Source organism: Humulus lupulus, chromosome 3 (genome assembly GCF_963169125.1).
Source record: "Humulus lupulus chromosome 3, drHumLupu1.1, whole genome shotgun sequence".
In the NCBI taxonomy this organism is placed as follows: domain Eukaryota; kingdom Viridiplantae; phylum Streptophyta; class Magnoliopsida; order Rosales; family Cannabaceae; genus Humulus; species Humulus lupulus.
Genome location: NC_084795.1, coordinates 280,969,970 through 281,036,557, shown reverse-complemented (window position 1 = coordinate 281,036,557; position 66,588 = coordinate 280,969,970). Strand labels below are relative to the sequence as shown.

The following is a 66,588-nucleotide window of genomic DNA, read 5'->3' as shown; positions in this document are numbered from 1 at the left end:
AAGAGAGCAACGTTTAAAAAAAACCTGAAAACGGTAAAAGTGACGTTGAATATACAGATAAGAGTGGAGATAAGAACAATTAAGTTTAAAAGTGGTATAAAATTATGGTACAATTGTAAATAAAATAACTCACGTTATTATTGGAATTAAGATGAAAAAAATGGTTTGAGATGTAAATTTCTCTTTCAAATACATTATCAAAACATCATTTTTTTTCTATTTTACCTCTAATTTTTACATTATATCATGGGTAGCTTCTTTATATTTTCTCTCCACATTATTTAAATATTATATTTTTAAATATTTTTATTAATTAAAATAATAAAAAAGGAGATAAAGAATAAAAAATAATTAATTTAGGAAGAGAAAGAATGAAAATGACTAAAATAATAATAAAAAATGTTTAAAAGATAGGTAAACATTAGCTACACGTAGAGTTGGAAATATGGTGAGCTAAAATAATGTGGTATGTTTTTAATGATTTTGAACTAAATTTTGTAGCTTTAGTAAGAGGTTTAGAATCTCAAACTTGGGTTACAAAGTCTAAGGCCCCACCATCTTATAAGTGGTTAAATTAAATTTAAAATAGAGTCTTATGCAAAATAACTTAAAATATTCAAATAATTAAATTTAACTATTTTATAAAATTTCATTAAAAATGGTGTAGAACAATAGATAGACATTTGGTGCCTTAACAATGTTCTTTAAAAAAAATCTTATATACTCACAAATATTACCCATAATATTAGATAACTAGTTTTAGCTATTAATATTTTTGAGTAGATTTAACAAAAAAATATATATTTAAGTGAAGCTATATTATTTTAAATTATATGGTTAAGATTAACTATGTATTATTGTGTATTATTCTTAACATCACTTAACATTATTCAGAAAGAAAGAAAATTAGGCTTAATGGACGATTTCACCAATATAATACAAAATTCTTTTCTTATAGGACAAACAATATTATTAGAAACTTACTTAGTTAACAATGTAAGAATATAAGTTTCTTCTAACCAAAAACAATTAGAAGTGTATGAGTTACTTTATTCTCATCCCTAAGAATGATCTTTACTATTAATATCTTCAAGTGATGATCCTTTGAGTTAATCGTAATTGTTCTAATAAAACTAAGAGATATATTAAGAAAATAAATAATGACTAATATTGTATAAAGTCATAAAAAAATATATAAAAAAACACACACACACTTTTTAAATTAGATTGACATTGAGAGACGAGGTTTACGTTTACAGCACCAAGATTAGCATACAAACATTCTTGGATAAACCTCATAGCAAGTCTAGAAGTTTGTATTCAGCCCAAAAAGCTTAATTCATTCATGAATATGCACAAATGAGAAGTAGTACTAACATTGTAATTGTGCCAAGAATGAATATGATCACGTTGTATCAAATCAATGGTCAAGTGCCATTCCCAAAATAGAGAAGTAAAATAATCTTCCACACATAAATGTAATGTAGCTCCTACTAGGGGTGGAAATTTGACTCGTTAAACCCGCAAACACGCTCGACCCGCAACTCTAAAACTCGGTTTTTGATCAAGCTCGTCGGATTCGAGCTAAAATCGATCTGAACCACACATGGCTCGGGTCAGGTTCAGATTTTGAATGTTCGGTGTCGCAGGTTCGGGTTTAGACTCGAAACCGAATAGCATTAAAATTTATGAATTTTTGGTATTTTTGAAAGTGTACAAAAATTGTACTTTTGAAAATTTTGTACCAAGGCCCATTTTCAGCCCAAAGTCCAATTGGCCCAGCCCAACTTGAAACCCGACCGCACATGACCCGACCAAACCCGAATTTGAACAAAAACTCGAAAAATTCAGACCAGATTCGGTACCCCTTTTCTCCACCCAAAACCCACAAAACTCGAATCTGATGCACTCGAAACCGAAAAATCTGACCCATTTGCACCCCTAGCTCCTACAACATAGGACTATAAATCTATAATCTTGGATAATGTTGATTAATAAAAAACCAAAACCATAATAGTTATTCTATGAAACACAAGCTCATTGGCATAGCAATATATATCCTCTTTCCTTTTTGCAATATGGAAATGCCTTAATTACAAAAAGTTTTAAATAATATTGTCTAACAAAATATATATAAATTAATTAATTAATTAATTTAAATTAATATTGTCAGTCAAAATGAGAGAAAAATGAGGAAAGATTTTCTCCACTTCCCACTTTCTCACTTTTCCTCACTTTTACGTTAAAGTGACTAAAAATAATAAATAAATAAACAAATAAGTTTATAAAAGGGTAGGGAAGAAGAACTAAAAAATGAGATTGATCTTTGGTAAACAAAAGAAGACAGAAGAGAGAAAATAATAGAGAAATCAAACAAATTGATCAAATTATGTATATTCAAAGTTCTTCTTTTAAGGTCTATAAGGGTAAGTAAATTTGCATTCCTCTTTTACTCTTTACTTTTCTTTACTAGAATCTCTCCAATCTTTGGTTCACTAGACAAAATGAGTCAATATGTAGCACATAATCATAGAGGAATTGAACATACTATGATTTTCTTATTGTTAAACTGTTGAAATCATCGCCGTCAATTTTTATTTTTCTCTTTGATTCAATAGACAAAATGAGTCAATGTGTGAAATATAATCAAAGGGGAAAATAAAAATCTCAATAAAAATTGATTGTTGTGCTGCCAAAATCGTCATAGTTCTTTTTATATATTTCTCTTTGATTCACTAGACAAAATGAGTCAATATGTGATATATAATGAAAGAGAAAAAAATCTTTATAAAAATATATTGTTATGCTATCAAAATTATCACAAAATCTTAATTTTGATTAAGAAGCAGTAAATCAAGATTGGTCACCAAATTTAATACCTCATGGCAAAGTACTAAGCTCGAAAGTTACAAAAGAAAAAACTCTCAAATAATTGAAATTTGCAATCATAGCGATTATTTGATGAGACAAAGTCCAAAGTAAATATCATGTTATCAATGGATTAAAAAAAATCAATTCGTATATATTCATAGTCATTTGCGAGAAGTATTGTACTCAAAATGTGTATGATTTAAATATTTATAACTCGCAAGCGCACGAATCGTATATGGAGTATAGTATTTGTGTAAGCACAATGTCGAACCAAAGGAATTGACTAAAAAAATATATATTTAAACCAAAATTAAATAAATTCTAACCTAGCTACAAATATTGATATGGTTTTGTTTTAAAATAAATAAATGAAATACTAAAAATAAACTAAATTAAAAATAATTATTTTTAATAGTTATTTATAAAATTATTAAGTTTTTGGAATCCACAAAATATAATTAATAATATTTATAAATATGTTGACTTCCCAACTTTTAGTGATAGTTGAAACCAATCAAACTATCTTTTACAAAAAAAAATGTATTTTCTTTAAGCTCTCTTTAATTCAAAAATATAGGCTTTCTTTCACTTCAATAGTATAACTTCAAAGCATTAATTGTGGATCAATTTAATGAAACAACAAGAAATCAAATAATGTTATATCTTAAGTCAAATATAATGCTTATGTTTTAAGAATTAGATGTGAACAATTTAATGAATCACACTTAATCAAAGAATATTATATTTTAACAAAATTAAGAACCAAGTAAAATATATACTAACAATCTAAAATACATGTGTTATCCCCATTTCCTGGAAGGGCTTTGGGCCTTCGCCCTGGCCCACGGTCAGGGGACCGACTCGGCATTTGGCCTGGCCCAGGAACTCCAAATTGGGCCCGTTTGGAAGGGTCCGGGACGTCCCTCCGGGTTCATCTTCAGCTTGGACGGTCCCGGCGATGTCCGGAGCGCCCGGAACGTCGCGGCCTACGCGTCCCTGTCCCGGAGCCTGGAATGGTCCGGGCCCGAGGTAAATGTAGCAGGCCAAAGGTAAACGGACCTGGATCGCCTCCTCCCCAGTTGAAGGGCCAGGTGCCCAGGATCCCGAAACCGCCTCAGTTCGCGTGGGCATTGTCCCCCCACTTTTCGCCTGCAGAAAAGGCCGCATTGGGATTGTCCACTGATGTGTCAGGACTGCGCAGCCAAGTACCCTGACCGGTCTTGTCTCCTGAATCAGCCTCGTGACTCGAAGTGATCAGAGCCAAAGTGCCGTTTTGTCGGGCGAAGGCTTGTGTCGCAGGTCAACTAATTGGGCCTTAGCTGGTTTGAATTTTGTGCATTGTATATCTTTTTGTATTGGGCCTCCACTAGAAAGGCCCCTGTACACATTCCTCTGATGGGCCTGGGTCGGATTCGGCCCAGACCCGATGATCCCCTCAGCTTATAAATATAAGCTGTAGAAAAAAAGGAGAAAAAAGAAGGCAGAAACTCTGTTCAGATATAGTTAGAAAAATCCATTGTAAAAGCTTCTTCTAGCTCTAATATACGGACTCGTGGACTAAGGCTAGTTAACGCCCCAACCACGTAAAGACCTCGTGTCGATTTCCCATTTTCATTATTATTACTAGCAAATATCATTCATTAATATAGTTGCCGAAAATCTCGGTTAACAGTTTGGTGCTTTCATTGAGAGCTGAAGGAAGCCAGCGCCAACGTCAGGCCTTTACTACGATGGTGAACACGCGTCACACCACCTTCGACCCTGCCAACCCAGAGCAAGGTAACGGAGACCCGCTGCCTTCTCAGCACATTCCTCAAGACCTGCCAGAAGACGTGCCTCCTCAGACGTCTCACCAAGGTGAGTCGCAAGACTACGAGGGTGAGGCAGAATACGAAGTAGAAAACGAAGAAGAGTACTACGAGGAGGAGAACGAGGGGGAGTATCACGATGAAGCCGCGGACCCCGGGGCCCCTCGCGACGATCAGCAAGACTCGGAGGTGACTAGACTGAGGCAGCAGATCCTGGATCAGGAAGCCAGGATGGCTGAGCAGGCAGAGGCGCACCGCCGGGTGCAAGAGTCCCTGCGGGCCCTACAAGCACTGATGGCCGCGCAGGGCCCGGCAGCCAACCCCACGGCTGGCCCGCGACCAGAAACGCAACAACCCGCTCCCCAAGCGCAAGCCGGGGGCCCCAGGGGTGCCAGCCCGATCCTTCCCCCAGAGCCTTTTCCCGACTCGACTCCGAAAGTCCCGGACAAGGAGCGACGGACGACCCGGAAGAAGACCACCCCCGTCGATAAAGCCGGGGCACGTTCACGGACGTTACCCAGGAAAGAGAAGGTGCGCCCTGTCCCAGGACGAGGCCACCCAATCGATCCGCAGGGAGAGCGGCCATGGGACGGTCAGCCCCGACGCGCCCCAGGGGCGAACGGGCGGGAAAGGTCTTTGCACCCAAGTGCCTCAATCAACAAGAACCGCCAGGACCGGTCTCGCCGCGAGGATCATCACGCTCTCAGCTCGGGGGACGACACTTCCCGGGTAGATCTGCGTGACGGACTGAATGCCCGGAAACAGCGGGCCCGCAAGGAAAAAATCCTTCCTCGAGACGGCGACCTCAGGAACGACATCAATGACAAGAGGAACGAGAGAATCCCCCTGGAGGATAGCACGGCCAAGCAGCTCATGGAGCAAATGGCCGCATTAAAAAAGGTGACTGACCGCTTGGTCCGCAAGCAGGAAGGCGCAGACACTGACTCTGACGAAGAGGATAAAGAGCCGTGCGCCAGGCACATCCTGGACGCCGTACTGCCCAAGGGGTTCAAGATGCCAAGCCTCACCGCCTACACCGGAAGCACAGATCCTAGGGACCATCTGTCCCGGTAGAACCGACTCATGACCGTGACCCACATCAACGACGACGGAAAATGCCTCTGCTTCTCCATCACGTTGGGCGGTCCCGCCGAAGAGTGGTGGAAAAGGCTTAAACCGGGGTCCATCCAAACGTGGTCCGGGCTACAGTCGGCGTTCCGGAAGCAATTCGTGGCCGCCATGAGGATGGACATGCAAATCAGCGCCCTCGCCAATATCAAGCAACTACCCGCGGAGACATTGAGAGCCTATATCCAGCGCTTCACTGAAGAAGCCTCCAAGACAAAGGTCGATGACGGACAGCGCCTGGTGGCCCTGCAGTCTGGGATCCGGGCGGGGTCCCCACTCTGGGACGACATGCAGCGCAGTAAAGCTACCACTCTGGAAGAATTCAACAAAAGAGCCCAAGGATTCATCAACTGGGAGGAGGCTCAGATCCAGGCCTTCGGATGGCCGCCGGCTCCTCACCCCATCCCTCAGACGATTCCGGGTGGTGCGGGGCAGTTCCCTGCGCAGTCCTACGCAACGCCCCCCATAGTCCCAGGGGCGGCCGTCGCACCCGGTATCAGTTACACGCCTACGGTATACGGCCCTGCTGCTTCGGGATACGCCCCGGCCCAGTCAACGCACTTCTCTGGTTATGGCATCGCGCCGGCAGGGCACAGTATGACCCCCATCGTAGCCCAGCAATCGCAAACCGGAGTAACCGAGGCAAGCGTGAATCCCTCCCGGGGGAAGCGGTCCGGCAAAGGCCAGAGCCGGGCGGAGCTGGCCAAGAAAGGGAAGAGGGGATACGAGCCCCAATATTCATAATACACCAACTTGGTGGACACCCGGGAAAACATCTACCTGGCTACAGAAAGAACAATCCACTACCGGAAGCCTAGCCCCATGTTTAAGGGGGGAAGGAATCCCAGAGACACCAGCAAACAGTGCGCCTATCACAAAGATGTGGGCCACACCACCGATGAGTGTCGACAGCTCAAAGATGAGATTGAGAACCTCATCAAGCTGGGGCACCTCCATCAGTGGGTAAGAATGCCCGTGGGCGTCCCGGGCGTGTCAGCAATCCCCGGACAATCCACGGCGCCGGTGACGCCTCGTGCGTACCCGCCCCAGGGAGGGTATGCACCAAGACCCCCGGTGCAGGCCCCTCAGGGGACCATCGCCGCGCAGGTCCCCGGCCCTGGAATGCCCTACCCTACCGGAGTAGCGCCCCCTCGAGTGGACGGGCACGTGGCGACCATATCGGGCGGACCCCACCTAGGAGGACCTTCGAAGAATGACCAAAAGCGCTATTTGAGCGAGCTGGACCACGACCAAGAAGTTTGCGCCCTTGTCCAGGTCCCGGCTCAGCGCCCTAAGCTGATGAACCTCCCCATCACGTTCACGGAGGACGACGCCCGCAACGTCCATTTCCCGCACCACGACCCGCTGGTCGTAGATGCCCAAATTGCCAACAAGCTGGTATCCCGCGTGTTGGTGGATGACGGAAGCTCCGTCAACTTGCTGTTCAAACCTGCATTTGCCGCCATTGGCCTGACGGAGGCCGATTTGGCGTCCTGCCCGACCCAAATCTACGGCTTCAACGGAGACGCGCTTCTCCCCATGGGAAAGGTCCAGCTGCCGGTGACGCTGGGGGATGAGTTGCAGCACTCGTTCAAGTTCTGCACCTTTGTTGTGGTGGATTGCCCGACCGCTTACAACGTCATCTTTGGCCGGCCAGCCCTGGTCGAGTTCGGGGCCATAACCTCCATCCGCCATCTGTGCATGAAGTTCTCGTGCAGCAACGGAGGAATAGGGACTGTCCGCGGAGACCAAAAAAGCGCTCGGAAGTGTTACCACGTCTCTGCCCGTCCCGTTTATATGGTCCGGGAGGAGCCCGTCGAGCCGGCCCTCCGCCTGGTCGAGCGAGTAGTCTAGGAAGAGGACGATCTGGACCCGCTGGTAAGAGATGAGCGCGTCCTGGAGCCGATGGACGAAATAGAAGAGGTATGCATCAGCGAAACCGACCCGACCAGAGTCATCCAAGTGGGAAAGAGACTGCCGGCGGACATTCGGGTCGCCATTATCGCCTGAGTCCAGGAAAACCAGGATCTTCTGGCATGGTCCCACTCTGATATGACCGGGATCGACCGCAATATCATCTGCCACGCGTTAAGTATTGACCCAAACGCGACCCCGGTCCGCCAGAAGCGCAGACCTTTGGGGATGGAAAGGGCCGAGGCCCTCAAGCTGGAAGTAGAGAAGTTGTCTTCCATCAACTTCATCCGCAAAGCCGTATACCCCGTATGGCTGGCCAACCCGGTCTTGGTGCCGAAACCTAACGGGACCTGGAGGACCTGCATCGACTTCACGGACCTCAACAAAGCGTGTCCGAAGGACTGTTTCCCGCTCCCTCGAATAAACCAAATGGTGGACGCTACATCCGGTTATGAGATCCTGAGTTTCATGGACGCCTACTCGGGCTACAACCAGATCTCCATGCACGTGGCGGATCAGGAGCACACCAGTTTCCAAACCGATAAGGGCATCTATTGCTACATAGTCATGCCTTTCGGACTCAAAAATGCCGGGGCAACTTACCAGAGGCTCGTCAATCGAATGTTTCGGGCCCAGCTAGAGCGAAACATGGAAGTATACATTAACGATATGCTGGTCAAGTCCAAGATGTCATGGGACCATTCGGAGGATTTGGCGTAGGCCTTCGCAGTTATCCGGAAGTACGGAATGAAGCTGAACCCTAAGAAGTGCACTTTCGGCGTAGCTTCCGGGAAGTTCCTGGGCTTCATAGTGAGCTTCCGAGGAATCGAAGCCACCCCAGAGAAGATCAAGGCACTGATCGACATGGCCTCCCCCCGGAAGCACAAGGACGTTCAAAGCCTGACGGGGCGAGTGGCCGCCCTGGGCCGTTTTGTTTCCAAGGCCACGGACAAGTGCGTCCCTTTTTTCAACGTCCTTCGGGGAAGCCAGCCATTCGAGTGGTCACCCGAGTGCGAAGAAGCCTTCCAAAAACTGAAAGAACACTTGGCCAAGGCCCCCATCCTGGCGAAGCCAGTCGAAGGAGAGCCTTTGTACCTATACCTGGCCGTGACCGAGCATGCCATCAGCGCCGCGTTGGTACGAGAAGAGGAAAGGACACAGCTCCCGGTATACTACGTGAGCAAGCGGCTACTAGACGCCGAATCTAGGTACCCGCTGATCGAAAAGCTGACTTTCTGCTTATTGACGGCATCCCGGAAGCTTCGACCCTACTTCTAGGCTCACGCCATAAAGGTCTTAACCAACCATCCCCTGCGGCAGGTGTTGCAGAAACCTGAGTCGTCGGGGAGACTCCTGAAGTGGGCAATGGAGCTGAGCTAATTTGATATATCTTACGTGCCCTGGGTATCCATTAAGGGACAGGCCCTGGCCGATTTCATCGTCGAATGTTCCGGGATCCCCCTAGAAGAGAGTATCCCCGCAGCCTCCGCGGCGCCCGTTTGGAGAGTCTTCGTGGACGGAGCCTCGAACGAGAACGGGGCCGGTGCCGGGATCATCTTGGTGTCTCCACAGGGGCACCAGCTACAAAATGTCCTCCGTTTCCAGTTCAAAGCATCGAACAACGAGGCGGAGCACGAAGCTGTCCTAGCCGGCTTGCGTCTGGCCCGGGAAGTAGGGGCAGCGAACCTCGAAATTTACAGCGATTCCCAGCTAGTAGTCAGACAGATTTCGGGGGAGTATCAGACCAAGGGAGAGCGAATGGCGGCATACATAACTCGAGCGAGGGAGATGCTCCAAACGTTCACGGCGCATTCCATCCGCCAGATTCCCCGGGAGAAGAACGTGTTCGCGGATACATTAGCGAAGCTGGCAACCGACGCAGAGGCCGAACTGGCCGGACTGGTCCCCGTCAACAATCTCCCCGTCCCAAGCATCAGAGCTCCCACCGTCAATACGGTTGACCACTCCACTTCCTGGATGGGGCCACTGACCCGATACCTGTCTACCGGGGAAGTTCCGGACGATAGAGCCGCGTCCAGGAAACTCTTGTACCAGGCACACCGGTACGTCATGATAGACGGGAAACTTTACCGCTGAGGGCTGTCTATGCCTTACCTCAGGTGCGTGTCCGGCACTGAGCTGAGTGCCATCATGCACGAAGTGCACGAGGGGTTTTGCGGAGATCACACGGCCGGGCCCAGCCTATCCAAGAAGATTTTGCGCCAAGGATACTTCTGGCCCACCATGAAGAAAGACTGCATAGACTATGTCCGCAAGTGCGAACAGTGCCAGAGGTACGCGAAGATCCCTCGGGCCCCCCCAACAGAGATAACCTTGATGAACAGTCCCTGGCCCTTTGCAGTGTGGGGGATCGATCTTGTGGGATCTCTCCCGACCGGGAAGGGAGGGGTAAATATGCCATTGTGGCAGTAGACTATTTCACGAAATGGGTCGAGGCGGAGCCTATGAACACGATCACGTCCAAGAAGGCCCTAGATTTCGTCGTCAACAACATAGTGTGTCGATATGGCCTCCCCTACAAAATCGTGTCCGACAACGGGAAGCAGTTTGACAGCTTCCACTTCACGGATTTTTGCGAAAGACACGGTATAGTGGAGAGTTTCTCAGCAGTCGCCAGGCCACAGGCGAACGGGCAGGCCGAAGCCGTAAACAAAATCCTACCCCGGACGGGCAGGCCCAAGGTCGGTCCCACCCCGGACGAACGATGTCCGGGGGTATATAATAAAAGGGACCGAGCCAAGGCCGGTCCCACCCCGGACGAACGTTGTCCAGGGGTAGATAATAAAAGGGTCCGAGCCAAGGCTGGTCCCACCCCGAACGAACGTTGTCCGGGGGTATATAATAAAAGGGACCAAGCCCAAGGCTCGTCCCGCCCCGGACGAAAACGACGTCCGGGAGGATATTAAAAATGGGATCATGCCCAAGGCCAGTCCCACCCCGGACGAACGATGTCCGGGGGTATATTAAAAATGGGATCATGCCCAAGGCCGGTCCCACCCCGGACGAACGATGTCCGGGGGTATATAATAAAAGGGACCAAGCCCAAGGCCGGTCCCACCCCGGACGAACGATGTCCGGGGGTATATAATAAAAGGGACCGAGCCAAGGCCGGTCCCACCCCGGACGAACGTTTTCCGGGGGTAGATAATAAAAGGGACCAAGCCCAAGGCTCGTCCCGCCCCGGACGAAAACGACGTCCGGGAGGATATTAAAAATGGGATCATGCCCAAGGCCGGTCCCACCCCGGACGAACGATGTCCGGGGGTATATTAAAAATGGGATCATGCCCAAGGCCGGTCCCACCCCGGACGAACGATGTCCGGGGGTATATAATAAAAAGGACCAAGCCCAAGGCCGGTCCCACCCCGGACGAACGATGTCCGGGGGTATATAATAAAAGGGACTGAGCCAAGGCCGGTCCCACCCCGGACGAACGTTTTCCGGGGGTAGATAATAAAAGGGACCAAGCCCAAGGCTCGTCCCGCCCCGGACGAAAACGACGTCCGGGAGGATATTAAAAATGGGATCATGCCCAAGGCCGGTCCCACCCCGGACGAACGATGTCCGGGGGTATATTAAAAATGGGATCATGCCCAAGGCCGGTCCCACCCCGGACGAACGATGTCCGGGGGTATATAATAAAAAGGACCAAGCCCAAGGCCGGTCCCACCCCGGACGAACGATGTCCGGGGGTATATAATAAAAGGGACTGAGCCAAGGCCGGTCCCACCCCGGACGAACGTTTTCCGGGGGTAGATAATAAAAGGGACCAAGCCCAAGGCTCGTCCCGCCCCGGACGAAAACGACGTCCGGGAGTATATTAAAAATGGGATCATGCCCAAGGCCGGTCCCACCCCGGACGAACGATGTCCGGGGGTATATAACAAAAGGGACCGAGCCCAAGGCCGGTCCTGTAACGTCCCTAAGGTAGGGAACGTCTGCCACATACTCGTAATTCTAGGGTTTACGAGTATGTAAGGCACTTGACCAAAAGAATTAAATAAAATGATACGAAGAAATACAGAAAAATTTAAAACTTTTATATAAACTTATTAGAAGAAATTATTACACGTATGAATACTTTAAATTTAAGGCAGCCATATGAAAACTCTAAAACCATTATTGCATTGCTACTGAGTCCGTGCTCCACAAGTTGCTCAACAGCTAAAGCCACACCTGGAAAAATGTTGGAAAATAACATAATGAGCTAACGCTCAGTAAGCAAATCTCATGCATACACATACACATGAATGTCGTGAGTTTGTAGTGCACATATACTAATATGCTGACTTATATACTTATGCATTTCATTTATTGCTCATGCACTTTCAAACTTTACTTTTATGCTCTTTCTTTTAGTTTCACATTTTTATGGGCCCAATATCACTTGTGCACACTGTTTGATTCAGCCAATGCCTGCAGGGCTTGTTACACATATCATATAGAATCCCATGGGTTCTCCTCCGGCTAGCCATCATCTCAGCTAGGCTCATCATAACACTCATTTCATCGTTGCCATAGCTGCCATACTTATTACACATATGGAGGAGAAAGACGGAAACATGGCAAACATATCTGAATGGTCAACTCTGACCTAGCCCACACTAGTGGGCAGCCACTATAAGTCTTATAGACTTCCGTCTTCTTTACTGAACTTACTTGATTGCTTCATCAAAACAGTGGCACCCTTTTTAAACATCTTATTATCACTTTGCTTAAGCCTTGTGTCATTAAAATGTTTAACTTTACATAAGACTTTTCAAGACATTTCATAACTTTTCTCATATTCATATGCATGGTCTTATATCACATAATAATGTATCACATAACTGTACATGCCATGCATACATGCTGATGCTGAAATGCCAATGTTCGTGTTCATGACTCATGTTGATGGTATTCAATCAAGGCATTGTATCACATCTCATATAACTCAAAACATCTTTAGTCATAATACATGAAGCTTTGGGTTGGTGGCGTTGTTATACCTTAACGTAGAGCTATGGCTCAGGTCTAAGGTTTCCAGCCTAAAAACTTAAACGCTTCATATATCATAACATATAACAAATCATGAACATAGAGTAATCCACATATCCATCAACATAAGAACACATACTTGCACATAATTCATATCATTCTTAACCAAGTAAGACATCTTTCACATATCACAGAATTCATCAATTACATATCACACAACACCCTTATGGTGTTCATATAACCATTTTTCACATACTTATCATATGCATCATCATCATACCATACTTAACTCATCAGATGTACACAATCAATGTAGTCATGCATCTTACACTTAAGCACAAAATGTGAGATTTACTTACCTTAGGTCCTTAGCTTATTTTAAAATTCCTCACCAAGAGTCAATCAATCAAATCCATACAAATCCTATTCAAGGCACATCATTTATTAAATTCTATCAAAATCATAAATATACACTATTGATAGTGTATATTAATAATACCAGAAACTATATAAATGATAATAATAAATTATTATCAACGTAATGCAAATAACTCTTCATATAAAACCATGCTTTAAACCTTGCTCATAAGATAATGTACCCTTATGATAATAATAATAATAATCCCAACAAAATAATAATTATCGTCTATAATTAAACTTATTTCGATATTAATAACAAAATACTTCAATAGCAATACGTATATGGATGTATATATTCAAATAGTCATTTTATAAAAGAAATCATATTTTTAACATAAAGTTGTAATAATCAATATAATGATAATAATATAAATATAAATATTTATATTATTATTAATTAGTCATAATATCAATTCCAGTGATATAATAAATATACTTTCTCCAAACTTCACTGGTCTTACAAATATCAATAACTGTAAGAAACTAATATTTGATATTATTTTAATATTCAAATATTAATATACAATAATAATGGTTAGATAATAGGTTTACTATAAATCATACTTTTCATATATATATATATATATATATATGAATCTGTATTCTTGATTTACTTAACAAAATAATAACAATAATAATTAAAATTACTTAATCATAATAATTTCCATATTAATATAAAATCAATTAAATATGTATTTTTATACTTTATTTAATATCTAATATTTTCTAGAAAATTAGACAGCACAACGGCTATAAAGTGGACAATTCCAAAATCAAAACCTGTATAAAAAATATATATAATCCCAGACAGCCAGTAAATTACAGAAAATATTCCACATATCAATAATATATAATTATATACTATAAATACACATAATAACAATTACTCTAATCAATCACAATTAAATCACAATATATAGGTTAAAGAAATTATACCAAAATGATCGGGTTCCACAATAAGTCAAACGATGATTTTCTGAGACTCAAAACGTACTTCGGAACCTCGAACACTAAGTTTCGACCGTCGATCTACGGTGGATCGCGGTGGCTCGTGGTGGGCCCACCACCCAACTATGGTAGATGTAGGAACAAGTTATTGGGTTTTGAAGCCCACAACACGAGGAGCACGATGGTGGTGACGGATCGGCAAACGGATGCCCGAGGTGGCCGAATCGCAACTTTGAAGTCGCGGGGTGGCCGAACTTAAATCGAGTGGTTGAGGCGTTTAATCGGCGAGTGAGCTCTAGATTCCCGCGTTGGTCGATAGTTCGGAGGCCTCTGAATCCAACGGTCCGGCGCGTGGCTAAAAATGGTGGCCGGAAAGTACTCCTGCGTCGTCGGCAACAGTAATACGCAGAGGAGAGAGAGAGAGAGAGAGAGAGAGAGAGAGAGTTTCTGAGGAGAGAGAGAGAGAGAGGGGCTCGGGTAAAATGAAAGGCTGAAGCCTTTTATTTTTTTTTATTTTTTTTTTTATTTATTTATTTTTAAAAATTACACTTGGACCCAAAATACTAAAATTCTTTTCAAATAAGCCCTTTAGCCAAACTTTCTTAATTTTATAAAAATCCCCAATTAAAATTATTTGACATTTGGGTCCAATACTTGACTACTCAAGTTTCTCTTTCTTTAATCTCATTAAAAACATAAAATCATATTTTAAACACTATTTTTCCATTACTATTTCTTAAATTTGTAAAGTTGTACATTTTATGTATTAAAACTTTGATTTATAATAAATAAATGTATTATGAAAATGTTGGATATTACAATCCTTCCCCCGTTAAAATAATTTCGTCCTCGAAATTTCAAACTAAAATTTGATAATCGGAGACAATAACTACCATTACAAATAAACAGAACAACATTTCACAGCATAAGATTTTATACACAACACTTACTTTCACCCCGAAAACAAAACTTATTCCTGACTTCTTGTAATCCTTATCATATATAAAAAGGCGAGGATGTGTAAACACCTCACATGAGGACTACAATATAGATAGAAAGGAAATAAGCTATAACAATAGTATAAATTACAATGAATGTATACGAAAATACAAACGAATCCTCATCATCCATACTTTTGAACACAAACCACATAACGTAAGAAGAGAAAATGACCATCATCATGAAAACATCCTTGATCTTCATGTCTTACAGTCAATTTTTTTTTTTTTTTTTTTTTTTTTTAAGCAGATGCAATTGACTGGTTATACCTTGATAATAGATGCTAAATTGAGCAACAAGTTTGTTCAATAGAAAGTTTTTCGACATAAAAAAATTGGATAACTAGAAAACAATTATATAGCCGATGAAGATTATTCTTTAAAACCAAGTCTCTGTGAAACCCTTTCGTTGTCAAAACCGACTTCTTGCCCTGAATGAGAAATAGTGAGATAGGCCATTCATTAGGTACCAGTTCAGAAAAGCCTGACTCTCATTCTTTCTCTAAGAAAACATTTAAAAATCAAAATTGTTTCCAAATGTATAAAATAATAAAGGGCATATTGATACTATGCTAGAATGCAAATAACCGTGGCCACTCGGAAATTCACACACTTAGCTTAGTATCCCTTCATTGAATAAAACATGGGATAAGTCTTGACTGACCAATCCACCACTTCATCTACGAAAACGAATAATTCTCACATGTCTAATAAGTTAGACATGTCTCATTTCAACACCTATACCAATAATACTCAGTCATCACTTCACACAAGTAATACATTATCTTACTTTCGGGATAAAACAGCTAATATACTATAATTTAATCGCCGAAAGTAATTCACACTACATAGTAATTCAGTAAATAACATTTATCACCTCGATTCAGTCAACAATTTACAAATTGTTTCCATGTTCAAATCAGGATCGCAAAATCAATAGAAGTGATTTCCATGTCGACAACATCTAATAAGTTTGACTTTCATCATCAGAGAGGATAGCGTAACACATTGAACAAGATAAAATCTGTGATATCTATCTTGAAAACAAACAAATTCAAGGATCCAATGACCCAACAGTTCAACACATTTTTCTATAAATAAAATTCATCACATACACACTAAAACACAATCAATCTCAAGCTTTTGAAAACCAAATCATTATTACTTCCGTCCATTACTCAAGCTAAGCAACCTATGGCATCCTCATCATCTCAGCTGAACTTAGACCTAACTTTAGCTTTACCTGAGCCAAATCTTCCCACTATCGAATCTTCACCACAAATTTCTGCACCCCTACCACAGCTAATGGTGTATCCTACGGTACACATCCCAGAACGAAATACTCAATTTCCCAGAGTTTGGCTTCCCAAATTTTATTCTGATACTGGCCTTGTCACGGTGGAGGATTCAGCTATGCTCGATAAAAAGGTGGCCATTAGTATAGGTCAAAGCATACTCACCCCTAAAGACCAAATAATTTTATCCCATAGGTCAGACCTACAAGCTGTAAAAGATTCCTTAGTTCTTACCACTCAGGCGGCAGCATCGGTCTCAAACCTAGGCCAACGGGTTCTTGCAAGAGAACAAGAGGTTGACCACTTGAAAAGGTATATAGAAACACAAAAACAAGAGATGATAACCATTAGAAATGCCAACAAGGCATTGACTCGAGAGAAGGAGAAGTTGGTTAAGGAGAATGGGACTTTAACTACACTTCTTGCTAACTACTCAGTCGATATGAAGGAAAAATTTCAGACACTGCAAACTACTGGGGAGACCCTTAGAGTTGAACAACAAAAGTTGATTGACGAGGTAGAACGTGTCCAAAACCCCAATCCTTAATGTATTATGTATTTTTTTTTTTTTTTCTATATATTACTACTGTTTCACTAAAGTCTCTTATTGTGTGTGCTCTCAGCAACAACCTAAAACTTTGCTCTCCAAAACACTAACCTGACATATTAACCCTTAACACACTAACTGGACTAATAGGTCACTTTCAAAGCTTGAGAATATCAATTAACAATCCAAACATCGACATCGATAAATCATCAATTATTTATCACATCAATAATAAAGGCATGCATTCAGATAAATAACAAACTTCAATTTCTCTACCGTGCATGAGAATATTCATTTAATCCAAACTCATACTTATATCATGGAAACTCAAACACACAATGAGTTTCTAATACAATTATACAACATCATTAACATACATTAACTAAAATATGGATAAATTATACTAACCATTAACGTGTGGCTTGTCTTGTGGCGGAACTCAGTAGCATTTCAGATCCCAAAATCTAATAACATAACGAGTATACGACATCTACAAACTCAAGTCTCTGATACCATTTGTAACGTCCCTAAGGTAGGGTACGTCTGCCACATACTCGTAATTCTAGGGTTTACGAGTATGTAAGGCACTTGACCAAAAGAATTAAATAAAATGATACGAAGAAATACAGAAAAATTTAAAACTTTTATATAAACTTATTAGAAGAAATTATTACACGTATGAATACTTTAAATTTAAGGCAGCCATATGAAAACTCTAAAACCATTATTGCATTGCTACTGAGTCCGTGCTCCACAAGTTGCTCAACAGCTAAAGCCACACCTGGAAAAATGTTGGAAAATAACATAATGAGCTAACGCTCAGTAAGCAAATCTCATGCATACACATACACATGAATGTCGTGAGTTTGTAGTGCACATATACTAATATGCTGACTTATATACTTATGCATTTCATTTATTGCTCATGCACTTTCAAACTTTACTTTTATGCTCTTTCTTTTAGTTTCACATTTTTATGGGCCCAATATCACTTGTGCACACTGTTTGATTCAGCCAATGCCTGCAGGGCTTGTTACACATATCATATAGAATCCCATGGGTTCTCCTCCGGCTAGCCATCATCTCAGCTAGGCTCATCATAACACTCATTTCATCGTTGCCATAGCTGCCATACTTATTACACATATGGAGGAGAAAGACGGAAACATGGCAAACATATCTGAATGGTCAACTCTGACCTAGCCCACACTAGTGGGCAGCCACTATAAGTCTTATAGACTTCCGTCTTCTTTACTGAACTTACTTGATTGCTTCATCAAAACAGTGGCACCCTTTTTAAACATCTTATTATCACTTTGCTTAAGCCTTGTGTCATTAAAATGTTTAACTTTACATAAGACTTTTCAAGACATTTCATAACTTTTCTCATATTCATATGCATGGTCTTATATCACATAATAATGTATCACATAACTGTACATGCCATGCATACATGCTGATGCTGAAATGCCAATGTTCGTGTTCATGACTCATGTTGATGGTATTCAATCAAGGCATTGTATCACATCTCATATAACTCAAAACATCTTTAGTCATAATACATGAAGCTTTGGGTTGGTGGCGTTGTTATACCTTAACGTAGAGCTATGGCTCAGGTCTAAGGTTTCCAGCCTAAAAACTTAAACGCTTCATATATCATAACATATAACAAATCATGAACATAGAGTAATCCACATATCCATCAACATAAGAACACATACTTGCACATAATTCATATCATTCTTAACCAAGTAAGACATCTTTCACATATCACAGAATTCATCAATTACATATCACACAACACCCTTATGGTGTTCATATAACCATTTTTCACATACTTATCATATGCATCATCATCATACCATACTTAACTCATCAGATGTACACAATCAATGTAGTCATGCATCTTACACTTAAGCACAAAATGTGAGATTTACTTACCTTAGGTCCTTAGCTTATTTTAAAATTCCTCACCAAGAGTCAATCAATCAAATCCATACAAATCCTATTCAAGGCACATCATTTATTAAATTCTATCAAAATCATAAATATACACTATTGATAGTGTATATTAATAATACCAGAAACTATATAAATGATAATAATAAATTATTATCAACGTAATGCAAATAACTCTTCATATAAAACCATGCTTTAAACCTTGCTCATAAGATAATGTACCCTTATGATAATAATAATAATAATCCCAACAAAATAATAATTATCGTCTATAATTAAACTTATTTCGATATTAATAACAAAATACTTCAATAGCAATACGTATATGGATGTATATATTCAAATAGTCATTTTATAAAAGAAATCATATTTTTAACATAAAGTTGTAATAATCAATATAATGATAATAATATAAATATAAATATTTATATTATTATTAATTAGTCATAATATCAATTCCAGTGATATAATAAATATACTTTCTCCAAACTTCACTGGTCTTACAAATATCAATAACTGTAAGAAACTAATATTTGATATTATTTTAATATTCAAATATTAATATACAATAATAATGGTTAGATAATAGGTTTACTATAAATCATACTTTTCATATATATATATATATATATATATGAATCTGTATTCTTGATTTACTTAACAAAATAATAACAATAATAATTAAAATTACTTAATCATAATAATTTCCATATTAATATAAAATCAATTAAATATGTATTTTTATACTTTATTTAATATCTAATATTTTCTAGAAAATTAGACAGCACAACGGCTATAAAGTGGACAATTCCAAAATCAAAACCTGTATAAAAAATATATATAATCCCAGACAGCCAGTAAATTACAGAAAATATTCCACATATCAATAATATATAATTATATACTATAAATACACATAATAACAATTACTCTAATCAATCACAATTAAATCACAATATATAGGTTAAAGAAATTATACCAAAATGATCGGGTTCCACAATAAGTCAAACGATGATTTTCTGAGACTCAAAACGTACTTCGGAACCTCGAACACTAAGTTTCGACCGTCGATCTACGGTGGATCGCGGTGGCTCGTGGTGGGCCCACCACCCAACTATGGTAGATGTAGGAACAAGTTATTGGGTTTTGAAGCCCACAACACGAGGAGCACGATGGTGGTGACGGATCGGCAAACGGATGCCCGAGGTGGCCGAATCGCAACTTTGAAGTCGCGGGGTGGCCGAACTTAAATCGAGTGGTTGAGGCGTTTAATCGGCGAGTGAGCTCTAGATTCCCGCGTTGGTCGATAGTTCGGAGGCCTCTGAATCCAACGGTCCGGCGCGTGGCTAAAAATGGTGGCCGGAAAGTACTCCTGCGTCGTCGGCAACAGTAATACGCAGAGGAGAGAGAGAGAGAGAGAGAGAGAGAGAGAGAGTTTCTGAGGAGAGAGAGAGAGAGAGAGGGGCTCGGGTAAAATGAAAGGCTGAAGCCTTTTATTTTATTTTATTTTTTTTTTTATTTATTTATTTTTAAAAATTACACTTGGACCCAAAATACTAAAATTCTTTTCAAATAAGCCCTTTAGCCAAACTTTCTTAATTTTATAAAAATCCCCAATTAAAATTATTTGACATTTGGGTCCAATACTTGACTACTCAAGTTTCTCTTTCTTTAATCTCATTAAAAACATAAAATCATATTTTAAACACTATTTTTCCATTACTATTTCTTAAATTTGTAAAGTTGTACATTTTATGTATTAAAACTTTGATTTATAATAAATAAATGTATTATGAAAATGTTGGATATTACAGGTCCCACCCTGGACGAATGATGTCCGGGGGTATATAACAAAAGGGACTGAGCCCAAGGCCTGTCCCATCCCGGATGAACGACGTCCGGGGGTATATTAAAAAAAGGGACCAAGCCCTTGGCTTGTCCCGCCCGGGTGTTATCCGGGGAGATAACGATATCCGGTTTGCCCCGGGGTAAGGCCAGGGCCTAAAACTGAAAGGGACAAAATGCCCAGGTGAGCCGAGCCCCGGGAGCCCTGGACCAAGCACCAAGGCTAGAGACTTGGAATGTTCAGTCGGGCCTTGTTCCGGCCGTTGGAACCAGAACTAAAACCCCTGCAATCAGTTAGTCGCGGCAACAAATCGAAATCTCTACTGAACAATGGAAGGAAGCTTTCTTAAAAAGCAGAAGAAAATAGCAAGGTTTTAAGTTTAATTACAAGCCAAAAACAGTAACAAAAGCAAAAGGCCAGGACACGGGCCTACAACGCATCCGCTCGGAGGTCCGCATCCTCCCTCTCCTTGGCCTCTTATTCGGCACGCTTCGATTGTGGATCAGGGAAGACGAGCAGGTTCATGTTCTTATCCTTGCACCAGGCCATATAGATGGCCTCGTCGAAGGTAACATCCACCAAGTTATCGGCCTCCTCCTTCTCCTGACGGGTCGTCTCGTGCGCCGCCTTCTCCTGAAGCAGGGAGTCGCCCAGTTCGCAGACTCGGGCTTTCAGGGCCTGGATCTCCTCCTTGTCCAGGGCCGTCTCCGCCGCGGCCGTCTCCAAGAGCGTCGCCCTTTCATCGGCGACTTTTGTCTTCCGGGACAGCTCCTCTTCCAGCCCAGCCTTGGCGCGGCTAATTTCCTCGCGCTCTGTCTTAGCACGGGCCAACTCTTCCTGGAGGTGGGCCGTCTCCCTGCTGAGGGTCTCCTTGACGGCCTCCCTCTGGTTCACGGCCGCCTCTATCTCCAGCTTGGCCATCTCCATCTTTATTGCAAGCTCGGCCACCAAGTCGGCACTCCTCTGAGACAGCAAATCAACCTGGAGCAAACAAAAGTTAGAAAACAAAATCGGCACCAACAAATGACGAAGGAATATGAGGTGAAAATTACCGCGGTGGCCTGGTGGCGGAGAGCCTGAGAGATAAACAGCACGTCTGGATTGGCTATTGTGGCATACCTCTTCAGCTGGAGGTTGGACATTGTGCTCCCGACCTAATCCAGCAGATCAGCGGCCATGGGGGCGACGTCCTGGCCCAGCTTGGGGCGGAAGCCCGCCTCGGCAGCCAGCCGGTCCACGATCGGCTGAGGAGCGCTGAACTCGGCAGGATGGTCCGAGAACTCGACCTGACGGCGGATTGTCAGGGCCTTGTAAGCGTCGTCCCTCCAGCATCGGCCGTTCTCCCAGGTCCGGTTGACCAGCCGGGACTGCTCATCCCACAGAGCGGACTCCCCCTCCTCAAGAAGAGTTGGGCGGAGGGGAAGAGCAGGCGGAGCAGGGATCTCCTTCGCGGTTAGCCTACTCTCCCCGTGTGACTCCTCGGCTGTTTCCGACGGCATCGTCCGAGGCCTTTTCCCAAGTTTGCCTTCCCTGGCGTCCTCTTCCAGGCCCTTCTTTCCTGAGCTCCGGCTTACGGCTTCGCCCGCTTCCAAGTCAATCACCGGGGGCTGGTCCGAAGGGACGTCCGCGGCCGGCTCCACGGCCCGGAAGGGCACCACGGCCAGGACCTCGCCGGGACAGGGCACTGACCCGGGTGTTTCGCTGGTGGGGGGGGGGGGGGGGGGGCTCCGTGCTAGCCGCGACGTTTGACCTCCTGGCCGCTTTCTTGGTCGACATTTCCTTGATGAGCCTCCTCATCTCGATGGCCGGGTTAGACATATCGGAATCCTCTGCAAAAGTACAGGAGAAAAAGGTTAATATGATAAGCCAGACGGGAAAACACAGCAGTAAAAAAGAACGGCCCGGGACGCACCCTCATCTAAGCCCCGGGCGAGACTCAATTCCCTTAAAGCGAATGAGTATATCCGGTCTCCTACGTCGTCCGGGATAAGAAACCCCCCATACTGGAGGAACCCGGACAGGAACATTAGGATCCCCGATCCTACAGGGACAGGAGATGAAGGCCTCATCTCCCCATCAGCCCCAAACGCGGGGCCCGGCGGCTCTAGCCTATCCCTAGCTAAGTCCCCGACTTGGGGAGCATAAGTTAAGATTAAAGGGGAGTTACCTCGCCCCGATACACTAGCCCCGGGAGTCCCGGCGTTTGGTAGGGCGTCTTCGAAAAGCTCCTCCAGCTCTTCCGAGGTGGCCCCTTCCGCCGGAAGTTGATTCTTCTTACGCTGGGCTGCGGTGACCCGCGCCGCTCTCACCACCTCGGCGATGTGGTCGAGGGGTAGCCGCTCCCGGACCTCGGCGTCCTTCTCACACGGGATGCCCCGGAAGCTCGGGACGACAATGGTCTGGGTGGCCGCCAGTAACCCTATTAGCCGGAGGTTTTTATCATTAACATAGCCCCCAACGTCCAGCTCCTCCGCGGTCAGCTTGGCATAGAGCCTCCTCCTTTCCAGGAGAAACTCGGTAAGGGGGGTTTGAATGAAGGGACCTGCGACCCGGAAGATACGATAAGAGGTGGAAGCAAAAGATGAATAAAAGAGAGGGTCCGGGAGAATACTTACCCACTCGCTGGAAGTCTAGCAGCAGCGTGGGGTTCCTGTTAATAAGGAACCCGGATGTCATGAACCAGTAATGCCTGACATCCGGAGGGTGCTTCCAGGTGCTGGTAGGAGCAGGGTAGCCACTCCGCGGCTGCAGCCTGTAAAAGCCATCCAAGCTCTTGTTTTTAACACTGACTTGTGGCACCAACTTGTAGAAGTACAAGACTTCCGCCGGAGTGGGCTTCGCGATCTCTTTCGCGACACAAAGCACCTTCCACCCAGCAAATAGACGGTACGCTTGCGGCAGCAGTTGGAAAGGTGCGATCCCCACGTATGTCAGGAACCGCACGAAGTAGTCATGAAGCGGGAGCGTAGCTCCCGCGCTAATATGCCCGGCGCTCCAAGCTCCGAATCCATCCACGGACGTATGCGCCCTTTCCTCTAGCCTAGCCATGCGATTGTGGAAGAGGCCCGGAGTCGATTCAATGCCCAGCTTCGTCTCCAGGAGCAGCATCATCCGGTAGTTCCGGAACAAGTTGGCCGTTACGTCCATTTCCCACCTGTTGCCTGTGGGCGTCTTGGATCCGGGAGCGACTACAGGGGCCCTATTGACCTCTTCTTCGGAATGGAGTGTAGTACCTGTGGCCATGATTGACGATCTGGGAACAAAGAAAGAAAGACCAAGCAGTCAGTACCTAAACCCAAAAAAATCGGTCAAGGTACAGGGAGTCTCCTAAGGACTGCTTGGAGTCCCGTCGGACCAGGCCCAGGACCCCGAAAAGCCCCGGGACCCTGATCGGGAGAGAAGGCTACTAAGGTCCACCCCTTGTCCGGGAAGCATCCGAGCACGGTGCCACCCAAACCAGGCCGCCTTCCTAACAAATTCTAAAGCACAGGGCCTAGGCGCATGCATCTAGAGAGCATAAGTTCAAAAAATTGGTAACCCAGTTAGAAAAGACTTACTGTGTGGCGTCAACTGTTGAGGCTAGCGGTTGTCCGATCGTAAGGATGGCAGGACCTCGTTCTTGAAATGGCACAGCCGGTGCAGCAGTTCGTCGGCGGGACAAACCCGAGAAGCGCCGTTAGGTTGCAGAACGAAGGTTGAGGCTCTGGGAAACAGGCGGTGGCGCAGAACTAGCAAACGGCGGAGTATTTCATCGGCAAGGTCGGACATGCAAAGCTCTAACAAGCGTTCGGGTTTTTTCTTAAGCTGGTTCGAAAATGGAAAAGTGCCGAACGTTGTTCTCTGGGAGTCTTTATATCAGCCCCCAAATCCTGGCCCACGATCCAACGGTCAGGTGCCTCTTCATCCGACGGTCAAGAGTCGCGTAGGGGGCATTTATGAGTCATTTTTGGTCTGGATCCTCGACGCCTCTAATCCGACGGTCCAGGAGTGGCGGATGCCAAAGGATGCCCCATCCTACGGTCCACCTCGTTCCAGGGACATTAATGATGACTCCCCCCGTGCGGATGTGACGCCTCGTGACGTACGCTGATGCCCTAGTCTAGGCCTAGCAGCCTTTGGGAGGCCTAGGCGACTCTGCGAGGCCCTTGCAACAATCACATGGCGACACGTGTGTCGCTTTTTCCCAAAGCGGGCCAAAGGTAAACGTCCCCGGATCACGGTAAACGATCCGGGAGAAGCCACCTGCCACTGCCACGGCCGTTCGGTCAAGCTTCCTAGCCCGGACAGGAACTGGGGAGACGACTTGGCGAGCGCCGCGAGGGTGGTGCAACCCTCCTCCCGGCTAGCCCGGGTGAAGGCTTGGGGGGTAAATGTTATCCCCATTTCCTGGAAGGGCTTTGGGCCTTCGCCCTGGCCCACGGTCAGGGGACCGACTCGGCATTTGGCCTGGCCCAGGAACTCCAGATTGGGCCCGTTTGGAAGGGTCTGGGACGTCCCTCCGGGTTCATCTTCAGCTTGGACGGTCCCGGCGATGTCTGGAGCGCCCGGAACGTCGCGGCCTACGCGTCCCTGTCCCGGAGCCTGGAATGGTCCGGGCCCGAGGTAAATGTAGCAGGCCAAAGGTAAACGGACCTGGATCGCCTCCTCTCCAGTTGAAGGGCCAGGCGCCCAGGATCCCGAAACCGCCTCAGTTCGCGTGGGCATTGTCCCCCCACTTTTCGCCTGCAGAAAAGGCCGCATTGGGATTGTCCACTGATGTGTCAGGACTGCGCAGCCAAGTACCCTGACCGGTCTTGTCTCCTGAATCAGCCTCGTGACTCGAAGTGATCAGAGCCAAAGTGCCGTTTTGTCGGGCGAAGGCTTGTGTCGCAGGTCAACTAATTGGGCCTTAGCTGGTTTGAATTTTGTGCATTGTATATCTTTTTGTATTGGGCCTCCACTAGAAAGGCCCCTGTACACATTCCTCTGATGGGCCTGGGTCGGATCCGGCCCAGACCCGATGATCCCCTCAACTTATAAATATAAGCTGTAGAAAAAAAGGAGAAAAAAGAAGGCAGAAACTCTGTTCAGATATAGTTAGAAAACTCCATTGTAAAAGCTTCTTCTAGCTCTAATATACGGACTCGTGGACTAAGGCTAGTTAACGCCCCAACTACGTAAAAACCTTGTGTCGATTTCCCATTTTCATTATTATTACTAGCAAATATCATTCATTAATATAGTTGTCGAAAATCTCGGTTAACAACATGATATTATAGATGAAAGAGTTATTTAAAAGAAGATAAATCATAAACTTTTCATTGCTCATTTTTGGGAGATCAACATAAAATAAATATCAATTAGTTATATCTTGTTTCATCCTCCACCTTAATAATCTTAAGGGGATTAGAAACTCATAACTATCAAAAATAAAAATTACAACATAATCAGGAAAATTTGGAGGAGAACCCACAAATTGTTCATCTAAAATACATAAAATCTACTCTAAAAAGATAGAGAGAAAATAGAGATATGGAAGAAGGGGTGTATGAGAAGTGTCTTGAAATGGTGAAATGAGGCTCCTACTTATAGGAGGGGATGGGGACTAAGAAATAAAAGTAAATTACATTGGGGGATACAAACAATGATTAAACCAAAATAAAACATGAAATAATAAAAATGGTAATTTTGATGTAAATGTTGTAGCTTTCTTGTGCATGTTTGAAGATGGGAATTTGGTGCTGTTTACCCAAAAACGGACTACCTGATGACGTGGCAGGATTGGTCTACACGTGGGAGGCACGTGGCGATAAGAACAATTAAGTTTTAAAATGGTATAAAATTATGGTACAGTTGTAAATAAAATAACTCACGATATTATTGGAATTAAGATGAAAAAAATGGTTTGAGATGTAAATTTCTCTTTCAAATACATCATCAAAACATCATTTTTTCCTATATTACCTCTAATTTTTACATTATATCATGGGTAGCTTCTTTATATTTTCTCTCCACATTATTTAAATATTATATTTTAAATATCTTTATTAATTAAAATAATAAAAAAAGATAAAGAATAAAAAATAATTAATTTAGGAAGAGAAAGAATGAAAAGGACTAAAATGATAATAAAAAATGTTTAAAAGAGAAGTAAATATTAGCTACATGTAGAGTTGGAAATATAGTGAGCTAAAATAGAGGAATGGTTTAACTCATCCAATGTAGTGTGTTTTTAATAATTTTGAACTAAATTTTATAGCTTTAGTAAGAGGTTTAGAATCTCAAACTTGGGTTACAAAGTCTAAGGCCCCACCATCTTATAAGTGGTTAAAATTAAATTTAAAATAGAGTCTTATGCAAAATAACTTAAAATATTCAAATAATTAAATTTAACTATTTTATAAAATTTCATCTCAAATTGTGTTGAACAATAGATAGACATTTGGTGTATTAACAGTGTTCTTTAAAAAAATCTTATATACTCACAAATATTACCCACAATATTAGATAACTAGTTTTAGCTATTAATATTTTTGAGTAGATCGATTTAACAAAAAAATATATATTTAAGTGAAGCTATATTATTTTAAATTATATGTTAACTATGTATTATTGTGTATTATTCTTAACATCACCTAACATTATTCAGAAAGAAAGAAAATTAGACTTAATGGACGATTTCACTTATATAATACAAAATTCTTATCTTATAGGACAAACAATATTATTAGAAACTTACATTAGTTAACAATGTAAGAATATAAGTTTCTTCTAACCAAAAACAATTAGAAGTGTATGAGTTACTTTATTCTCATCCCTAAGAATGATCTTTACTATTAATATCTTCAAGTGATGATCCCTTGAGTTAATCGTAATTATTCTGAATAAAATTAAGAGATATATTAAGAAAATAAATAATGACTAATATTGTACAAATTCATAAAAAATATATATAAAAAAATACACACACACTTTTTAAATTAGATTGACATTGAGAGACGAGGTTTACGTTTACAGCACCAAGATTAGCATACAAACATTCTTGGATAAACCTCATAGCAAGTCTAGAAGTTTGTATTCAGCCCAAAAAGCTTAATTCATTCATGAATATGCACAAATGAGAAGTAGTACTAACATTGTAATTGTGCCAAGAATGAATATGATCACGCTGTATCAAATCAATGGTCAAGTGCCATTCCCAAAATAGAGAAGTAAAACAATCTTCCGCACATAAATGTAATGTAGCTCCTACTAGGGGTGGAAATTTGACTCGTTAAACCCGCAAACACGCTCGATCCGCAACTCTAAAACTCGGTTTTTGATAAAACTCGTCGGAGTCGAGCTAAAATCGGTCTGAACCACACATGGCTCGGGTCAGGTTCGGATTTTGAATGTTCGGTGTCGCAGGTTCGGGTCTAGACTCGAAACTCGAATAGCATTAAAATTTATGAATTTTTGTTTTTTTGGTATTTTTGAAAGTGTACAAAAATGGTATTTTTGAAAATTTTGTACCAATGCCCATTTTCGACCCAAAGCCTAATTGGCCCAGCCCAACTTGAAACCCGACCCCACCTGACCCGACCAAACTTGAAACCCAAATTTGAACAAAAACCCGAAAAATTCAGATCAGATTCGATACTACTTTTTTCTACCTGAAACCTGCAAAACCTGAATTCGATGCACCCGAAACCCAAAAATCTGACTCGTATGCACCCCAAGCTCCTACAACATAGGACTATAAATCTATAACTTGGACAGTGTTGATTAATAAAAAACCAAAACCATAATAGTTATTCTATGAAACACAAGCTCATTGACATAGCAATATATATCCTGTTTCCTTTTTGCAATATGGAAATGCCTTAATTACACAAAGTTTTAAATAATATTGTCTAACAAAATATATATATAAATTAATTAATTTCTTTTTTCTGTAAAACCTACAAAACAAAAAAAAAGAAATAATTTATTTATAAAAAAATAAAAATAAGAATTTGTCATAAGAGAGAGAAAATGAGGAAAGATTCTCTAAACTTCCCACTTTTACATTAAAGTGACTGAAAATAATAATAAAAATAATAAATAAATAAACAAATAAGCTTATAACAGGGTAGGGAAGAAGAACGAAAAAATGAGATTGATCTTTTGGCAAACAAAAGAAGACAGGAGAGAGAAAATAGTAGAGAAGGAAAAAAAAACAGATATAATTATGTATTTTCAAAAGTTCTTCTTTTAAGGTCTTGAAGGTAAGTAAATTTGCATTCTTCTTTTATTCTCTACTTTTCTTTACTAGAATCTCTCCAATATTTGGTTCACTAGACAAAATAAGTCAATATGTGGCACATAATCATAGAGGAATGGAACATATTATGATTTTCTTATTGTTAAGCAGTTGAAATCATCGCTGTCAATTTTTATTTTTCTCTTTGATTCCCTAGACGAAATAACTCAATATGTGAAATGTAATCAAAAGGGAAAATAAAAATCTCAATAAAAATGGATTGTTGTACTGCCAAAATCGTCATAGTTTTTTTTATATATTTCTCTTTGATTTACTACACAAAATTAGTCAATATGTGAAATATAATGAAATAGAAAAAAAAATATTTATAAAAATATATTGTTTTGCTGTCAAAATTATCACAAAATCTTAATTTTGATTAGGAAGCAATAAAGCAAGATTGGTCACCAAATTTAATACCTCATGACAAAGCACTAAGCTAGAAAGTTACAAAAGAAAAAACTTTCAAATAATTGAAATTTGCAATCATAGCGATTATTTGATGAGACAAAGTCCAAAGTAAATATCATGCTATCAATGGATTAAAAAAAATCAATTCGTATATATTCATAGTCATATACGAGAAGTGTTGTACCCAAAATGTGTATGATTTAAATATTTATAACTCGCAAGCGCACGAATCGTATATGAAGTATATTATTCGTGTAAGAATGATGTCGAACCAAAGAAATTGACTAAAATAAAAAAAAATATTTAAACCAAAATTAAATAAATTTTAACCTACCTCCAAAGATTGACATGGTTTTGTTTTAAAATAAAGAAACGAAATACTAAAAATAAAGTAAATTAAAAAGAATTACTTTTAATAGTTATTTATAAAATTATTAGGATTTTGGAATCCACAAAATATAATTAATAATATTTATAAATATGTTGACTTCCAATTTTTAGTGATAGTTGAAACCAATCATACTATCTTTTACAAAATATGTATTTTCTTTAAACTCTCTTTAATTCAAAAATATAGATTTTCCTTCACTTCAATAGTATAACTTCAAAGCATTAATTGTGGATCAATTTAATGAAACAACAAGAAATCAAATAATGTTATATCTTAAGTCAAATATAATACTTATATTTTAAGAATTAGATGTGAACAATTTAATGAACCATATTTAATCAAAGAATATTATATTTTAACAAAATTAAGAACCAAGTAAAATATATACTAACAATCTAAAATACATGATATTATAGATGAAATAATTATTTAAAAGAAGAGAAATCATAAACTTTTCATTGCTCATTTTTGGGAGATCAACATAAAATAAATATCAATTAGTTATATCTTGTTTCATCCTCCACCATAATAATCTTAAGGGGATTAGAAACTCATAACCATCAAAAATAAAAATTACAACATGAAATTCCGTTTTTAGTAATTACCAGATTAATTAAACAATGAATTAATTAAAATGCGGAATGGTAATTAGTTGTTTACACAGAAAACGGTTTTGTCGGGACAAAATCCGAACTTGTCACGACAGAACTGAATACAAAAAATAGACAGTGCAAAAATTAAAGAACACAGCGAATTTTTACAAGGTTCAGAAACTCTTTCGGATATCCTACTCCTTGGGGCCACGCCCAGAGAATAAACCAATTAGTAAAGAAACAAAGTGTACAAAAGCATTGACTTAAACAATGTAAGACTCCCTCTTAAACTATTGCCGCAATATTGTTGTACTCTTCTCTACGAATCTGGTTTGATGAAACGTTGATTCTCTTGAACTCCCTTAAAAGAACAGCGAGTGCACACTTCCTCCCGAAGTGAGACTTAGATCGAATCCTCTCCCGAAGATCCTTATGAACACGTTCACAATAGACACTATCTGATTACAATGGACTAGATAGATATCCACAAGTACACTCAGCACTCTCACAAAGATTAAGGTGAACAAACTTAATCTCTACAAATAAACACACTCTTCAAAAAGGCATAACGTTTACAAATATTCAAAATGGAAGAGGTGAAAAATCCAAAGGCCTTGGCAAGGTATTTATAGGCAGGGAAATCGTCCAAGGCTATCATATTCTGGAATCTTTGAAATCAATTTGCGAATTCCTTTGATTTAGGAAAACAGTCAGCCAGATGGATTCTGTGTCGACAGAAAAGGAAACTGATGAGTCAGCAACGTAATCAGTTTTATCTGGCAGAACGAACATGGTCATTTCTTATGACCATGTTCATTTTCGACACATTCTTTATTTCCAGAATAGACATAATCTCATATAATCCCTGAAAATGATCTCAAGATATTTGCACAATATATTTTTACCAAAAATTGATTATTTGAGATAAATAAGGCAACAAATATATTCACACTTAAAGATCTTTTTACATTACAAAACCAGCTGAAAATATTGCCAATAAAACCGAAAATCAATATGGAGATATGCTACTGATTTTTCTTTAAACAATTAAAATATTTTGTCTAAATTAAAGTTTAGCCAAAAAAAGATTTTACACAACATAAATAGAAAAATTTAGAGGAGAACCCTCAAATTGTTCCTCTAAAAATACATAAAAGCTACTCTAAAAAGATAAATCAAAACGTGTTACTGAAACTATAGTTGAACTAGGGTTAAAAGATTTTGGTCTCAAAAGCCGCATTTCTTATAGATAAACATTTTCTTTTTACATGGGATCCCAAAAGTAATAAGTTTAAGATTGTTTACAAAATTTTAGGATAAAAGTACAGTGATTAGCCACTCTAAGGCAAAACAGACAGTTAAGCATTTCTCTTCCTATTCCACTCCTTGGCCGTGGCGGCCGATCAGCTGACTATGTACATTCAGCCCCGCAGCTCTCCATCTCAGGATTAGTCCAACTTGCCTTTGCCTTTACCTGCACCACGTAGCACCCGTGAGCCAAGGCCCAGCAAGAAACACAATAACATAGCATAATCATTCAACAGACAATCAGATAACTCATACCGCATAAGCATGTACTCAACAATTTAAGCATTCATGTTAATCAAGTATTCAGCATACCAAGTATATCAGGCCATATCAATAATCAATCCACATATGATAACTAGGGTTAACGCCCTTAGGCCGCACCCTCTATTTATCCCACTGACTCCGGCCCGCTTAAACTGAGCTCAGTGAATATTAAGCTATCCTTAGCTACCAGTGCCCGAGCCGCACCCTGTGCGCAAGTATAATTTACGGCACCCTTAGGCCGTTTATCACATGTCGCATGACATAATACCATCTATGACATCATACATATATAGGGAGTTCTTAGTCCCATCACAAACACATAATCGGGTGCAGTTTTCTTACCTTTAGATTCGCTAGCTTTGTTCAATTTGATCCTCGAGCACGATCCCACCTGAGCCCTAGCGTACACCTAGTCACAGCCATAGATCAGAATCATCACCAAACCTCAAATCCAAAACCTAGCCTCGGGACCAATCCCAAGCCCTCGGGAAGCCCTAATTCCACCAAACGGGGTGGTGGAATCAAACCCTGAACCCCCGAGCAAAAACCCTTGAAAATAACCCAAAAACTCCTTTATGGAAATAGGATAGCGCTATAGCGCCCTAAGGTGGGCGCTACAGCGCTACAAAAAGAACCTAAAACGCCCCAGACCACATAGCCTAGCGTTGTAGCGTCCAAAGGCTAGCACTAGTCACAGCACAGCAAACCCTGCATTTTCTTCCTTCGATTTTCCCCGAGCCAAACCTTACCAAAACTCTTCCAAACATAAAAACAAGCCTACCAACATCTCCAACTCACCCCATACATCCAAACCACACATAACTCAATCACATGCACCCCAAATCAAGGGAATCACCATGGCTGAACCTAAAGCTCAGAAACTCAATAAGAACAACAACTGAAACCACATAACTTAAGCCAGAGTTTCTTACCTTTGATGGATGAGCTCAACCTAGGTTATCCTCCACACTAGCTTGGCCTTCACCTCCTCAAAGCTTCAGCCTCAACTCCCTAGAATTCCCCACCAAAACTCAGCTCAAAATCCACAACAATACCAAGAACTAGAAACTGAAAAACTACCTTGAACCTTACCTCAAATAATGAGTATCCCCTGCCAATTCCTCAAGCCAAACCAGGGATCCTAGCCTCAAGCTCTTGCCCAAACTCTTCCTGAGTTTTAGCTCCAAGAAACCTCAAGAAATGGAGAAGATACCTCCAACCGAGTGAGAGAGAGATAGACTCCTAATTCCCTTTTTTTTTTTTTCCTTTTCTCTTCTTTCTTTCCTTCAGACCTCTATTGCCTTCTACACATTCCACTAAAGTATAAAACTTAATAATACTTATCCCTTATAAGCCAAATGACCAATTTGCCCTCCCCTTTATCCCTAAGCCTTTAAATCAACCTAGGGGCATTTTGGTCATTTCACCCAATTCCCGCTAATTCCTCGAATGTCTCTAATATTTACCGCTTACTTCCTAAAACCTAACCAATCACCAATTATATTCTCCAATATCAAAATAGACTCCAATATATTCTCTAAATTCTCATAAATACCCCCAGGCTCGATCCGAGCCGAGTATAAATCCCTGCCGCGACTTTTTCGCTGAACCGCTCACTAGGATCGTCTCGAGTCACAGATTACAAATATATCCACATAATAATATGGTCTCATCAATTTATCACAAATATATACAGTTATGCCCTCAACGGCCAAAATTACGATTATGCCCTTCTAACCTAATCAGGGCCTACATGCATACTAATACACATAGTCATGCATCTCAGATACTCAATTAATCATATAACATGCTTTTAATCATTAAATCACATATAATCCAGTTATGCCCTCCCGGTACACTAATCAAGGCCCTTAAGCCTTATTAGTAAATTTGGGTCGTTACAAAAAGATATAGAGAAAAGAGAGATATGGAAGAAGTGGTGTAAGAGAAGTGTCTTGAAATTGTGAAATGAGGCTCCTATTTATAGGAGGGGATGAGGACTAAGAAATAAAAGTAAATTACATTGGGGGTTACAAACAATGATTAAACCAAAATAAAACATGAAATAATTAAAAATAATAAATATGGTAATTTTGATGTAAATGTTGTAGCTTTCTTGTGCATGTTTGAAGATGGGAATTTGGTGCAGGGAGACAAAGTAAGGGACAGGCGGCTCAAGAACTGCTCTCTTTTGAGCTTGCTGGGTGCTGGGAGGCAAGGAGAGGCACGAGCCTGCTAGCTTCTGGGCTGAGAAAAGGTTCAGGTTCTGTGATGGGCTTGGGAGCAGCTAGAGGAAGGCCTAGGCGGCTGGGGAAGGTAACCGCGCGCAGGTGGGCCTGGGGGACTGGGCCAAGATGGAGAGGCGGGCCCACATGGAGCTGTAGCTGGCTGGCGGGCCTAGAGGCAGGCGGGCCTGGGTGGAGAGCTGGAGCTGAAGCGGGTCGGACTGGGAAAGGAAGTGGGCTGGACTTCAAATATCATCTTTTTATTTTCTTTCTTCAACAATATCAATTTTTTCATTTTAATTTCTGCTTTATTTCTTTCTTTTTTTTTCTTCTTTTCAAGCACAAAAATTCATCATAAACTAAATTGAAATTAAATATTCTCAATAATATATATACAATATTAATTCCATGAAAATATTAATTAAAACTTAATTTACATTGACATTTAAATTCAATAAAAATGACATTTTTGACCTCTAATCAAACAACAACAATTTAAATAATTAAACTATAACATTCTATAACAAAATAACTATAAAAACACACAAAATTCTATTAAAATAAAACAAACCTAATAAATTCAAAATGACTCAAAAATTTAACAAATCAATTAAAAACTCAATAATTAAGTAACAATTAGCTTACAAAATATGGTAAAATAATTCTATTTAGTAGAGTTATCAAGAAGTAAAAAAGAGGGTATATATATTAAGTATTGGAAATATATCATACATATATATACTAACTATTCGAAATCTATCATACGTATATATGTTTAATCGGCAACAAAAGTGACCACAAAATTCTATGCAAACCTATCATACATATATGTATAAAAGTTAATATACTTATACTCGACTGTTGTGTTGAGTTGCTAAACTAATCCGCAAATGCATATATTTATATATATACACTCAATCGAAGCGAGAAAGAAAATGCACAGATATTGCATACATATATCTGTTCTATATAAAAAAATATGTAGATAATGAAAATTCTTAGTTTTAACGGTTTGTTTTGTTAACTTTAACGAAATATTCTAAATATTTAACGGAATATATTTTTAAAACTAACTTAAAAATAAATATTTATCAATTATATTAATATAAATTCAAATATTATAAAAAATCATTATTATAATAATATTTACTATAAGATTACAAATATCATACATTTCTAAAAATACCAAAAATTTCTATGAATGATCATTTACTGGAATTATTTCACTCATTTTTCAAAATAACTATCTAGTAAGCTCAGTCAGTCAGATTTATTGAGTGCAGTTACAATTCTAATGAGTAATTATATTAGAGCGTGTTTGGAATGTAATTACTAGGGTAGTAATTACATATATGAGTAATTATATTATATTTTAAAATATAATGTGTGTTTTGATGTCAAGTGGTAATTACTTATAAATTTTTTATTATTATGTTTGGCAAAACAATTATTAATTATACAAAAAAAATTATTTAATAAATATTATTTAAAATTAACAGTAATTAGTAATTACACAGTGTAATTACACTCAACTCTTATGAGGTTATGAGAATTGGAGAGTGTAACTGAGACCTCTCAATTACCTCAAATTACATAATTACCGTGTAATTTCATGATCAGTCAAACACGCCAAGTTAAGTAATTACTCTTAATAACACAAAATTCTAATTACATAGTGACTTTCCAAACACAAGACCATATATACTTTATACTACTTTCTTCCATCCTATATCTTTGGGCACATCTTGTAGCTTGGTTACTATACATATAAATAAATGAAACATTTACATATTATATGATCACAAAATTACAATAATGTAGTGTGGCTATTTTCTTTTCTTTTTCATATATAATATCATTATTATAAATAAAGGTTTTAACTAAAGAAATTAGAATAATTCTTACGTCGCAGTAGTCCCCCATCTTCTTGTATCAAATAATAAATAAATAAATAATTTTCATTATAAAAAAAAAATAGTTGTATTATTTTAGGTAATTAAAAATAAGGAGTTGTAAAATTATTATTGTAAGAGTACTCTTTTATTTTTAATCGGAACCAAATTTGCTTTGACTAAATAGTAGTAATATTATATGCTTATTTATATGAAGTGAATATATATTATATTTTTGTGGATTGGCCCATATTTTTGGCTTCGACCATCTAATGATTGTATTGATCATATATATATATATAAACAGTATAATGTTAACCAATCATATAAGTACATCATCATATTTGTGGCGATCTTATTTTGTTCACGGGGCAAAATCCAAAGACGTACGTACGTATGTTGATTAATTAAGGTTATTTGCGGCAATAATGCCTATGTAGTTAAGTTTGTTGCACTTAAATGCTTATGTAAAAAATTTGGTGCAATAATGCCTACCATTAATGTTTTGGTGCAGCTGTTGGTCCCTGAGCCGTTAGGGGTATATATGATACACGTGGCACGACCCGATTGGGTTAAATTATTAAAATTTAAAACAAAAACAATTAATGTTTCTGATTTCTAATTTAAAAAATAAAAAAAAAACTAACCGTGATTAACTAATATAACCAAAAAAACCAATTGTCTAAAACCAAGTTCTAAAACTAATCTAAAACCAAAAAATCTCAAAATTCCATACCCAGAAAAACGATCTAAGCTTTCCCCCCTACGATCGAAGAGACGACCGACCCCAGCACGGAAGAGACGACGACGACTTTGCCTCCACAATGCTAGCCTTTCGACAACCGGAGGAACAACCACCCGACTACGGTGAGTTCTTTTCTGTTGTACATAGTTCTTTTACCCAAAGTTCTTTTCTGTTGATTGGGTTTTATTTCTCAAAGTGTTCATGCAACAATTTTTTGGGGAGAATGAAAATGATACTCTATATAGAGCAGTTTGGGCGGGGAAGGGTGTCGGTTTTCAAATTTTTTGGGGGTGAGAATATTGTTGATTTATAGTAGGTGGTATTATTAAATTTGGGTAAAAATGTTGTTGAGAAGCATGTGCATACAATTGACAGAGTGGGGTCCATTGAAATATATACTTTGTTTATTGAAATGAATCTTTGTTGTTGTAGTCCATGGTTCAATCGTGTGGTAGACTATGTTGCTCTTCAAGTGTGTGAACTATATTGTGTTTCGGTTTGTGTGTGTGTGAAGTGTTGACATTGCATTTTTTATTTCTATTGACTAGGGCAGTATTCTAAACTAGAGTTGTCTTTATTTAACAGGTGGTCATACTAACATCTTCACTATTGCAATACACCATGGAGGAAGCTGGTTTACTCCATTCGGCAATAGAAGATATGAAGGAGGTAAGGTTGATTATGTTGATTGGGTGGATACTGATTACTTCACTAGGATGGAATTGGATGGAATGGCCTTGGACTTAGGACATAAACTTCTAGTGGGTTTTATGTACAAACTAATAGGAAATGTGCTTAATATGGGCTTCATGGTGGTAGGGGATAAGGAGATCCTAAGAATTGTAGAGGACATTGAGAGGAATCGGGCTACAAAGATTGACATATATCTTGTTTTTCCTGAAACAGTTCTACCTTTAGATTGGAAGGAAGATTCAGAAGTTGTTAAGCATGTCCCTGCTACCACTCTACCTCCTCTGAAAAGATGTATTATAGAGGAACTACCAGATGATTGTGATGTTCCTACAGATGTTGTTGGCATCCTTGTTGATGCAACCATTGATGGAGAACAAGAAGAGTTTGATGCTGATCAATATTCTGAGGAATTTCATGATGCTGACTTTGATGAACTTGATAAAGAGGAATATGAAGAAGAGTTTGACTACATGGATTATGAAAGTGATATGGAGAACCAAATACCAGAGGTGGTTGTGCTTTCAGATTTAGAGGATGATATTGGTGATGTGAGGGAAGATACAGTTGAGGAGAACCAAGACCCAGTTCAGAGTGACAGAAATAGGAAAGGAAAGCAAACTGATGTGAGGGAAAATACAGATGAGGAGAGCCGAGACAAAGTTCAGCGTGACAGAAAGGGAAAGGAAAGCAAACTGATGAAGATTTCATATTGGAGGAGGAAGAGTTCGAGCAAGATGTTGAAGGTGAGATAGAGATGGGTACACAGTCTGACCCTAGGAGGTGGTGGCGATCAGTTTCAGATTTTTGTACTCAAAATCTTGATGATGGAGACTCAGATGGTATATGTTATGAGGAGGAGTTACACGAATTGAAGTCAGATGATGAGTTTGATGCTGGTAAAAATTCCAAAGAATTCAACCCGAAAACCAAAATGCAAAACTTCCAATTTGTTCTTGGCATGGAATTTGCCACTGTTATAATTTTAAGGAATGCAATAAGGGAGTACTTTATTGAAGGTGATCGAGAATATGTATTTATTGCCAATGATTCAAATAGAGTTAGAGTTAAGTGCAAGGGTGCAAACTGTGAATGGATGTTGTTTGCTTCAATAGTTAACAACAATGAGGGTCAAAACACTTGTTGACAAGCATAGTTGCGGCATTGTTTTGGACAATAAAAAGCTGACCTCAACTTGGCTTGCAAAGCACTTTTTGGAGCAATTTAGGCTAAATCCAAGTATGGAATACAATGCATTTAGGGAGATAACTGCAAAGACCAAGTACTCACGTGTGTCTAGCTGGACATTTTACAAGGCCAAGACAAAAGCAAGGAGGATGTTGGATGGGTCTGTCAAGGAACAATACGCCATTCTTGATGACTACTGTAAAAGGTTGTTGGCTACCAATCCTGGCTCTACTGTGAAGTTGAAAACTGATTTGGTTAATGGGAGAAGGCAATTTCAGCGTATTTATATTTGTCTTAAGGCGTGTAGAGATGGCTGGTTGGGGGGTTGTAGACCTCTAATTGGTCTTGATGGCTGCTTTTTAAAAGGATATTAGGGGCACTTTATTGGCTGCAGTGGGCATTGACGGTAATAACTCCATGTTTCCCATTGCCTACTGTTAGGCTAATTTTAGCCTATCTTTTTAAGTGTCTTTATCAGTGTCTTTTTAATGGTTCTTGTGTTTTTGGAGCGTAATTATGCTTGTTTTTGCTTGATTTCAGGTTCAGCTTATGTTTTGGGCTTTTGGAGTGAATTGTGTAGAAATCAAGCATTTGGAGTGTATTGTGCTGAAATGTTAATTAGGGCCGCGGCGCAAGAATTGGCGCCGCGGCGCTCTTGCATATTAGAGCCGCGGCGAGCCCCTTTCCAGAAACTCGAGATCTTGCATTTTTCGAGTAGGGCCGCGGCGCAGGTATTGGCGCCGCGGCGCTGGCGTCCGTGCACTTCAGAATTTTTAAGGGCAATTTCGTCATTATGGAGAGAATATAGAATGAGGTCTTCATTCTGAAAAGGGGATCGCGATTTTTGACAGAAAAACAGACAAAAAGAGAGAAAAGACAAGAGAAGACGGATTTTGGGACAAGCGTGGGCGACCTCCGACAACTCCCCATCTAGTTTCATCCTCTTTTTCTTTGATTTTTCCTATGTTATTGTTTAGTTTGATTATGGATTTGAATCTTGAGATGATGAACTAAACCCTTATTAGGGATATGATGGATATTGACTGAAATCATCCCATGGTTAATGCTATTTGATTATTTCTTCTTGCTTGTTTATGAAATTTGTTCATCTTTGTGCTTAATGTATGTTTGAGATTGATCACCTTGAGCATGATTCATGATCCTAATGTGAAATCTGAAAAGTGAATATTAGGAATGCTCTAAATGAACGAACATAGGTTTGATGCGAAACGAAAGTATTCGCATAGCTTATGTGACTTATAGATTATTACTTAAAGCGAATTGATTGTTGTGCTATCTCAGAAATGCAATAGTTGACAATGCAATTTAGAACCTAAATGATCTGAAAAGAGTTTAGGTAATTTTATAATCTGTCATTTCAGTGAAAGAAGAAGAATAGTCAACTAGCGTTAACAATTGGGTAATCGAAGCAATTGAAATCATATCCCTATCTTCACATCCATTGTTAAACCCTTAATTTCTTATTTGTTGATTTTGCTTATTTTGTTTTCTGCATTATTATTTAAACACCAAATTTTATTGTTGCCAAATAGAAATATAGATCCAATTTTGTTAGTACTTAGCTACAATTCCCTTGGGTTCGACCTCACCTGTGTGAGTACTACTTGTATGATACGTGCACTTGCGTGTATTAAAATATAAGCAACAAGTTTTTGGCGCCGTTGCCGGGGAATTGCTTAAGTTAATATTACGTTAGTTGGATTAAATTCTAATTTGGTTTTCTTTTCACTTTTTGCTAACTTGTTTGTGTCAAATTCTTCTTATCTCATCTCAGGTACCATTGGTTTATGCGACGTCAAGGACCAGCTGCAAGAGTGCCTGTTGATCCTGAGATAGAGAAGACTTGTCGGCAAAACAGAAAAAACAAAAGGTTGGAAAGAGTTGCACACAGGATTGAGCAAGAGGAAGTTATGGCCAACTACGGTAATAATGGGGGTGCCATAGAAGACCCAGCTAATGGTCAGAATCCACCCGACCGTAGCCTGAGGGACTATGTGTTGCCAACAATGACAGGGGTCCAGTCTTGTATAAGACCACCCACCGTAGATGCAAACAATTTTGAAATAAAGCCAGCCATACTTCAGATGGTTCAATCCACAGTCCAGTTTGGGGGACTACCCACTGAAGACCCAAACATGCATCTCTCTAACTTCATGGAGCTCTGTCAGACATTTAAAATGAACGGAGTTAGTGATGATGCTATCAGACTTAGATTGTTCCCATTTTCTCTGAGGGAGCGAGCTAAGAGTTGGTTGGTATCTTTGCCACCTAACTCAATCAATACATGGAATGATCTAGCACTGAAGTTCCTCTCTAAGTTTTTCCCTCCAGCTAAAGCAGCTAAGTTGAGAGGAGAGATCAATAATTTTTCTCAGTTGGATAATGAATCTCTTTATGAAGCTTGGGAGAGATTCAAAGAATTGATAAGAAAGTGCCCGCATCACGGAATAGAGAAATGGATGCTAGTCCATAATTTTTATAATGGGTTGTGTGGTACTACTCGCACACTCATTGATGCAGCAGCTGGTGGTGCGTTTATGAGAAAAAGGGCCAATGAGGCATATGACTTGTTGGAAGAAATGGCCATGAATAATCAGCAGTGGCCAAGTGAAAGAAGTTCTTCAAGGAAAGTGGCCGGTATGTATGAAGTGGATGCAATTTCGAAATTGACCGCTCAAGTTGAGGCCTTGACTAAGCAATTGCAAGGCAATGTGATAATAGCTCTAGTGCAACAGGCCCAGACTTTGTGTGAAATATGTGGGGGCCCTCATGCCTATGAACAGTGTCAGTATGCTGATGTAAACAACATGCCTATGGAGCAGGCTCAGGCTATTGGGAATTTTCCTCGACAGAGCAACAACAACCCTTACTCCAATTCCTTTAATCAAGGGTGGAGGAATCATCCCAACTTCTCTTAGAAGAATGATCAGCAAGGCCAATCTTCAAGCCAACAGCAGTCATTCCAACAACAGCCACAGGGGTTCTTTCAGCCAAGATTTAGACAGCAGCAACAACCCCAACCGCCCACTCATCATCAGCAGCAACAAAATTCTGGTGGAAATTCTAATGCTCAGTCAGATGTGTTAAACCAATTCATGGCTAAAACTCGGTCTTCTATTAGAAATTTGGAGACCCAAATGGGACAATTGGCTACTCTCATGGCTAATCGTGCCCAAGGTAACTTGCCTAGCACCACTGAAGTCAATCCGAAAGAGAATTGCAAGGCAATCACGTTGAGAAGTGGGAAGAATTATGAGGGACCAAGTGAAAAGCAGCCAGTTGAAGAAGTGGGTCAGGATCAACAGGCACAGGCACCGACACAAGAGGAAAAGAAGCACAGTGAGAAAAAGGCTACTGAGGGCATACCAGTAAAAGAGGCTACCCCACCAATCAGTATTGAGCATCACATAAAGATTCCCTACCCCCAAAGGCTCCGTAAGAACAACATGGACAAGCAGTTTACTAAATTTCTGGAAGTTTTCAAGAAACTGCACATCAACATTCCATTTGCGGAGGCCTTAGAGCAAATGCCGAGCTATGTCAAGTTCATGAAGGACATCTTGTCCAAGAAGAGGAAGATGGAGGATTTTGAAACTGTGGCATTGACAGAAGAGTGTAGTGCTATTCTGCAAAAGAAGCTCCCTCCTAAATTGAGAGATCCTGGGAGTTTCACAATACCGTGCACTATTGGGAGAATTGAGGGAATAAATGCTCTTTGTGATTTGGGGGCCAGTATCAACCTGATGCCATTGTCAGTTTTCAAGAGATTGCAACTTGGTGAAGCAAAGCCCACAACTGTAACTTTGCAACTAGCTGACCGTTCGTTGGCACATCCAAGAGGGGTAATTGAAGATGTCCTGGTCAAAGTGGACAAGTTTATTTTTCCTGCCGATTTCATAGTTCTTGACATGGAAGAGGATAGCAATGTCCCCATTATCCTTGGGAGACCCTTCTTGGCAACAGGCCAAGCACTTATAGATGTTCAGAAGGGTGAGTTGAAGTTGAGAGTGCAAGGGGAAGAAGTTGTGTTCAATGTGCTCAAGGCCATGACCTATCCAGAAGCTAGTGACAATTGCTTTTCAGTGGATGTAATGGGTAATTTAGTGGAAGAGAGAAAACTGATGAATGATCCTCTTGAGTTGAGTTTGGTTGAAGATGAAGTTAGTGATCAAGATGGAAAGGAAGCTATGGAGTACGCAAAATGGCTTAATTCTTATGGGCCATTGAAAAGGAAATACTTTGAAGAGCTTGGGGCAGTACCAAAAAGATCATTGCCCTCAGTTGAGAAGCCCCCAGAGTTAGAACTGAAGGTACTTCCTGACCACCTGAGGTATGAGTTTTTGGGTGAAAACAAGACACTCCCAGTTATAGTTTCAGCTTCACTATCTGATGTGGAGACTGAAAAATTGTTGAGAATTCTGAGAGAGCACATGAAGGCCATTGGGTGGACTTTGGCAGACATCAAGGGGATCAGCCCCTCTACTGTTATGCACCGAATTTTAATGGAGGATGGAGTCAAACCAACCATAGACGCCCAAAGAAGACTTAATCCACCAATGAAGGAAATTGTGAGAAAAGAAGTGTTGAAGTGGTTAGATGCAGGGGTAGCTTACCCAATTTCTGACAGTGAGTGGGTGAGTCCGGTTCAGGTGGTACCTAAAAAGGGGGGGATGACAGTAGTGAAGAATGAGAAGAACGAGTTAATTCCAACAAGAACTGTTACTGGTTGGAGAATATGCATTGACTACCGCAAGCTAAACATGGCACAAGGAAAGACCATTTTCCCCTTCCCTTTATTGATCAGATGTTAGACAGACTGGCAGGAAATGAGTATTATTGCTTTTTGGATGGTTACTCTGGGTATCATCAAATAGTCATTGCACCAGAGGACCAAGAGAAAACGACATTTACATGTCCTTATGGCACATTCGCTTTCCGACGCATGCCATTTGGGCTATGTAACGCACCAGCAACTTTCCAACGGTGTATGATGGCTATTTTTTCTGACTTGGTTGAGAACTGCATAGAAATTTTCATGGACGATTTCTCAGTGTTTGGCTCATCGTTTGATCATTGTTTGAGGAACTTGGAGCTGGTATTGATTCGATGTGAAGAATCCAATTTGGTGCTTAATTGGGAGAAGTGCCACTTCATGGTTAGAGAGGGGATTGTTTTGGGACACAAGATCTCACAGGAAGGCATTGAGGTAGACAGAGCCAAGGTGTCTACTATTGAGAATTTGCCCCCTCCAGTTTCGATAAAAGGGGTTCGTAGTTTTTTGGGTCATGCCGGTTTCTACAGACGGTTTATAAAGGACTTCTCGAAGATCTCCAAGCCATTGTCTAATTTGCTTGTTAATGGAGTGCCCTTTGAGTTTGGAAAGGAGTGTATGGAGGCTTTTCAAACTCTTAAGGAAAAATTGATTTCGGCACCTATAGTCATTGCACCGAATTGGGAGTTACCGTTCGAGTTGATGTGTGATGCAAGTGATTATGTTGTCGGGGCTGTGTTGGGTCAACGAGTTGACAAGGTTTTTCGCACCATCTACTATGCTAGTAGGACCTTGAATGATGCTCAGTTGAATTATGCTACTACTGAAAAGGAGATGTTGGCCATAGTCTTCGCTTGTGATAAGTTTAGGCCATATTTAATAGGGAATAAGGTTATTGTGTACACAGACCATTCGGCAATCAAATACCTTATGACCAAGAAGGATGCCAAGCCAAGACTAATCCGATGGGTCCTTCTCCTCCAGGAGTTTGAATTAGAAATCAGAGACAAGAAGGGTACCGAGAACCTAGTAGCAGATCATTTGTCAAGATTGGAGTCAGAAGAGGGTCAGAATATGAAGGAAGTCCAAATAAATGATGAGTTCCCTGATGAGCAGTTGTTCGCCTTAAAAGAAAGTTTGTTGGTTCCATGGTTTGCTGATTATGTCAACTTCCTAGCTGCAAACATCACACCTCCTGACATGACAAGACAACAATTGAAGAAATTCTTTTCTGAGGTAAAGCACTATTATTGGGAAGAGCCGATCCTTTATAAGCACTGTGCCGATCAGATAATTAGAAGATGTGTGCCTGAAGAGGAGATGTACTCTATCCTGAATCATTGTCATAGTCTGCAGTGTGGAGGTCACTTTGGTGGGACAAGGACCGCTGCAAAGGTTTTACAAAGTGGGTTCTTCTGGCCAACTCTCTTTAAGGACGCTCATGAGTTTGTCAAGGCATGTGATCGTTGTCAGAGGACTGGTAATATTTCAAGAAGGAACGAGATGCCTTTGACTGGTATTTTAGAAGTGGAACTGTTTGATGTGTGGGGTATTGACTTCATGGGCCCTTTTCCGTCATCATACAACAATCTGTTTATTTTGCTAGCTGTGGACTACGTTTCTAAGTGGGTGGAAGCGGCTGCAACTCACGCTAATGACGGTAGAACAGTTCTTACTTTTCTCCAAAAGTACATTTTCACCCGGTTTGGTACTCCTAGAGCTATTATTAGTGATGAGGGGAGTCATTTCTGTAACAAGCAATTTGAGGCATTACTTGCAAAATATGGAGTTAGACATAGAAAAGCATTACCCTATCACCCGCAGAGTAATGGACAAGCTGAGATTTCCAACCGGGAAATTAAGTTAATATTGGAGAAGACGGTACAGAGCTCAAGGAAAGACTGGTCAAAGAAGCTCGATGATGCTTTGTGGGCATACAGAACGGCTTTCAAAACACTTATTGGTATGTCACCATATAGGCTGGTCTTTGGGAAAGCGTGTCATCTTCCAGTGGAACTTGAGCATAGAGCATTTTGGGCCATGAAGACCTTGAACATGGACTTGGTAGCAGCTGGTGAGAAGAAGCTTTTGCAATTGAACGAGTTGGAAGAGTTTAGAAACGAAGCCTACGAGAACGCCAAGATTTACAAGGAGAGGACTAAGAAGTGGCATGACCAGAACCTTGTCAGGAAAGAATTCTAACCAGGTCAACAGGTATTACTCTTTAATTCAAGATTGAAACTTTTTCCGGGCAAGTTGAAATCGAGATGGTCTGGTCCTTTCACGATATTACAAGTGTTTCCTTATGGTTCCGTTGAAGTAACAAGTGAAAAGACTGGCAAGTTTAAAGTAAATGGTCAGCGATTAAAGCTCTACTTGGGTGGTCAGTTTGATCAAGCCAAGTCCGCCATCCTCTTGGTGCCTCAGTAAGGAGGAAACCAGCGTCCGGCTATATGACGTTAACGACAGCGCCATTGGGAGGCATCCCAAAGTGTATTTTGTTTTGCATTGTAATTTTTTTGGTTTGGAACAATTAGTATTTTTAAGTGTTTTTATTTCGTAGTTTTATTGTATTCTGTGTAAAGAAAAAACCGTGAAAAGCGTGAAAAATTGAAATTTTTTTGCTGTATTTTAATTAGGGCCGCGGCGCATGTTGTAGAGCCGCGGCGCCTAAGGGTATTAGCGCCGTGGAGAGGCGCTGGTCAGAGAGCATGGAAAATTTGGATTCGAGCTAGCGCCGCGGCCCTCTTTTCCTGCGCCGCGGCGCCTAAGGGTATTAGCGCCGTGGCGAGGTGTTGGACAGAGAGCTGGAAAATTCGGAGTCGCGCTAGCGCCGCGGCCCCACATTCCTGCGCAGCGGCTCCTGGGGAAATAAAATTGCACTAGCGCCGCGGCGCAAACACGGGCCACCATTTAAATCCGAGATTTTTCCCCAATTTTTTTTAGACCCAAACAAATTACACCATCCGCCTCTCTTCATCTTCTCCGCCTCTCCTCCGCCCAAACCACCATTAAACCTCCATAACCACCAATAATTCACTCATCTTTCATAATTTCTTCATCCCTTTCCATAAAAATCATTTCCTCCATCATTTTCTTTGTCCCTTTTGACCTATTTTCTTCAAAAATCCCCTTTTACCCAATCATTTCAACCCTAATCCGAAAATCCCATCCTCTTCCTCAATATTGCTCATTTCTTCAAGCTTTGGATAACAATGGTGGATTATCCATGGGTTTCTCAATAATGTAAGTGATTTTGCTTCTATTTTTTCAATTTGTTGAGAATCCTTTGGTTATTGGGAAATCTAGTGTTTATAGGGTTTATTATGGATTAAGTGGAGCATTTTGGTTATTTTTGCTATTCTGAAAATTTGGATTGGAGAATTGTGGTTTGTGAAGAATTTTCTGATTTTGGGAAGTGACAAAAACAAGGGGAGGTGCTGCCAAAATTTCTAGTGATTTACAAGTTGGTATTTTGTGAGTTGTTTCACTCAATGGGGCCAAAGAAGGGTACTGTGAATGCTTCAGGTGCGTCATCGTCCCGCCCTCCTCGTGTCTCAACAAGGGCGGATTATGACACCTCAAGATTTGTGAGCAAAGAGGCTCAAGAGCGGTTTGTGGTGTTGTCAGGGAAACCTATTCTTGAAGAAAGAGGCATGGAATTTAGTCCAGAACCCTAGAAAACCAGCCATTGTATGAGCCTATTCGAGCTGAGATTGCTCGGCGGCAGTGGGACCAATTTGTTGACTGCAATGGCAAGGCAAACCACACGATGACATACGAGTTCCTTGCTAATTGGCCAGAAAAAGAATATAATGCTGTCATGGTGCGGGGCAAGAAGATACCAGTCACTCTTGCAGCTTTTAATCAATTGTATGATGTACCTAACTTTCCCATAGAAGAAGAAAAGCTGCGGGTACTGGGGGCCGATAATATAGACTATGTTGACCTTGCTGAAACATTGGGTTTTCCTGGCGCAAGAATTCATTTGAAGGATGGTGAGCCAAACTGTATGTATCGCTGTGAACTTAACCAAGTGGCTCGTGCTTGGTGCTATTTTGTGAGTGCCCGTCTGATTCCCAACAATCATTTGTCTGACATCCCTGTTGACCGGCTCAAGGTGACATATGCTATTTTAAAGGGGTACAACATAAACATTGGGAGGTATGTTCGGGAAAGTATAAATCATATAATTCAGGGCACCACCACTGGCGGGTTAGGACATGGCACTTTCATTACTGAACTTTGCGTGGCATATGGCGCACCTCAATACTTGACTGACATGAAGGTGCCTCCGCAAAAGCCAGTCGGTTTGGCCATGGTGAATCGCCTCATTCCACCGCATCCCTATGATGTCCCACAAGTTCAAAGAAGAAGAGGTCGCCGCCGACAAAGGACCGATGATGGTGAGGATGAGCCCGAACTTTTGGGTGGCCCCATGGATCCTGCTATGCAGCACACTCATGCTCAGTTGAATTACCTTATTCAGCAAAACATGCATATGCAGACTTATATGGGGCAGCGGAGTGCTTACGATGCAAACCATATTCAGCAGCTGAATAGTTTGGTATCTCGGTGGTCTTTGGATGAAGAAGATGAAAATTACTTTGCACTACCACCGCGTTTCACTCCTTATGATCAACCACCACCACCCAACCCATTTTGAGGGGTTGTCAGGTAAGTTTCTCTCTTTTTGATTGTCATGCTCACATTGGGGACAATTTGAAATAAAAGTTTGAGGGAGGGGCTTACTTTTCTGTTTTAGTTTCGCTTAGTTAAAATTTTGTTGTTTAATTTTGTTGTTTTTCTTTGTGTGTGTGTCAAAAGTTAAGCCAATGATATGTATAAATGCCGTTGTTGTCGCTTGCCAAACGAAAACTGTGTCTAACCGTGTGCTTGATTTGATCACTCTTTGGATTAATTTTGATGCCTTTTGGAAATTTTAGTATATGTTGCAAATGTGAATAAGTGGATTATGCTATACATGTGTTACTTGGGTTTGAGGTATGAATTGATGAAAATGATAGAACTTGCACTGCTTGCCTTTTGAGACGAAATCCTTGATGACATTTGTTTTGGAATATGATTTAGGCAATCTTTTGGAACGTTTGGGCCTTTCAAGCTTACCCTTATCATTATTATCCCTAGTCCGCCTATTTGTGCCTTAACTTGTTTGATTGATTGTATAACCACTCATTAAGCCAAAAATGTACAAATTATTATTTGTCCCTACCCTGTGAATTATGCCATAAGCTTAGAAATAAGTTTGGGGGAACGAATTGTAATTGGGTAATTGATGTAAGTGGATGAACGATGTAATCTTCTGATTGAGACAAGTGTGAAATGTAAAAGTACTTCCAACATCACTAAATTTTGATTAATAATAATAATAATAAAATAATAATAATAACTAAATAAAAAAGAAAACAAAATGATGAATAATTAAATAAAGTGATGTTGGAGCATTGAGTATGAGTCCTCAATCAATAAAAAGTGGGTGAAAAAGGGGTTGGTAACTGAGTGCAAAGTGGGTTGTTTGATTGGTTTTTGATGTGCTTATGGTATAATGAAGCCTAAATGTCTTTCTTATCCACCTTCACCTAAGCCAAAACGTTATGAACCTTTGAAGTCCTTTTGATTCCATAACATGTGTTGTTGACATTAGTGGAGAAAGGTAAGTGTGCAAGCATATTGAATTTTGGCTAGTGGATCGTTGGAATGAGTGAGGCATGTATGGTGTTATCTAGTTATTCATTTGTATTTGCAAGGTATAATCTAATTTCCAATTGAGGCATTCAGATTAATTGTTAGAGTTTTTGAATTGAAATTCTGGTTGATCAACAGTTGAAGTTTTGTGAGTGATGACGGCGTGGTTTAAATAAGACTGGAGGCTTAACTTATCATGTTTATTTGTTTTAGTTTAATTTGTCGTTCCCTTACTCGAGGACGAGTAAGAATAAAGTTTGGGGGAGTTTGTTAGGCTAATTTTAGCCTATCTTTTTAAGTGTCTTTTTAATGGTTCTTGTGTTTTTGGAGCGGAATTATGCTTGTTTTTGCTTGATTTCAGGTTCAGCTTATGTTTTGGGCTTTTGGAGTGAATTGTGTAGAAATCAAGCATTTGGAGTGTATTGTGCTGAAATGTTAATTAGGGCCGCGGCGCAAGAATTGGCGCCGCGGCGCTCTTGCATATTAGAGCCGCGGCGAGCCCCTTTCCAGAAACTCGAGATCTTGCATTTTTCGAGTAGGGCCGCGGCGCAGGTATTGGCGCCGCGGCGCTGGCGTCTGTGCACTTCAGAATTTTTAAGGGCAATTTCGTCATTATGGAGAGAATATAGAATGAGGTCTTCATTCTGAAAAGGGGATCGCGATTTTTGACAGAAAAACAGACAAAAAGAGAGAAAAGACAAGAGAAGACGGATTTTGGGACAAGCGTGGGCGACCTCCGACAACTCCCCATCTAGTTTCATCCTCTTTTTCTTTGATTTTTCCTATGTTATTGTTTAGTTTGATTATGGATTTGAATCTTGAGATGATGAACTAAACCCTTATTAGGGATTTGATGGATATTGACTGAAATCATCCAATGGTTAATGCTATTTGATTATTTCTTCTTGCTTGTTTATGAAATTTGTTCATCTTTGTGCTTAATGTATGTTTGAGATTGATCACCTTGAGCATGATTCATGATCCTAATGTGAAATCTGAAAAGTGAATATTAGGAATGCTCTAAATGAACGAACATAGGTTTGATGCGAAACGAAAGTATTCGCATAGCTTATGTGACTTATAGATTATTACTTAAAGCGAATTGATTGTTGTGCTATCTCAGAAATGCAATAGTTGACAATGCAATTTAGAACCTAAATGATCTGAAAAGAGTTTAGGTAATTTTATAATCTGTCATTTCAGTGAAAGAAGAAGAATAGTCAACTAGCGTTAACAATTGGGTAATCGAAGCAATTGAAATCATATCCCTATCTTCACATCCATTGTTAAACCCTTAATTTCTTATTTGTTGATTTTGCTTATTTTGTTTTCTGCATTATTATTTAAACACCAAATTTTATTGTTGCCAAATAGAAATATAGATCCAATTTTGTTAGTACTTAGCTACAATTCCCTTGGGTTCGACCTCACCTGTGTGAGTACTACTTGTATGATACGTGCACTTGCGTGTATTAAAATATAAGCAACACCTACTGTGTTGCTGAAAAGGAAAACACTGAGGTTTGGACTTGGTTCTTGGAGCTATTGAAGGATGATATTGGGAATTTGAGTCCTACCAATGTGACAATGATGAGTGATCGTAAAAAATGATTAGAAAATGCAGTGGGAGCCATCTTTAGTGGGTGTGAGGTGAGGTATTGTGTTAGACATCTTTATGCTAACTTTAAAAAGGAATATCCTGGACTTTTACTTAAGCAACTTTTGTGGGCAGCAGCTAATACTACAACACAAGCTGAGTTTGCTCGAGCAATGCAAGAAGTCAATGATGTCTCGTATGGTGCTTACAATTGGCTGGCAGGGAAGAACCCCTCATAATGGAGTAAGTCACATATTTCAGAGTACCCAAAATGTGACATCTTGGTGAATAATTTGTGTGAGAGTTTCAATGCAGCCATACTTGATGCTCGCGACAAGCCAATTATAACTTTACTAGAGAAAATTAGATTTTGGTTGATGTCTCGGTTTTATAACAAAAAAGCTGAGTTGGAGAAGATGACTCATTTGTGGGGAAGAGAATTTTGAAGAGAATTGAGAAGCAAAAAGAGGTTGCAAAGCATTGTCTGGTTACTAGGTCTGACAAGTTTCAGTTTCAGGTTCAATGCAGCAATGGTAGTGCCTTGGTTGTCGATTTGGAATTCAGAACTTTTACATGTAGGAGGTTTCAACTATCTGGGCTTCCTTGTGGCCATGCACTAGCTACTATCTAGTTCATGGGAGGTAATGTCTTTGATTATGTCCACGGATTCTATAAAAAAGAATCATTGCAAAAGGCATATGAACAGAGTGTGCATCCTATGCCTAGTCCAGATATGTGCCTCAGATAGGACTCAACCGAATTGATCCACCACCTGAGACAAAGCTGCCTGGAAGACCTAAGAAAGCTAGGAGAAGGGAGACAGATGAACCTCCACCTGCTTTAAAGAAAGCTCGGAGAATTGGACAAGTTAAAACATGCAGCAATTGTCTGAAAACAGGCCACAGGAGAGAAACATGCAAATCTGCTAAGGTGGTGGAGGTATAAACTTTATGCTTTCTTCTCTTCCTAGATAATTTTATCATTGATTAGTTGCTTTATCATTGTTTTGTGAATTTTGAGCTAAATATTTGTTTATTCAACCTATTTTAGAATCGCGTGGTCAAAAAGCAAGGTCATCCACCACTGCAGAAACCAATTGAAGCCACACTTTTAAGGAAGGAAAGAAGACTGAAACAACATGCTAAAGGAGGAACTAGTGGTGCAAAGAATGCTCAACCCGATACTGTCTGACTGGAAGGAGTCTCATCTTTTGATTTTATTTTGAATTAGTGGTCGAATTTTGTATTTTGGTGTCTGTTATGTGTTATGCAAAGTTGGTATTTGGATGTTGTGGTTGATGGCTGTTTTTTGAGTCATGAAGTGTTATGTTGACCATTTTAGAGTCATGTACAAATCCCCTTTTGATCATATCTGGTTTTTGAGTCATGACAGGGTCATGCTGGCCATGATATTGGTCATGTACAGATCAGATACATTTGACTTTTTAGGCCTATATTTTTGTACATATCTCTTATCGTAATGAATGTAACTAGTTGTTGATCATATTTATTTCACAAAATACATAAACTAGAATACTGAATTCAAAAAAGACCAAGATAGATTACATTGATTCGGGGTTTCATGTTACAACAAAATTCATTACAAATCAATGCCTAAGGTGCAATAGCTTTGTCATTGTCAATACTGCACATGAAGATTACCCAAAAATAAACTAACAATACCAATAACTTCTACTTTGATTTTGTAGCCCAAATAACCACAACCAATAGAATTACAGCAAAATAAATAGTATTCAAAAGGTAGTAACACTGCATTCGACCTCCATCATTTAGTCTACCCCTGCTTTTAGCACAACTTTCACAGCTTTCTCTTCCAACATTTTGAAGGTTGTGAGATTGTGTCTCAAATCCATTTGAAGAACCACTGCATTGCCGATGACTTTCAATGTCAGTTGTCGTACTTAGGGATGTGATTTCAGTTTCAAGGTCACTAATTTTTCTTAGTAGTCCAGGGATGACCACCTTTGCTCGATGACACATTAGAGGGTCTATCCATTCAAAGAAATTACACCCACCATGAATCTGAGTTGACCAAAACATACAAAATTTCTAGTGAACACCCATAACCATTTATTCAATGAATCAGATTACAAAAACAAATGGAGACCAATCTTACCCGATACTTGTTGCATGCTTTGAATCTTCGCCCAGGATTTTTGTTTGTCCAAGCCGTTCTTTCTACCACTGGCCTTGGTGGTCGACAATGACAATTTTTTTCAATATCCATTAACCCGATGCAAAAGATGCCCTAACCCCCAATTCGAAGGAATTACAAGTTTTCTTCTAGTGGGTTCACGTGCTATACTGTCGGGGGTGGATTGTCTGGGTGTGGTCGGGGGGAAAGCTTCATCGTTTTTCTGGGTATGGAATTTTGAGATTTTTTGGTTTTAGACAATCGGTTTTTTAGGTTATATTAATTAATCACGGTTAGTTTTTTTTTTTTAAATTAGAAACCAGAAACATTAATTATTTTTGTTTTAAATTTTAATAATTTAACCCAATCGGGTCATGCCACGTGTATCATATATACCCCTAACGGCTCAGGGACCAACGGCTGCACCAAAACATTAACGGTAGACATTATTGCCGCCAAAATTTTTACATAAGCATTTAAGTGCAACAAACTTAACTACATATGCATTATTGCCGCAAATAACCCATTAATCAATAATTAATAATATGTTGCGAAAACTTACGATGCATTAACCAATGTTTCGAAAACTCAAGTTAATTAACCAATAACTAATAATCGAATCAATCAATTTCGAACAACCACCACATTAGTTAATTAATAACATATATTTATTTATGCACACTAGATGACATATGCTATCACTTTAATTATATGCTGCTTTTAGTAGCTATAGTAGAGTTTATATAATGAGTATTAACCATAAATATTCCTTAATAATGTTGATAAATATTAATTAAAAATAAGCCCCTTCATGTTCTATTCTTCTATATAAATCTCTCTCTATGGTCTTTCAACAATCAAATCAAAGCTTCTCTTTTCTTCCTCTCATGCATATAACAATATCCTTTTATATATATATATATATATCATTCAATATATATATTTATGGATAATGTTACAGTAGGGAAGGTGACAGAAGAGAGTGGGCACACATGGATTTTTCTTGCATAACCGTCGACCATGCTTGAAGCTATGCGTGCCTTCCCTCTCTCTCCCTCTTCATATATTTATACTACTCTCACTTTGAAATTTGCCTGTTAATTAATTTATTGAGCCATTTTTTTGTGATAATTAAAGACTATATTTTGTATATGTACATATATATATATATGAGCGCTAGCTTCAAATTGTTTTGATATAAAAATCGTTGTCTGATTTTCTTCAAGCTACAGCTAACTGCTAGTACTGTAATTTTTTAAAGGAGAAAAAAAGATAATGGTATTTGCGTTGTTGATTTTAATTTGTAGAATTTTTATACTAAACATATACGACACTATCACCCAGTTTTACTATAAAGAACAAAGGTAATAATTAATCTGGATTCTTATTGGTAAAATTCAATATATGAGATCTTACTTATTTGAATTGATGTTAGACTTTCGTTTTAGTAAACTTCTGGCTAAGCTTTACCCTCCTCTCTGGCCTGTAACCTGTTCACAAAATATATAATATATATTTATTATTACTATATTTTTTTTTTTGTAAGAATGCATTATCAGTTATAATAAATTATGTATTTTCATCTATTTATTGCAACAGAAATAATAAATTAAATAGTTTAGTATATATATATGTTAAAATCATTTTTATGCATGTGTGTCATTTATAGTTCTCTTTAGAAGTTAGAATATCATAACAAGCACATCATCTTTTGTAGTTGTTTTAGATTCTGTTTATATTTTACAGTAGATTATGAGGTCCACTAAAAAAGTTATTATAAACAAAAAACACCAAAATTAAATCGTGCCTGCTAGCAGTTTGGTTTATCAATATAAATTTGCATGAACAAATATATCATCTATAACATTGTTTGTAATCATATTAATTTATAACTTTTATAAATAATTCAATTCAAATAAAAGAAGGACAGAGGATATTTAGTGGAGAAGAGATTGCGTTATTTATTTTTATATTTTAACCAATAAAAAGCTTGTACACTTCAGTAAAATTGTATTAAGAAAAAACAAAAAAGTTAGCTGGAAATTAAAAAATTTAGGGAATTTACAAAAAAAAAAAAAATTACATGCAATTCATGAAATATATTTTTCCTTTTACAAAAATATTGAGTGACGAAAACGTAAATACGAAATGGTAAATACAACATTTACATAACTAATTTGAAACTAAAAAATATAATTTTTGTAACAAAAATTTACACAATTAATTAATTATGAAAATATATTTTTATAATTTATTTTGTAAAATAATCTTTAGGTGTTGAGAATTTTCAATAGAGCGATTGAAAATTTCAGTCAAGCTGTGAAGTATGTATAAAGGTAATTTTGGAAATAATTATCTACAATAAGTTATTGTGAAAGTGGTTATGAGAAAAAAAAATGCTATTTTGCCAACACCTAAAAAAGGAAAACAATGAACAATATTTTCCTAAAATATATATACCAATTTACATGAAGTTTTATTTAAAGTGTCCACCTTTCTATGTACTTAATAAATTTGTATTTAATTTCTTTAATTTTTTATTATGTTAATATTTAAAATAAAATATATATTAAAATTTTTAGCAATGTAATAATAATAATTTAATTTTTTATTTGCCTAAGTAATTACTTTATCTTTAACTAATTAAATAAATTATTTTAATAATTCAGTATCTAATATACATTTAAATCATTTGTTAAAAAATTTATTTGTTGAAATAATATAAAAAAAGAATATTTTTTCAAAAATTTATTTGCAAAAGTTGCACTATTATATTATAATATTCCGTCTTCTCCGACCACTACCTATTTTCTTTTTGACAGAGCAACAACTACACGTATATATATATATATATATATTTTTTGACAGAGCAACCACTACACGTATATATATATATATATATATTTTTTTGACAGAGCAACCACTACACGTATAAATATATATATATATTTTTTTTTTTGACAAAAGCAACCACTAGGCTTGTGCAAGTTGTATTTTATTTATATATCATAAAAACTCTTTTTAATTTTTGTAATGACGTGTTTGATATTGATTATATGAGAGACAATTAGACAGAATAATAAGACAAAATAAATCCTACTCGAGAATTTAATATTGACCAACTGAAGAGTTTTTTTTCAATGATTATTATTAGGGATTTTTTTATTAATACATTTATTGAAAACGTTTTATTCATTTATGTGGTTACTAAAAGCATATTTCATTAATATAAAATCTTAAATATTTTTTTCAAATATCCTGAATCTCCTTTATCAATTATTGTTGTCGTTTATTCGGGTTAGAAACAAACTCATGTGGGATCTCAATGAAGAAGAAGAAAAGTTTGGTGGGTTGTGGTTGTGAGGTTGCCATCGATTTTGATGGAGGAAATTGACAAGGAAGTCACTTCTAGTGCTGTCGATGGCACCTCTGCCGTTGATGCTCTTTTTCATTTTGGTTTTCTTGCTTCTCCTTCTCATTTTCTTAGCTTTGTTTCGTGTGGCCTAACTGCCTAGTGTTGTTGACACTCCACTTTGATTTTTATGAACATGTATATTCTCATCGCATTTCTTGTACACATGTATGCATCGATCCTTTCTATTTCTTGTTTTTTCTTTTGTATTCTATTTAGTGCATCGATTAACTTGAATGACTCAATGAAATGAATTAGCTGGCTATGATGCACATGGAAAAATGGTAAATTAAAGCTAAAATGGTGACAACAATAAGGATGCCTATCAATCTCACTACAACATATATTATATATGTGCATTATATGTATATAGACAGTGGGTTAGGTTGCATAACTTAAATAAGGATGAAATTAACATATACGTTATTAAGTTGCATGAGCTTACATTTGAGATTGTTGTGAGTTACTTTAAGTTGCATTGAGCTTACATTTGAGATTGTTGTGAGTTGCTTTAGGTTGCATTATTAGGCTTGCATTTGATGATGCTTTTGTTGCATAAAGAAGAAATTTGCAAATAAGTTTTTAAAGTTGCACTGGATTGCATGGGTTTGCATTTGAGATTGCAATGTGTTGATTTAGGTTGTATTGAGTCTACATTTGATGTTACATTTGGTTGCATGAGTTACATAAAGATGAAATTTGCAAATGGGTTTTTAAAATTGCATTAGGTTGTATGGGCTTGCATTTGAGATTGAATAGTGAGTTGCTTTAGGTTGCATTGGACTTTCATTTGAGGTTGTTTCGGGTTGCATGAGTTGCATAGTGATGAAATTTGCAAATGAGTTTTTTAAAAGTTGCTTTGTGTTGCATTGGGTTGCTTTAGATTGCATGAAGTTGCATTGGACTTGCATTTGGGATTGCAATGAGTTGTTTGTGGTTGCATAGACTTGCATTTGAGGTTGTAGTGGGTTTGCTTAGGGTTGCATTGGGTGTGAGGAGCTTGCATTTGAGGTTGCAGAAGATTGCATGATGAGTTGCATAAGGATGATTAAGTTGCATAATGAATTTGCTTAAGCTAATTTAGTTGCATTTGAGGTCGCGTTAGATGCATGAGCTTGCATTTAAGGTTGTAGTAGGTTGCATATTGTAATTTTCATTTGAAATTACATTGAGTTGCATACAAATGATTAAGTTGCATAATGAGATTGCCATAGTTTCTTAAGAATATGATTAAAATACATTTAAAGTTGTATTGAGTTGCATAAAAATGATTAAGTTGTATAAATGGGTTGATATATAAGTATGATTTTGGTAAAAGGAAAGACTAGTATACTCTCTTTGTACTTATTTAATAATTGATATTCAAAATAAAATCAAATATTATTAATTATTATTTATTTGAACATATATAAGCCTAAAGGATAATTTTTCAACTCGACATATATGCATGCATGGAAAATGGTCAATGTAGAGCCCAAAGAAAAGTTAAATTGTGTTCACCTAAATACATGTAGTGATGTTATATATATATATAAATATATATATATTTATATTATATGGCTACATATATGCTTCAGCAGATCTCGAAAGTTGTTATCTCTTGGAGATATCACTTCAAGTTCATGCACATATTTAGTTAGTGACTATACAACTAAATTTTGATTTTCGTTTTGAGGACAAGTGGATATATATTTCATATATATATACTTTAATTTCCATAAGCATTAATATACTAGTTGTTATTTCCTAACTAGATGGTCTGATTTATTTGTGTACTCCATGCGATGCAAAATTGATGGTGTTTCGATGCAAAATCGATGATGTTTCGATGCTTTTGCGATGCAGTCATGAAAACTTATTTTTTTGGCTAAAACGATGATTTTTCAATGCAAAATCGATAGAGTTTCGATGTTTTTACGATGCAATCATGAAAACTTGATTTTTTTGCCCAAAACGATGCAATTTCGATGCTCTGCACTGAAATTTGACAAAAACTTTAGAGGTTCATATTTTTTCACTCAAATGTCTGTTTCAGATGATTTTTTTTTTTAATTTTAGTATTTTTCGAGATCTAAAAAATTAGAATGAAAGAAAGAGCAAGAGAGTGAGAGAATGAGAGATTTTAGAGAGATATAAATGAGTGTTTGAATGTTAAAAGTATTTTTGTAAAAAAAAATTAAAATTGTCATATATTTGAGATACTAACATACGTTTACATATTAAAAATTTTAAGTAAATGAAATTTCCTTTTAAATCGCATCTGACCTGAGTTGCCTTTATATTAGCTTGGAGTTTCATTATGAGAGCAACCACAATGTGGTAGCTTATTTTGTAGCTCTTTGACTAATATATATATATATATATATATGTAATCTTTAATTTATTATCATTTTGTGAAAACGCTTTTTTTATAATCATTTGTCACACAATTTTTTATCATATTTTTTCTATAAATACTTATTTGTTTCATTCAATTTTCACACAATTGCATACACTATTCTTCCAAATTATCAATATCACAAAATTGATTTTCTTACCAATGTATTTCAAAAATTCTCCAAATACGAACTCCCAAAATCTAAATTTTCAATATTCTCAAATTTTTCAAAATTCATCATTTTCTCCACATACCAATCCCCAAAATACAAAATTTCAATATTCTCACTCCAATCAAAATTTTCAAGATACTCCCTCTATTAATCCTCAAAATCTAAATTCTCAATATTCTCAATTTAACCAAAGTTTTCCAAATTCTCAAAATTATCCCATGTCCTCTTACTCTTACCAAAATTTTGGCTCTTTTGAGACACTTTAACAAGCTCCATTCTTCACATCAACAAATTCACTACTATATGCCTTTCATATGCCTTCCCTACACCAACCCGAAATGGTTTCAAGAAATTACAAGCCAAGTATGGAAAAGTCTAGTATTGATTTGAATCGTGAAACATCATCGACATCTGTCTCTGAAACCCAACCTAAACATGGTGTTGAAGGGTTGGAAAATGTAGTTATACACAATGAAGATGAATCAAGGCATAAATGTAAAGTCAAATGGAGCAAGGAAGCCACTATACTTCTGAAAAGTGGATGGCTTAGTACATCTAAGGATGCCATTGTGGGGAATGACCAAACTTCTACACATTTCTAGGCTCGGATCGCAGAATACTACAACACCAACCAAAAAGGTGAGCAAACAAGAACTGGAAGACAATGCAAAGATCATTGGAACAAGATGAATCAAAAGGTGGCGCATTTCAATGGATGTTATAAACGAGTACAACAAGCACATCACAGTGGTTGGTTTGATGAACAAATTCTTGAGAATGCACATCAATTGTACAAATCTGAAAATAACAACTCAAATTTTCTGCTTGTGGATTGTTGGAGATTGCTCAAGGATGAGCCGAAATGGAATACAGTGTACCAACCAAAAGGTGGTAAAAGAACAAAGGTGTCAGAATTAGGGACATTTATTTCTTCTTCCAATGCAGATATCAGTGATGATGAAGTACGCGAAGTGTGCCCTACTGGCCAAAAGGCAGCAAAGAGAAAAGGGAAGGAAAAAAAAGACACACATACTAGATTTATAGAGATTAGTAAACGTAAAGCATCTGCATTGGAGAAATTGGTGGCGATAAAGGAGAAAGAGGCTGAAGATAATAGGATGACAAAATACATAGATTATCTCATCATGGACACATTGCATATGACTCTTGAACAAAAGAAAGATCATGAAAACTTGTGTACTTATATTAAGAATAATATCATGAAGTTGTAATTGCAATGTATTTTTATCAACCGCATTATTATGTATTTTATTTTATTTAAATAAATTATTCTTTATTTTAATGGCTATATTTTAACGGCTACATATATATGTAACCATGTCTATAAATACCAAATTTCAATCTTCCTTTTACTCAACTCTCCATTCAATCCTTCATTTTACTCTCTCATTCCCAAATATCATATACTCTAAGTTCGACAATGGATTCGCCAAATTCTCCGAATCCATACGACAATATGAGTCTAGAGTATATCATAATTGCAGAGTGTACTGACGATCATGATGATCGATATTTCAAAGCGCTCGTGGATGGGGGTAGCTCAACAAGAAAAGGAAGAAAGAGAGCCCACATTGATAGGGGTCATGTAGAAGGACACCAACGTTTGTTCGATGACTACTTTTATGATGAACCGGTGTATACAGAATATCAATTTTGAAGAAGATTTAGAACGCGTAGACACATATTCCTATGCATAGTGCAAGCTCTAGAAAATCATTCGGAGTATTTCCATATAAGGTTTGATGCAGTCGGTAGAAGGGGGCTTTCGCCATTACAGAAGTGCACCGTTGCTATGCGAATGTTGGCATATGGAACGCCTGCCGATTATGTTGATGAGTATGTTCGAATTGGTGAAACCACTGCTATTGAATGTCTAGTCAATTTCGTTCGGAGAGTGAATGATATTTTTGGGACCGAATATTTAAGACGGCCCAATGCTGGGGACATTCGTCGCTTACTTCAAACGGGGGAGGTGCGTGATTTTCTAGTCATGTTGGGAAGCATTGATTGTATGCACTGGGAATGGAAAAATTGCCCAGTTGCATGGAAAGACCAATTCACGCGAGGTGATCACGGCAGACAAACAATCATGCTTGAAGTAGTTGCATCACAAGATCTTTGGATATGGCATGCATTTTTTGGTGTTCCAGGATCCAATAATGATCTCTACGTGTTAAATCAATCCCCATTATTCACTGATATCTTACAAGGGCAAGCTCCGAGAGTTGAATTTATGATAAATGACACACAATACAACAAGGGTTACTATCTAACAGATGGTATCTATACAGAGTGGGGTACATTTGTTAAAACTATCCCACTGCCTCAAGGAGGGAAAAGAAAATTATTTGCCCAATGCCAAGAAGCGATACACAAAGATGTTGAGCGAGCATTCGGAGTACTTCAATCTCGTTTTGCTATTGCACGAGGACCAACACATTTTTGACAAAGAGATGTTCTCAAAGATATTATGTATGCATGCATCATATTGCACAACATTATTGTCGAGGATGAATAAGATGCATATGAGAGTTTGTTTGATTTTAATTATGATGACGGCTTCGCTGACACCCCAATGGTTGAAGTATTGTATGAACCTATTTCTGATTTCCCAACAATGCTTCAAAGAAATACTGAAATTCGTGATAGAAACATTCATTGCAATCTTCAGGCAGACATGGTAGAGCACATATGGTCAAAATTTGGAAATCATTTCAATTAGCATTTTTTTAATTATGTTAGATTGATTAATTATGATTATGTCATTTTATAAGCTCCTTTAAATTTCGTCTAATTTAAATTTCATGTAATATTTATTTATATTAATATATGGATTTAAAAAATTTAGTTTGACAATATTTATAATTATAAAATAATATATTAAATTATAGTGTGTGAGACCATAGTTGACAACTTTTAGGATGACTTAGCATTAAAACATTTTTATGGAAAAAGTTGCCAAAAGTGATGTGGATAACTATATGTCATTTTTTTTTTCAAAACAAAAAAAAAAAGTTAAAATCGTTAGATATTAATGTTAAATTTAAATTAAAAAAAATACAATATTAGTTCCATTTAAATTAGGGGAATATCGATTCTTATTCAAATTAAGATTATATAATCAATTTTTAGTTTTTCTTTCTCCTATTATTTTGCACAAGAAAACGCTCTTTCTTCGCTCCTATTTTATTGCAGAAGAATACATGTAAGTGCCATATTTTCTTTTGAAAAAAAAAATCACATATAGTTATGTTATGTTGGTAATAAATTATGATCAAATTTTAACTTTTATAAAGAAATGCTATGTATTTTATTTCTTTTAACGTTGAGAGCAATAATGTTAATGTGATTTTCTATTTTATTTTTATTTCCAAAAATATTTTTTAAAAAATTGTCCTTTAACTTAACTGATTACCAAAAAAATTACTTTTAATAAGGATTTTTAACAAATGTCACCAAAAATAGGAATTTTAATTATTTGATATTAAATTTTAAAAAAGATTTTCAACTAATTTTATATTAAACAGATGGACATTATTATTAAATTTGAATTGAGATTATTTTTTTAAAAAAAATAAATTGATATTAATTTTATTATTTTTTTTGGAGAGAAAATTTAGTATTAATTATGGAGAGAGAATTGAAATGTCTGTAAATTTATTGTAATTTTGTCAAATAATTTTTCTATTAATAGTTAATTAAATTAGATATTTTTTTCCCTCTAATTCAGCTAGTCTTGCACAATATCACCTGTATTTCAAATCTGAAACTTGTCGGCCATGTTGGCCATGAGATCTATGCTATATATTATACATATTGATTATTGAGTTGGATAAGCGTTATACTACTTTCACTCACAATAACTCCACCTGATGTCATAAATATATATTTTTTATATAGTATTCTCAAAAATATATATTTATATATATATTATACTCAATTGCAGTATATGTTCATATATCAGAGCAATTTTTATTAAGCGAGCTATTGCTCTTTCTGAATATGGATTACCAGAAGAAGCTAAGCAACGATCATATTCAACTTCACATAGCAGTATTCCCATGGCTAGCTCAAGGCCACCTTATTCCATTTCTCCGAGTCTCCAACTTCTTAGCTCATAAGGGTCACCGTATTTCCTTCATTTCCACCCCAAAAAACCTCCGTCGTCTCCCAAATAATTTCATTCCCTCAAATCTTTCCCATCTCATAACCTTAGTTGAGCTGCCTCTGCCACCTGTGGACGGCTTACCTGATGGGGCTGAGTCAACCGCCGACTTACCCATTCACAAAGTCCCTTTCCTCAAGAAAGCCTTCGACGAGCTCCAACCCGGCTTGACTCAGTTTCTGGAAGGCCAAGTCATCAACTGGATCGTGCACGACTTCGCTTGTTACTGGCTACCCCGAGTTGCGGGTCGACTCGGGATCAAGTTGGCTTACTTTTCCATAGTAAACGCCTCAACGATGTCGTTTATGGGACCACCGTCGGAACTGGTGAGTGGTTACCGCAGCCGGCCGGAGGACTTCACGGTGGTCCCTAAGTGGTGGAAGGAAATGCCTTACGAGGTCACTTTTAAGTTGCACGAGATGGAGTGTCACTGGGACTGCATGGACTCCGATGTGTCGGATTTTCAGCGGTTAAAGGAGGTGGTTCAGGGCTGCCATCTCCTAGTCACCCGGACTTGCCCCGAGTTCGAACCTGAATCGCTGAGCCTTCTGAAGACTCTCTACAAGAAACCGGTTCTTCCGATTGGGCTGTTGCCACCGTCTGAACCTCGAGAAGATGGAGACGAGAGATGGGAAGTTCTGAAACAGTGGCTAAATCGCAAAAAAGATAACTCGGTGGTTTATATTGCACTTGGTTCGGAGTTAAGTCTGGGTCAAGAATCAATGCACGAGTTAGCGAGTGGGATAGAAAAATCTGGGTTGCCGTTTATTTGGGTGATTAACGATCGCCCGATGGTAGAAGGAAGATTGGGTTCGGATATAATTCCATCTGGTTTTGAAACCCGGGTGTCGGATCGTGGTTTGGTATGGAGGGGTTGGGCGCCCCAACTGGGGATCTTGGCTTACCCATCGATTGGCGGGTTCTTGACTCATTGCGGTTGGAGCTCAGTGATCGAGGGACTCGGGTTCGGACGGGCGTTGATTCTGTTTCCCGGTGGAAACTCAGATATCGGGTTGGTTGCGAGGCAGCTGCACAACAGGGGAATTGGGTTGGAAATTCCCCGAGATGATAGAAACGGGTCGTTTACTAGTGACTCCGTGGCTGAGACGATTAGGCGAGTCATGGTGGACAAGGATGGAGAAGAGCTCAGAGCACAGGCACGTGGCATGAGGGATATCTTCGGCAATGTGGAAATGCAGAACAAGCACTTGAACGAGTTTGCTGAGTTTCTTGTCAGGGGGACTTCCAGTGAATTGTAAATCTTGTCAAGTTTGTAATATAGTTAGTGGCTTTTTTTATGTTTATTTCCCCATCAATTTTAGGACTCAAATCACCTGTATAATTTTTCTGTCCCAAACCCTGTCTGATTTCAAATTTTATTATTAGTTTATCGGTGTTTTTGTTCCGTTAATTTTTTTTTTCTTTAGTAAATTATGTCTAAAGTATTTGAATTTACTTCCTCTTTATTTGAACACTGGGCTGTGTCCTTCCATCATCCCTTCTCTCTCATTTTATTTTTTTACCTAGTATCTTTAAGAAAGTTTTTCACAAGAACACAACATGCAGTTAATAGTTTAATTTCTTTTTCAGCATTATCTATATATATATATATATATTTCATATGAAAAAAATAATAATTTCTCTTAGATTTGGTATAACTCATATTTAAATAAAATATTTTTTTTCCAGATCAAAGAAAAAAGACTAATTTTTTTATGGTATAAAATGGTGAATTAAGGTGTGGTTTAAGGTTTTTTCAAAAGTTTTTATGATTGATTACCATGGCTATTCCATTGAGTCTTCACTTGAGATTTCCCTCCCTCTCCTGTTTGCCATTTGGGAGTGAGTCACTTTGAGGTATATAATTGTTGGATTTGAATAGTTTTCTCTTCTTCAAAATTTTTAAATGTTAATGTCTGATTTTTATTTAAAAATTACCGTAGGTATTAATATAGAGAGACTAATATATAAATAATTGACGAAACAGTGAAGTTAACTCTTTTAGGTTTGTTTAAAATTTTAAATGATGTGGCAGATTTTTATTGGGTAGACATAGTTTGGGACAGGAAAATTAGATAGATGGTTGGAGTCTCAATTTTAGTACATTTATTTTAGAAAATAATGGATTCACTGTCCGTATTGGGTGTAAAGCACTTTTTTTTTTTTTTAAATGTACTAAAATAAAATTACCTATAAGTGAAAATAAATAAGAACTAATAGACTAAATACAAGTCATTAGTTAAATGATGACTCAACATACATGTTATGGGTGGGAGAATTATCAATTATGTTTACTTCATTAAGTCTTGTCTTTTGACATGTTTTGTCTTAGTCGTGGGTCTTTGATTTTTCTGGTTACTGTTTTGTTGATCGTACGTGTTTTGGATACTGTTCGATTGCATCCTTTTCTAGTTTGTGGCTTCGGTGTCTTGAGGAGGAACGGATGGCGTCGTCCAGCGTGAATGTGGAGTCTCTGGAGACGAGGTGGGGTGATTTTCAGATTGATGATGAAAACGAGCAAGGGTTGGCATTTGACGAAACAGTGGCTAATGAGGATGATTTTGACACGAGGTGGTGCTTGGTGGGCAAGATATTGTACGAACGATCCACTGATTACGAATCGTTCAAGAACGTTATGGCATCTCTTTGGCGACCGGTGAAAGGTATGTTTGTCAAGGAGCTCGAGACAAACAAGTATCTCTTCCAATTCTTTCATGAGTTAGATATCAAACGTGTGTTGGAGAGCTCTCCTTGGACGTTTAATCGAACACCCATAATTTTGGAGAGGCTGCGCGTAGGGGAGAACCCTAGAATGGTCATTCTGAATAAGTTGGAGATTTGGGCGCAAGTTTACGATCTCAAGCCAGGTTTTATGTCAGATCGAGTTCTCAAGGCTTGTGGAGCGTACATGGGACAGTTTGTTGCATCTTGCCCAAAGAATTACACTGGCATCTGGCGAGAATACATAAGAGTTAGGGTGAAGATAAATATAGATCAGCCATTGAAGAGGCGCATGAAAATATTTACTTCTAAGACGGAGTTCTTTTGGGCTTCGTTCAAGTATGAACGCCTCCCAACATTCTGCTTTGTTTGTGGCATCTTGGGACATATAGAGAATTTCTGTCATAAGTTGTTTGACGAAGGAGACGAAAACATGATCAGGCCTTATGGAGCTTTCATGAGAGCTCCTGATCGCAGGGCTCAGAGGAGTATCGGGGCTCGCTGGCTTAGGGACAATATGGCCAGACCGCTTGAACAATCCCCGGAGATGAACCGTTCGACTGCCGTGGACAGAACGGATAGTGGGGGAGTTGCCATGATGGTGCGTGATCCTCGGGGTGAAGGAGAAATCGTGGAGTTATGGTGGGAGAAGATCGTGGCATTGAAGGTGGTAGTAATTCGGAGTTATTACAGAGGTCAGTTATCACGCATATCCCACAAAATATGCCCCAGTTATCTTATACTATAGGTGACGTAGCGGGTGAAGGAGATG

At 38.9% G+C, this 66,588-nt stretch overlaps 3 protein-coding genes, 1 long non-coding RNA gene and 1 other non-coding gene across 5 annotated transcripts; 4 read left to right on the top strand and 1 right to left on the bottom strand.

Annotated features, from left to right (window-relative positions):
• Window positions 1–36,585: 36,585 nt before the first annotated feature.
• Window positions 36,586–37,785, top strand: LOC133821697 (uncharacterized). The gene is made up of 3 exons (XR_009887744.1): window positions 36,586–36,943; window positions 37,407–37,490; window positions 37,728–37,785. It is a non-coding gene; the product is annotated as an uncharacterized LOC133821697 (long non-coding RNA).
• Window positions 37,786–41,062: 3,277 nt separating this feature from the next.
• Window positions 41,063–41,169, bottom strand: LOC133827839 (small nucleolar RNA R71). Its single transcript, XR_009890490.1, has one exon. It is a non-coding gene; the product is annotated as a small nucleolar RNA R71 (small nucleolar RNA).
• An 18,426-nt stretch (window positions 41,170–59,595) lies between these two features.
• Window positions 59,596–60,141, top strand: LOC133825792 (uncharacterized). Its single transcript, XM_062258691.1, has one exon. The coding sequence runs from the start codon at window positions 59,596–59,598 to the stop codon at window positions 60,139–60,141; it is 546 nt and encodes a 181-aa protein (XP_062114675.1).
• Window positions 60,142–60,350: 209 nt separating this feature from the next.
• On the top strand, window positions 60,351–61,376 carry LOC133825791 (uncharacterized). Its single transcript, XM_062258690.1, has 2 exons — window positions 60,351–60,565; window positions 60,668–61,376. The coding sequence occupies exons 1-2, from the start codon at window positions 60,351–60,353 to the stop codon at window positions 61,374–61,376; spliced, it is 924 nt and encodes a 307-aa protein (XP_062114674.1).
• A 1,359-nt stretch (window positions 61,377–62,735) lies between these two features.
• On the top strand, window positions 62,736–64,567 carry LOC133824665 (UDP-glycosyltransferase 91C1-like). Its single transcript, XM_062257627.1, has one exon. The coding sequence runs from the start codon at window positions 62,933–62,935 to the stop codon at window positions 64,352–64,354; it is 1,422 nt and encodes a 473-aa protein (XP_062113611.1). The 5' UTR covers window positions 62,736–62,932; the 3' UTR covers window positions 64,355–64,567.
• Window positions 64,568–66,588: the final 2,021 nt, after the last annotated feature.

What these genes read in the sequence shown, in the direction of transcription:
- LOC133825792 (XM_062258691.1), top strand. Translation starts at nt 59,596, where the DNA reads ATGAATCAAAAGGTGGCGCATTTCAATGGATGTTATAAACGAGTACAA.
- LOC133825791 (XM_062258690.1), top strand. Translation starts at nt 60,351, where the DNA reads ATGGATTCGCCAAATTCTCCGAATCCATACGACAATATGAGTCTAGAG. An exon ending in TACTTTTATGATGAACCGGT is followed by an intron (nt 60,566 to 60,667) that starts GTATACAGAATA and finishes TTTCCATATAAG; the next exon opens with GTTTGATGCAGTCGGTAGAA.
- LOC133824665 (XM_062257627.1), top strand. Translation starts at nt 62,933, where the DNA reads ATGGATTACCAGAAGAAGCTAAGCAACGATCATATTCAACTTCACATA.